Raw genomic sequence first — 60,948 nt, forward strand, 5'->3', positions numbered from 1 at the left:
AGCTGCTCGTGGAACAGAGTGAAATGCATCCTTTATTGTGGTGTAACAGTGATCCAATATATTACTGTCTCTTGTGGGACATGTAACATGCTGTCTGTATTTTGGCAGTTCACGGGAGAGATTGGCTTTATTAAAGTCCCCGAGAATTATTAAAACAGAGTCCGGGTGTTGTTGTTCTGTCTCTGTAATCTGATCAGCGAGTTTCTGTAAAGCTGAGCTCACGTGCGCTTGCGGAGGGATGTAAACACTGACCAGAATGAACGAGTGAAACTCCCGCCGCGAATAGAACAGCTTGCAGTTAATGAAGAGTGTTTCGAGATTTGAGCAGCACATCTTCTTTAACACAGTTACATCTGTACACCACCGTTCATTGATGTAAAAGCATGTCTCGCCGCCGCGCAATTTCCCCGTAGATTCTGCGTCGCGATCCGCTCTAAACAGCTGAAAGCCCGGCAGATGGAGCGCGCTGTCCGGTATGGCGTCATTCAGCCAGGTTTCCGTGAAACACAAAGCAGCAGAGTGTGCGAAATCCTTATGTTCCTTATGTTCAGCAGTTCATCCCTGGTGAAACTGATGGCAGGAATATAACTAAAGACAGGACAAACTAACAAAAACACAAAAACATATGCAGAGCCCGTCACGGAGGCAGCCATCCTGTATCGGCGCCAGAGAACATCATATTGGCTATACCAAAGCATCCACTCAAGCAAAAGTTTGTCAATCTGAACTAAACAACAAAACTAACCCAGATTAACTACAAAACAATAATAAAATAAGCCGAACTCAGAGCAAACAAATGTATCAATGATAAGACAAGAACAGTCTAGAAAAAAAACTTTAACCAACTATGGAAAATTGTAAAAGTAAGCTAAAATACTAAAGTAACACTGAAATATAATTAACGATACCTATTAACTTTAAACAAATAATAAGGAATGAGGTATGAGAATGTCATAATGTAAGGTGTATGTAAAGTGCACGGATGAGGGAATCTGTGTGTGTGTAAACATGAGAGTGGAAACTAAGTAAAACTATAAAGGAACAAATGAAACAGGATCATATCTGGAGGAGCAGAGAGAGAGAAAAGAGTGATTAGAAACAACTTAAATACCCTGAGCCCAGGTGGCTCCACCTCTGCCTGCAGGAGGAACCGCCCCTGAAAAGCAGACGAGGGGCCGTAACACTTTCTAAATTTGAAGAATTTTTTGGTAGTGGTAGTGGTAGTGAAAAAAAAAAACCTCTGTAACTCTCAAAAAGATCTTCTGTAGACATCTGACAGAAATTAAGTCAGTCTGGTAGTAATGTGAATCTGGTGAAGCTGTTTTAGGAGTTGTTTAATCAGATCTTGAGAGATTTGATGAATTATTTTATTTCAGTTGATTTCATCTAAGGCTGTGTCTGAAGTCAGTTGTAGTTCTTGTGTTTCTCTTTTCTTCAGTGATTCTGTTTGTTAATATCGGTGTTCATCACTAATGCTCAATCATCAATTAATCACAGAATTATCTCATTAACTTCACTGATTCAGTGTTACTCTAAAGCTCTGTAGTGTGCACACATTATAAGTGTTCATTTAAAACTGAGGATTTTGTTGTGGGGTTTAAAGGATTAAAGATTTAAGATGAAGAAAAATACAGCATGAAACATAATTTAACAGTAATAAACTGTAATTAATTTGCAGGAAACAAACTCTAGAAAAATAGTTGTTTACTGCCACCCCTGCTGCCAGTAAATTATGGTTATTTAATGGCACAATTTTTTACAGTGTACATACCGTTTATACACAATTGTATGTGTTTGTCTCTTGTAACAGAGTCAGAGGCATACAAATCCATTCACAGGTTTTTATTAGACAAAAAAAGCAATGTCAAAACACAGGGCTTGGGCTGAGGATCGAGGCAGGCAGAGAACGATCATAAACTGGGTACACAGTCCAAGGTCGGGGAGCCAAACAGGAAACTAGAAGGAGAACCAGGTGACAGGGAGAAATCGCTCGGAAATGACTGACTAGCAAATCAAGATTTCGTGAAGTGTCTGGGTGTGAGAGCTGCTTATATGTGTGTGTGAATGAGGTGCAGGTGTGGCAAGGAGATTGGCTGATGAATGAGGTGCTGGTGTGGCAAGGTGATTTGGAATGCAGTGACTTATGGGGGATGTAGTTCGGGTGTGGTGCAACAGTATGAAAGGTACAGTACTAGTGTCCAAGTGATGATATGGTGATAGCCGGATCAGAACATCTCTAATGTCCATTATATAAATGTAAATAGAAGTATGTTTATGTATGTGTGTGTGAGAGAGACTGGTCTCATTGGCAATCACAAGAGTCTGTGAGACTGAAGAAACAGCACAGTCCTGTGAAAAGAAACAATTTTGTTGTTTAAATAGTATTTTACTTAATTTACACAAATTATTGTGAGGTTATTTATTTAGTTATTTTATATTTAATATTAATAATAATAATGGCCTATTTGTTATGTTTTTTTTATTTATATATATTATAAGGGGCACAAAAAAAACCTTCTGGTATAAAAATTGTTGACTGGTGTGGGTTTAGCAACAGAAATCATTCTTATGCAACAGAGGGAATAAAACCGACTGGTCTGCAGTCATGTCACATGTTTCACAGGCTGCAGTGACAGCTCTATTTATAGCATCTTGTCAGTGCATCGCTTGAACCTGTTGAGCTGTTTTTTCAGGAGAGATGAGGCAGGTGTGAGAACAGGTGACAGTCACAGACTGACACAGACACAGTGTGCTCTTAGCCCTGAACACATGTCAATATCTCATCAGTGATTGAGCTTCAGTCCTCTGATCATCAGTGCAGAAAATCAGCAGAAAGCTTCTGCTTGAACACTGGGTTTGTAGACAAATCTAAAGGATTTCGTTTTCGTTTTAATGAACTCACTGTTCACAAAGTAATGTTGCTGCTGCAGAGCTTCATCTGTGTGATTTTCACATGACTGCACTATTATTCCAACAAGTATGGTTTCATCATGATTTAATAACAAAGCAGATTATTACATGATGAGAAATATATAACAAGCAACAATTTATTTTAGATCTACTGTTTGTAATTACACGTTGCATGAACTTTAATGACAATGATGCATAATCATAAGCAGCTAATCCTAACCTAACACAAAGTCTATTTACCACACATGTAGTTCATTAGAATTGCTCAGGGTTATTTGTGTAATTACACTGTAACAAACGTCACCTAAACATGAAGTGTTACCTGTGCTGATATAGATGCTATTATAAATCATCAAATTAACATTCATCTCATCTGAAGTCATGGTGAATTACATGACACACGCATGACTGTTTTTGTGATCCAGGATTACATTTATTGATTTACTTTGTTAACACTTTATTTGACTTACACATTACATTTCATAATACAAATCTTAAATCTTGATTTATTGTCATTGGGTCAAGAATAAAAAAACGCTGCAACTGAAACCACGTAGGGTTAATACTGAATGATCCTTAGTGCAAACACATCCTAAGGTATTTCGTTTCTGAATGGCATGCATTAATTTACACTCTTCACGTGTTTGTTTTGCTGAAGCTCAGTGCGTCAGACGCGCGCTCCTTGGAGATCAGCAGAATTATCGCGGCGCGCAGCGCGCAGGCGTGATCCAGTCTGAGCCGCGCGAGCTGGAGGCCAGTCACTCGTGCAGCGCGTATCTTCCGTATCCTGAGCTCCACCTCTCCCGCCGGACATGCCCTCCGGACCCCGGCGACGCTCCGCGCCTCTGCCCGGCGCGTGAATGGCCCCCCGCCATGGACGAAACGCCGTTCCAGAAAGTCAAGACGCGGCGCAGGAGGAGCCACTGCCTGCCGGGGGTCATCGCCTGCGAGGACGAGTTCGACTGCAAGGAGCTCGAGTCGCTCTTCCGCAGCTACAGTCTGAAGCTGGAGCAGACGCGCACGCTGACGGCGCTGACGGTGCTCGCGCTGCTGGCGTCCAGTCTCAGCCTGCTGGAGCTGCTGCTGTCCGGCGCCAGCCTCACCGTCGCCAAGGGCTCGTACCCGGTGCACTCCGTCGTCTTCGTCTCGCTCTTCATCGTCACCAACGTCAAGTACCTGCGGGCGGTTCAGCTGCAGCAGATCTCGCACCTGAGCCTGCTCTTCTGCTTCAGCTTCTCGCTGCTGTGCTGCCCGTTCGCCGCGGCTCCGGAGCAGGGTGTGTGGCAGCTTCTGCTGCTGACGTTCGTGGCGTATGCGCTGCTGCCGGTGCGCACGCTGCTCGCGCTGCTGTTCGGTGTGCTGGTGTCCCTGGCGCACATCATCGTCACAGCTGCGTCGGTGACGGCGAAGACACAGCGGCTGTGGAGAGCGGTGAGTTCAGCACTGGACAGCGAGCAGTTACACAGAGAGCGAGATGATTTATTCAGCGTTCAGATGATGTTTAAATCTCAATTTCCAAAAATTTTATCTTTTTTATGCTCCAGGGTCACATATACACACATCTAACCCTCATAATGCATTCAAAACGGTGTACTGTTTTTCAGCACTGGACAGCGATCAGTCACGAAGAGCATTCAGGCTCATATATAAAGTTGAAGTCAAAAGTTCACATACACCTTGCAGAATCTGCAAAATGTTAATTATTTTACCAAAATAAAAGATCACACAAAACACATGCTATTGTTTACTGACCTGAATAAGATATTTCACATAAAAGACATATAGTCCACAAGAGAAAATAATAGTTGAATTTATAAAAATGACCCCGTTCAAAAGTTTACATCCCCTTGACTCTTACGCCACGTTAAAGGCAACCATAACCCGTGTTTTTCCAACCTTCTACTCATGAAAGTGCACTGAAAAAGCAGTTAAACTTTTCAGCCGTAAACTTGTATTACATCGATGTACTCTCAGTTCCAGGCTCTGACGTCACACAGCACGCGAAACAACAATAGCAGCCCCTACAGATAATATTGCCTACAGATGCAGTGTTTATTCAAGTGGTACACATTGAAAAATAGGTTTTAGGACAATATAACACTGCAATAAAATAAATAATCTAGCTACAATTCCTTGCGCTCAGGAAGTTTGGCATGACTTGCTTGAAACGCTATGAAGTCGTGAGTCATGGTTTGAAGTTGTGACGTACGGGCTGAAAACCTGCCTGGAATACAGCATCAGAACTCACGTTATATCGTAATCACTGTGGATGGCTAGTTTTGACCGTTTTATTCTGGAATGAGAACAGGTTGAGTATGTGGGACTGAGCACTTGTAGTCTGTTGTCAAATCTTCAAGAATGTGTTTGCATGACATATACTTCTGATCTTATTATGATGCCTTCACATAAAAGACAGAAACACACTTCTGCTGTAAGGGCTGTTCACACAGAACATATTTTGCTTGTGTCATGCATGAGGCACTGCAAAAGACATGAGATGTGAGTGCAATGAATGATCAAAGATATTCATTTAGCACGAGTTTACATACCCTCAAAAAATACCTTGTTGATCTAACTTACAGTTTTCTTTTTATAATTTAGACACTAAAAGTGATACTTAAGGCCCACTTAGTGAAATCATTCACTCATATTCCTAATATTTAGACCAAGTCTGCAAAACTACAAGCACATTACATGATTTAAACTCAGTTTGCTGAGTAAAACTAACTTTTTGCATAACTATAAACACAGTTCTCTACATTACACACATCACTCGAAACGAACAGTTCTCTTGTTTAATTTGGGAAGCTGTAATATAATTATGACGCCTATTTCCACACAGATGAAATGATTTAGCTGAACTTAAATTAAGTTAATTTGTACTGATGTGTAAAATTGTGCAGAGGTGTGTTATATAAAGGGGAAGAACCCCATTAATAAGGCTTTCATCAAAAAATACCAAGAGATCTTCTCTTAAAATGGGCCAGAAAGTTTTATAGAACTCAGTGGGTAACCCATCAATCCTGGGGGATTTCTCATTCTCCATACCCATCATTGCTGTATAAAGTTCTTGTTCTGTCAATGGTTGTTGCAAACTTTCATTACTCTCATCATCGAGTTTTGGCAGACCTTCAGAAAAACTACTAGTAGTCATCTTCTCATTCATCAGATCAGCAGTATATATTTTTTTACAAAACTGTGCAGCAACTTCTCTTATTTCAGACGTTTTAGTTCATTCCTGTCCTGTATCAGAGACCAAAGAGTGATTATTCTGCTCTGACTATTTATTTTCTCCATACTGAAGAAGAATCTGGAAGGAGCATCCATTTGTGTGATAATCTGGAAACGTGAGTGAACCAGCGCTCCCTGTGCTTTAATGTCCAACAGGTTTGCCAATAAAGTTTTCTTTGATGTCAGAGCTTCAATATGTTCTTTTTTTGCCTGTAGATCGATCGAGTTATTTCTCTAGTAACATTAAAATTATTTGCACTTTCCCACCACTGTTGTAGAGAGCTATATAAATACTTTTTTTTTTTTAACATCCCAGAATAAAGTAAAATAATCTTTAAAATGTTTGTCATCAAGCAAAGATGTATTAAAATGCCAATAGGCACTGCTTGACTTCACATAATTCACTAATACAGAACAAAGAACTGCACTGTGATCTGAAAAAAACTACAAGATTTTTTTGTCAAGATTTAAAAATATTGAACTGGTTCTTAAATCTGTAAAACTGATCAAGACGTGCCAAAGACAAAGAATTATCTTTACAGTGAACCCATGTGTATTGCCTTAATGTTTTATGCATATTTCTCCATATGTCACAGAGATTAAAAGTTTTGCACAAGTTTTTTAACAATTCTTTGAGATGCAACATGTGGATCTAAATGATTTCGGTCTATTTTATCTTTCTCTGTACAATTAAAATCTCCACCTAAAAACAGGAGATCATCTGTATTTAAGCTTTTAAGAGTAGTGCTGACTAAATTTAAAAACAAAACCCTTTCCTTTCCACTATTAGGAGCATACATTTTTTTTTTTCAAATTTAACAATAACTTTTAAGAAACAACCTTTTTAAATTTCAGCAAATTCATAAGATACTGGAGTCATATTTTTAGAAAATAAGATTGCAACGCCTCCACTTACAGAAGATTTGTGACCTCATTTCTTTGATCACTATACGTTTCTTATATGAACATGACGTCAATAGACTTCTGATTTATACATTTATATAACATTATCCTTTTATGAACATCTCTAGCTCCATTTAAATTTTTGCTGACTCATAATTTTATGTAGGATCAACAAGAAACTCAGGTAGGAAAAGACAAAAACAAGTTCATGGATTTAAACCATGGCATTCTTGTCTCTAGGTATTTGTTTTTTAACTTGTTTACAAATTTCCGTAAATGGTACACTTCGAGATCTGCGAAAGTCCCTTCTTTTATCAAATATCTAGTGTCTTTCACAAATTGCGCACAATTGGGAAAATAATCATCAATCTGCATATCTTTTATCCCTTTCGTTTCATGAAGAAAATTACTTATGTCTTCAGCTTTGTACAAAACATTTACTGCTTCATTTTGAGAACAAGCAGAGAACTCTGAACACACAGAAACACTAGAATCAGAGTCATGTTGTCTGAGGCTATGATTTAATCTTCAACAGCATCACCTATTTTGACTTGTTTACTTTTATCATTTCGAGTCTTTCTTCTTTTAATTGGTGTTTTGAAAGTTGATTAAACTTCCATGTCCAATCCACAGTCATTCAATCTCGGACTCCGCCGCAGCAACCCCATCATCACCAGTTGAACACGACGCACACGTCTCCACACTGTTCACTCCCTCGAGCGGCCCGAGCGGTGTATTCACGGGATTCACTGCTGCACTGGATTCACCAACAGCGCTCCCCGCTACATCTACATCAATCTGCTCGGTGTTCTTGTTCAGTTTATCAGGGCAATTGCGACTGAGATGCCCGATTTTCGAGCAATTAAAACATTTGATCGTCATATCAGATGATGCGAAGACAGCATAATCAAAGCCTTCTACTTAAAAAATAAAAACCAGATCAAGTTCATCCTCGTCATTCTTCAGAATCATAAACACCTGTCTCCTAAAAGACACGAGATGTTTCACTAAAGGCGATTTACATCCAAGTGGAATTTTTTTGATGGGGGAAACTATCTTTCCATATCGTGACAATTCCTGCACGATCATTTCATCTTTCACAAACGGAGAGACGTTTGAAATCATTATTTTCTTGGCGGGAGTGCTCAGAGGAAACACCTGCGTGAGTGAAACTTTGATTACAACACCATTTTGCACTATTTTGTTCGCCTTCTCAATAGTGCAAAAAAAAAGGCAAAAACGCATTATTCATTCACGATGCAGACATAATGTTTTCATGACCCACAACCTGTCCAACAGCCAAACAAACATCTTCCACGTTAGCGTTTGAATCGATTTTTACTCCACAACGCCGAGTTAAATTTGCAAAAACCATTGTGTTTGGAGTCGCCATGCTTCCCAGCATAAATGCTGGAAGCAGACTATCCTCATGAAATTGAGAAAAACTAAATACCTCAAAACAAAAAAACAAACAAAACACAAGAAAAAGTTTGGAAAAAAGCACTCTTACCAGCCACAGCCGGCTACCACTCACATCCACACTCACCAAGCTCCGCCCACTCTCTCCCAGCATGCACGAGAGAGAGAGAGAGAGAGACAGAGAGAGAGAGAGAGACAGAGAGAGACAGAGAGAGAGAGAGAGAGAGAGACAGAGAGAAAGAGAGAGAGAGGGAGAGAGAGAGTAAGGCCGGCTAAATAAAGGCTCTGAGTGTGCGTGTGTCCTCTGACAAATCTAATCCAATAAAGAGCAGATATACTCACGTCCCTGAACCCAAACCAGCTCTATCCTCGCTGGAGAGGACAAACACATGTCAGAAGAAAAAATGTTTGTTTTTGTGTAAAGTGTGTTCATCCCATAGGTGTAATGGTTTTTATAATGTAGAAACTGTATATTCTATCGCCCTTCACCAACCCTACACCTAACCCTAACCCTCACAGGAAACTTTGTGCATTTTTACTTTCTCAAAAAAACTCATTCTGTATGATTTATAAGCGTTTTGAAAAATGGGGACATGGGTTATGTCTTCATAAGTCACCCTCTCCTTGTAATACCTGTGTCATACCCATGTCATTATACAGAGTTGTGTCCTGATATGTCACAAAAACATGCCCACATAAACACACACACACTCACACACACACACACTCACTCACTCACACACAAACTGTACTAGTGTCAGAACGGCTGTGATGGAAATCAAAGGACAGCATCTATCAGTCACACTCTAGAGTTTTTAAAATTGCTGGGTTAAAAACAACCCAAGCTGGGTTGTGCTGTTAAATAACAGTAATTTATTGGCAGCAGGGGTGCCAGTAAGGTACTGATAATTTACTGCTCTCAATCGGTAATTTGCAACTCTGAATTTGTAGTGTTTTACCGTAAGTTTAAAAACTAGAATTCATTCAATGTTAGTACTGTGAACTTATTTCATATGAGTCTTAATTTGTAAAAGTAAAGTAACTAAAAGCATGACTTCTACTGAAATCACTGCAGTTCATTGTCAGCTATAGCACACATGCAATTGTTGAAGTATTTAACACAGAGATCATCTCTGTATCAGGACTCCACATTCACTGTCTTTATATAAAGCAGCAGAAGATCAGTGTTTGTGGCTCAACACTGAAGCACAGGCTCTACTCTCCAGCACAATGGGGAACAACAAAACTAAATTAATCTTAACAGATCTCTCTTGTGCTTGTGTTATCAGTGTATGACTTTGCATAACTTTTTTCCCTATGGATCTTCACAAATATTCAGGTCCAGTTCACTTTTTTTTTTTCATTTGGTAAATCTGACTCTTACATTTTACAGTATATTTCTGTTTTTTGGCTATGAAGTCTTGAATGTAATTTGTGATTGGTTGTTTGCTGCCCCGAGTCAAAGGAGCCCACCCTCATGTTTCTATAACACATTATCCAAAGTTATTAATTTGATCTTTTGCAATGGAAGTCTGTGGAGCTTGTTCCTAAGGTGCTCTATATGGTTGCTAGGGCATGGCTTGATGGCTTCATAATGACCCTGAGAGACTGATTGGTTGCCTGATTAAAATGAGCCCACCCCCTTGTCTCTATGACTATGTGATCCAGAGTTATGTTCAATACAAAAACCCTATGTAATTTCCCATAGTAGGAAAAACACACTTTCATGTGTTTCATGGGTGATCACTCACCATATTATGTCTATGGGGCAACTTTTGGGGGGCTCTTGCGCCCCAGGGGTACAACTTATACCCACTGTGGTGTATGTTCTCACACAGCCTGATAGTCTCTCCAAATGTGGTGATTCACACGTCACAAGGTTCAGGAACAAAACGAAAGCAAACACTGATCTCCACAATGATAATGTCAAACAAAACAATAAAACATCATCATCTAAATTGCTGTAACTCTCAATAAGATGTTTCTTAAAATACTTTCTTAGAAATGACGAATATTACCCATAATGCACTGTTTTAATGAAAAACAGCATGTAACTGTCAAAACTTGGCGGGTGTTTTTTTTTTTTTTTTTTACAGCGATTTTTAACAGTGTAGACAAACACTTAACCCAATGTCTAACCCAGCCTGCTGGATATTTATATTTAACTCAAATTTGTTTTAAAATTACTATATTTCTTGCTTAAAACTAACCCAACATATATTGGAAATTAACATATATTAATATGCTTATTTAATTAGCATGTATTAATAAGTTTAATACATAATAACTGATTAATAAACTAATTAAACAGTTTATTGATAAATATTCAACTTTTGATTATTACTAATACCTCTAGTAATTAACTGTCTGATTTGTAATTTTCAACCTTTGGGTTAATTTTAAACCAGCCATATACTACTTTTTATCTATTTGAATAGTTGAGTTAAATAAATCAACCCACTTTTTTTAAAATCTTTTTTAATCTATCTGTTTTCTTTTTATTATTTATTTATATATATATATATATATATATATATATATATATATATATATATATATATATATATATATATAAAAGCCTTGCTATGTGGACTGTGTTTAAGCTAACTGAGACTTGTTATAGCATTTTATTGTCATCGCTCTTTTGTTGTTTTTGATTGCTTCCATTGTCCTCATTTGTAAGTCACTTCTGATAAAAGCATCTGCTAAATGACTGAATGTAAATGTACCCAGTAGTATGGTCAAACATTTAACACAACCAGTAGCTGGAGTTGTTTTTAACCCAGCATTTCTTAGAGTTTACTATATCTGTACGGACAGCAGTGATCTATGCTCATCATTTATACTGAGACAGTCACTCAGAAGCATGTCCTGTGTCCTGTGAGCGTGTATTGTGTTCAGTGTGTGGATTCAGCTGTAGTGTTTGTGTTTTCCAGCTGGCTGTGAACACGCTGCTCTTCACCGGAGTGAATCTGTCGGGTCTGTTTGTGCGGATCCTGATGGAGAGAGCCCAGCGCAGATCCTTCCTGCAGGCTCGAGACTGCCTCGAGGAGAAACTGCGCATGGAGGACGAGAACGAGAAACAGGTCACATTCAGAAGATACACAATAAACACTATCAAAACCTCACTGTAAATACATAAAACTGCACTCTAAAAACACTGTTTAATTAAAAAACAACTAATGAAATATTCCAACCATGTTAGAGGAACTGAATTAGCATAAACACATTTTCAGTTCATTACTTATGTGACCTAGGCTTGCTGGTTGTTATAAAATAGTCGACGAAATTGACTACGCCACCCACAAATTCTAGGACGTGGGACCCTAACAATGATCTAATCTCTTTTTTGTTTTTCTTTGAATCACACAGGTGGTTCAAATAAATGAACTAGAAGCCAGAGTACAAAAGGGGTTGCTTTATTTTCCAGAATGAGCAAAATTTTATCTTCTCTTAAGAGTAGAAGGACTTGGTAAAACCATCCATGACACCAAAGAAACCAATAAAAAAATAAACTAATTACAACAATTAAACACCACTCTGAATGGATTTAAAATAAACCAAATTAATTTCCAAAAGAAATAACACTCCAAACAAATCGAAATCTAACAACATTCAATAAGAGAAACCAATCATTAGACTGATATTCACATTAATTAAACAGAGAAATCATACTTTAACCCAAAAGAAAACATAAGAATGGCACTCAAAATAACACCCAAATCAACCTAGAATACTAAAATGGGAAATATACCACATGGAAGGAAGAAGAAAAAAACAAACCCAAAAGTCAAACCCAATCAAAAAAAAATATAAAGAAAATAAAAATCAAACCCAATCAAACCATTATACGTAAAACACACAAATCAAACAAGGCCTCCCAATACAGCACTATACCATTCAAATAAGACAGGCAGATCCTGCAAAATGAATGCCACAAATCAAAAAAAACAAAACAACCAAATCCCAAGTTTGGTGGGGGAAAAAACGATGGCCACTTGCCAAAGAAGGTTTTGACGTCCTGTAATTAAAACCATTTAAATTTTATTACACACCACATTCTACATTTGACAATCAAGAAAATACTCACGTTGCTAATGTATTAATGCTCCTTTAAAGGATACCTAAAGTGTATAAGTCTTTAAAAAACTAGCTTAATCATTACTTACGTCCAGTGGTCGTAACAAAGCGCAAAATGACAAGTGCACTCTGCTCTCGCCTCGATTATTAAAACCGGAACAATCCTAAAACACATTTACTATGGTAAATGCGAATCTTACTACCAAGCATCTCCTTTACGATAACCATGATTAAAACAACAGGTTTACTCACTCTGAGTTTTCGGACACAATGGGTCAAGCCGTTCCTTCAACGCGCCAGCAGAGGAAGAAACACAAACTCGCTCACCAAGCGTAGAACGAGAGCAAACGCTGTTTCCTTGACGCCCGCGAGACTTTATACGCCACCTACCCATTACGTCATCTACCTACCTAACCGCACAACATACTCATTCCGGTTACATCCACCCCCTCCTTCAAAGATCACCGTCCCGGTGACAACATTTAACTCCATCATAACCAATTCTAATCCCAAGGTCTAAAAGGGACATAGAGGGAACTAACGGAGGCTGAATTTGGTGGCCTTTGATTTTCCAAGGATCGCACTGGTCTTGGTAGATTGAATACATTTGAATGCTGGCCAGCCCTCGTCCTAAGCGACCGGCGTAACAAAGGTTCCGCCCGTTCTGGCTCGGATTCTCGTTCTAAAAAATCGAGGTGAGAGCCAGGGCCCGATAAATCAAGTACCTGCTCCACTGGACACTGGGACTCTGGGGGATCAAGGACCCCAGTTAAACATTGGTCTGGCTCCGACTCACCCAAATCCTCCCTAACAGCTGCCACCGAACCTCCCTCCTGGGCTACATGAAAAACCACAGTCTCTTCCTCTGACATTTCCTCTTCCTCAGCTAATGGTCTCGGATGGTCGTACTCTGACAGCAATCCTACAGGGGGGGAATATTTACTACACCCTCACTTTTATCCAAGGTTACGTACCCATCAGGGAGCTCTCGCAGATCCGAGCGATGGACATTCTTCACGTGCGTCATTGTGTCTTGTTGTCTTACCTTATACACAGTGCCTACCATATCTAAACACTCTACCACCTCATACACCCTGGAGCCCCACACATCTTGGATCTTATGCCGGCTTGGGAAATGATTCTTACACAGAACCAGCGTACCAACTGGCAAAATAGGCACAGACTCTGGATGATGATGTGCTCGCTGGGCTGCTGCCACTCCCAGCTGTTCCCTAGCCTTAACATATACAGAGGCCAGATGGTGCCGATGGCTCGCCACCCAATCCTGGGCAGTCACTGGAGTGCCTCCTTCCTCCATCCCTAGAAGACCATCCACAGGAAGTTTTGGCTTCTGGCCAAACATAAGTTCATAAGGGGAGTAACCAGTGGACTGATGGGCACATGTATTATAGGCAAAAAGTAACTGAGGTAAAGACTGCGGCCATACCCTTTTCTTTTCGATGGGCAAAGTACGCAATAAATCATGCAAAGTGCGATTAAATCTTTCGCACTGCCCATTTCCCTCAGGATGATATGCTGTAGTCCTACTCTTCTGAATCCCATAAAGGTGGCACAGTTGTTTAAGCAATTCTCCCTCGAAATTCCGCCCTTGGTCCGAATGGATGCGTTTTGGCACACCATAAACATAGAACCACCGCTCCGTCAAAATGCGAGCCACAGTACTTGCCTTTTGGTCTCGGGTTGGGTACGCTTGGGTAAATTTAGAAAACACATCAGTCACTACTAGCACGTTCTCACATCCGTTACTGGCCCGCTCCAAAAGTGTAAAATCAATTGCGAGAATTTCCAAGGGCTTTGAAGCCATCAAATGCCCCATGGTTGTACGAACTTTGGGGCGTAAGGCTTTAGAGACCACACAACGCTCGCATTTGATACACCATTGCTCAACATCCTGGCGCAAATTAGGCCAAAAACATCTCTCCCTCACCAAGGTGGTTGTCCTCTCTATACCTTGATGCCCATGATGGTCATGAAGGCTCTCGAACACTTCCTCCCTTAGAACCTCAGGCAATAAAACCTGAAGCACTCTAACCTTCCCTGGAGCCAAGAAAACTTCTCTATACAAAACACCATCTACTTGTCGAATACGTTTCCATTGGCGAACAAATTCCATTACTTCCCTAGACTCCCTTGCCCTTTCATAACGAGTAGGGGCCACTCCTCTTTGCCAATATTTCAGAAATGCAGCAATATGCACATCTGCCGCCTGAAGAACTTGCATATCTGCCTTTTCACGACAGGGCAGAGCTGCTATTTCTGAAGCTTGAGTACAGGTCGAAGCAGAGCTTAAACACTGAACTAAGGAAAGTTCATGAGGCAAAGTGATACCAGAAGCAATTTCCCTAACCCTTTTAGGAGCTAGATCCACAGGAAGACGGGAGAGTGCATCCGCATTGCGATTGGCTGTCCCAGGACGATATTTCAGCTCAAAATCAAACAACGCCAGCTGTGACGCCCACCGCTGCTCTACAGCAGCCAACTTGGCGGTCTGAAGGTAACTCAAGGGGTTGTTATCTGTGAACACCACGAACTTGACACCCAGCAGATATTCCCGAAACTTCTCGGAGATGGCCCACTTAAGGGCCAAAAGCTCCAGCTTCATGGAACTATAGTTTAACATATTTCTTTCTGCAGGGCGCAAGCCCCGACTGGCGTAAGCGATAGGCCTCCGCTGGCCCTCCTGTTCTTGAGACAATACAGCACCAAGACCAACCTGACTAGCATCTATCTCTAACACGAATGACTTTGTGAAATCAGCATAGCCTAAAACTGGGGCCTCTACCAGTGACTTCTTCAAAGCCACAAAGGCATTCTCCGCCGCCTCTGTCCATCGTCCTTCCAAAAGGGTGTCAGTGCCTGAACCCCGCTTCTTACCCTTACCTTGGAGCTCCCCTACTAATCTGTGTAGAGGTGATGCTAATTGAGCAAAACCCTCTACGAACCTTCTGTAGTATGATGCAAAACCCAAAAAGGAACGCAACTCCAAAAGGTTACTGGGTCGCTTCCAGTCAACTACAGCGCTGATTTTCTCTGGGTCAGTGGACATCCCTGGGAGGAAATTATGTGACCAAGATACTTAACCCTTTCTTGAAAAAATGTACATTTTTGGAACTTCAATTTCAGGTTATTTTGTTGAAGACGCCCCAAAACCATCTCCAACCGTTGAAGATGTTGTTCAAAGGAACCAGAAAAGATGACTATGTCATCCAAATATAACAAAAGGGACTGGAACCGTTGATCACCAAAAATCCTTTCCATAAGCCTTTGGAAAGTACTGGGTGCATTGCACAAACCAAAAGGCATTCTGTTGTATTCAAAGAGGCCAAAAGGAGTGCAGAAAGCAGTCTTCTCTTTGTCCCGTTCGATCACTGGGACTTGGTTGTACCCACTCGTCAAGTCAAGAGTAGAGAACCACTTAGCACCAGTCAGCGCATCAAGTGATTCCTCAATCCTTGGAAGTGGGTAAGCATCCTTCCGTGTTTTCGCATTGAGTTGGCGGTAAGCCACGCAAAGACGGATACTCCCATCCTTCTTTTGCACTATCACAATAGGTGATGAGTAAGGACTAGAACTAGGCCGAACTACACCCTGCTCAAGCAGCTCACTAATATGAGTTTTGACTTGCTCATACTGAGAGGGGGGCAACCGGCGATAACGCTGCCGAACAGGAACATTGTCTAGCACTGGGATCTCGTGTTGGACTAGGTGAGTACACCCCAAGTCACCCCCTTCTTTGCTAAAGACAGAACTAAACCGGGTCAAAAGGCATTTAACCTGCTGAGACTGCGTAGTGGATAATGAAGGCCATGACGCCTCATTGAAATCCAAAGATAGCCCACTACCTGCCTCCATGACCTGATTACAGCTCACCATATCCTGGCTATTCACGCTCTCCCCCAACGCAGATTCCAAAGTTGACTGCAGATTGACCACATACAATTGGCCCAAAAAAGTTTTTGGCCTAAGCCATTGGTCCTTTTCTCCCAAGTTTACCACTGGAACATGAACTACGCCCTGCTCTACTGGTAATAAACACTTTGAGATTAGGATATTCGCAGGTAGTATACCATCCTCCCCCATTGGAGGCTCCAAGAATACAGAAGTAATAACACGTGCCATACCTTGACTGCGACTTATAGGAACCCATTGCAGGGAACCCGCTGGCACACGTATAGCCGATCCTGCCCTTACAACTGCCTTCCCCAAGAACCCAGACTCGGCAGTAAGAGCTAAACTTTGGCACTCCAACAGGGCCTGCTTCCACTCCTTCCCGGCTTGCTTAACTGCGGGGGAGGAAAATAAACGCTCTTCGTGTTGACAAAAAAGCTCTTGATAGCAACAATTCAAAACATTCATGCCCAAGAGACCTGGGACTGCAAGCTTTTGTTGCCGTATAAGAGGATCTAGTGGATCTCTCATAATTAGTATCCCCATTTTAGGGAGGATCCTACCCAAAACCTCGACTTCCAGCTCCAAGTAGCCACAATAGGGAATGTCCAGCCCATTTGCAGCCTTCAACCGCAACCAGCTACAAGGTTTCAAACATTCCCTAATATGCAGTGGAAATGCAGACTCAAAGAAGCTCTCTGTGACCATTGACACCATAGACCCCGTGTCCAGTAAGCAGGGAGTTTTCACCCCCCCAAAACAAACTTCCACTATAGGGCACTGCCCAATAAGTTGGACCCCATCTTCCTCAAATACCCCTTTAGAGCCAGAAGAACCCCCCTCTGGTGTCAAGCTCCCAACACCAGAGGGTGCTAGTTTTCCGGCTGCTCGGGGGTTTCCCGTACAACCGTTCGACCTTGCCCATGGGATGACGGTCCCGGACCAATTCCTACACCCTCTCTCACATTCACGTGCATGCCTGCCAAGTCAGATCTGCAGAACCTTGCAATATGACCAGCTTTATTGCAACGCATGCAGATTGGCTTGCCGTCGGCTTGGAACCGGGCAGAAACAGGCCGGGAGCCTACAGCACCCCCTACAGGATTTGATGGATTTATACTCAAGTGCTTCAAAATAGCATCCAACTGCGTCTGTTGCTTACGGAGACAATCTTTAAGCTCACCCAATTCATTAGTGGATTCAGAGGAAAATTGAGTTGACCTATACGTACCCACCACCTGAACATCTGCAGTACAAGAATGAGCTCGAGGTCTTATACTAGGAGTGCCTCCCTCATCTGCCCACCGTATAGCCTCAGCACGAACCTCTAGGAACGACATCTCAGCATTCAACCGTACCTGTCGTTTCAGCTCCCTACGAAGGGTATTATCCCGCATGTGTTCAATAAACTGATCACGTAAGGTGTGGTCGGGGTTACAAATGCCTGTCAAGTTCTTACGTTTCATTGCCTCCATTAGAGCCATGAGGGCGTGCGAGTATTCACGAAGCGATTCTCCCTCTAGCTGGCGACGTTGAAAAAACTGCTTCTGCAAACCAACCAAAGACTGAGAACAACCATACATCTCAAGCAAGATTGTAAAGATTTTTTCAGGATCATCCCGGTCGCTAGATGGGTGAAACTTTACTTCAGCCTTCGCTTCTCCATCTAAAAGATCATAGACGAACAAAGCTTTCTCGGCCACTGGAACCGGCCGAACGATCAAAGACCTACGTACTTCTTCAACCCAGTCTTCTGCCGTCAACAAATCAACAGACCTCCTCCCAGAAAACCTGGGACACTTTCTTTCACGTGGAACATAAACATAACGTTCAGATGCCGGGATGTTAACAGATGGACGGGCACCAACATCCAGTCTAGAACTAGCAGATTGAGCCTCGTCAACAACCTCAACAGACCTCCTTACAAGTTCTTGCCGAAGTTGCTGGTTATCTGTCTGCAATTGTTGTACCAATTCTGTCAAGACTTTAAGTTGTTCCTCCATAGCAATCTGTAACATACACACAAAAGCAAACCAGAAGACAACTGATGATAGATAAGGATCACCGCTCGTAACAAAATTAAATTCTTGGTCAGTTGCGACCACCGTTTCTTTCCCCACCCCACAAAATACACACTCTAGAACAATACAACCATTTGCACTCAGGCTTCTTTAATGTATGGGACCCTGCCGACTACGCCAAGTGTGACCTAGGCTTGCTGGTTGTTATAAAATAGTCTACGAAATTGACTACGCCACCCACAAATTCTAGGACGTGGGACCCTAACAATGATCTAATCTCTTTTTTGTTTTTCTTTGAATCACACAGGTGGTTCAAATAAATGAACTAGAAGCCAGAGTACAAAAGGGGTTGCTTTATTTTCCAGAATGAGCAAAATTTTATCTTCTCTTAAGAGTAGAAGGACTTGGTAAAACCATCCATGACACCAAAGAAACCAATAAAAAAATAAACTAATTACAACAATTAAACACCACTCTGAATGGATTTAAAATAAACCAAATTAATTTCCAAAAGAAATAACACTCCAAACAAATCGAAATCTAACAACATTCAATAAGAGAAACCAATCATTAGACTGATATTCACATTAATTAAACAGAGAAATCATACTTTAACCCAAAAGAAAACATAAGAATGGCACTCAAAATAACACCCAAATCAACCTAGAATACTAAAATGGGAAATATACCACATGGGAGGAAGAAGAAAAAAACAAACCCAAAAGTCAAACCCAATCAAAAAAAAATATAAAGAAAATAAAAATCAAACCCAATCAAACCATTATACGTAAAACACACAAATCAAACAAGGCCTCCCAATACAGCACTATACCATTCAAATAAGACAGGCAGATCCTGCAAAATGAATGCCACAAATCAAAAAAAACAAAACAACCAAATCCCAAGTTTGGTGGGGAAAAAAAACGATGGCCACTTGCCAAAGAAGGTTTTGACGTCCTGTAATTAAAACCATTTAAATTTTATTACACACCACATTCTACATTTGACAATCAAGAAAATACTCACGTTGCTAATGTATTAATGCTCCTTTAAAGGATACTTAAAGTGTATAAGTCTTTAAAAAACTAGCTTAATCATTACTTACGTCCAGTGGTCGTAACAAAGCGCAAAATGACAAGTGCACTCTGCTCTCGCCTCGATTATTAAAACCGGAACAATCCTAAAACACATTTACTATGGTAAATGCGAATCTTACTACCAAGCATCTCCTTTACGATAACCATGATTAAAACAACAGGTTTACTCACTCCGAGTTTTCGGACACAATGGGTCAAGCCGTTCCTTCAACGCGCCAGCAGAGGAAGAAACACAAACTCGCTCACCAAGCGTAGAACGAGAGCAAACGCTGTTTCCTTCTTCTTCTTCTTCTTTTCAAGTTTAATGGCGGTTGGCAAACCAAACTTAAATGGTGCATTCCCGCCACCTACTGGATTGGAGTGTGGATAACTTTATGGTAGTAGTGACCTAAATCCTGTTACTTAAATGAGTGTCTTTTAAGAAATTAAATACTTCTTCATATATTTTAAGTTGCTTTGGGCCATTACCTAATAATGCTTTGATAGAAAAAACTTCCATTTCCATTTCTCTTAATGCTTGAAATAATTTAAATCTTTCTCTTGCATAAGCCTCACATTTTAATAATACATGTTCTACTGTCTCCATATTTTCCGAACTACATTTTTACGCTGTTTCCTTGACGCCCGCGAGACTTTATACGCCACCTACCCATTACGTCATCTACCTACCTAACCGCACAACATACTCATTCCGGTTACATCTACAAGAGGTATAGTGTTTTAACTGAGGGATGACAATGGAGCCAATGAATCTGATATAGTTCTGGTAAACATAGATGAATTCAACAGCAGATCATTCCCTTTACTAAAACTGCATCAAATAACACTTAGTTTCAATATTCATTCTCCTTGTTCTAACCTAACCTGCATTCACTGGTCATCTTACAAAGTTATCAAGACAATTTAATTAAGTTACTAACTTTTATTTATTTGCTTGTTTATTTAAAACCAATCAATTCAACACAGAAGTTAAGTTTAAATTAGAAACAATATTAAGTTAATGTAATGATCAACAATATTATTTCAACACAACTGTTTTCAGTTTATTATCTAGAATTAAATCAGTAAATTTTAATTCATAAACTTGCAACCATGCAATAATTTTATTTATGGTAACAGGTCTCATGAACATCACTGTAGAGTGTATCAAATTAAATACATTTCCTGGGAAAGGTTTGTTTTGAAGCTCTTACTGTCTCATGTGTCTCTGATGATGATGATGAAAGTGAGGATGGTGATGATGATGATGATGATGATGATGATGAAGATGATGGTGATGATGGAGATGATATTGGTTATGATGATGATGATGATGGTGATGGTGATGGTGATGATGGTGATGATGATAGTGATGATGGTGATGATGGAGATGATGAGGATGATGATGATGAGGATGATGATGGAGATGATGATGGTGATTATGATGATGATGAAGATGGATATGATGATGGTGATGATAATGATGATGGAGATTATGGTGATTATGGTGATGATGGTGATGATGATGATGATTGTGATGATGATGATTGTCATGATGATGAAAATGGTGATGATGATGATGTTGATGGTGATGGAGATGATGAAGATGGAGATGATGATGGTGATGATGGGGATGATGATGATGATGATGTTGGTGATGATGATGATGATGATGATGTTGGTGATGATGATGATGCAGGAGCGTCTGCTGATGAGTCTGCTGCCCAGAAACGTGGCCATGGAGATGAAGGAGGACTTCCTGAAACCTCCAGAGAGGATCTTCCACAAGATCTACATCCAGAGGCATGATCACGTCAGGTAACACGGACTTCCCTCTATTTCTAGGATCTGTGTAAATGTGATGGTTTCCTGTGAAAAGAGTAGCTGCTTCAGCAGCTCTAATGATCAAAGTTGCTGTCTGAGCGAGAATCTTGATCAAGAGAGATTTTTCATTTCATTCATCAGTACACAGTCAAACAAGTCTAATCACACAAATCTAAAGGAAAACAGATTATTTTTATTTAAAAAGACATCACAATAAACATTAAAGTCTTTCGAAAGTTGCCTTTAATTAGTAAGAGAACTAAATAAAATATTTACTAACAGAATGTTTTACTTTTATCTTTACTATTTAATTTTATAAGGAGTAAAAAGTAATACATAGAACTACGTAAAATCTGAAAAATAAAAATATTAATACAGTTTTTTCTTTGGATGAAAGTTCTTGTTTTTGAGAAAAATATGGTATGTATTTTTTGATTAATACTAAATAAAAATATAAGATTTGAACCAAACCTTACTCATTGACTCTATTGTGTTTGTAACTGTCTTGTTTTCCTCAATGCCTGTGATCCTTGGATGATCATGTCTGGTCTTGTTCTGGATAGCATTTATACATTCAGAGCATGAGTCTTAAACCAAGAGTTGATTTTGGTTTGGTTTAATCTGCAAGTAACTGGATATTATATTTGTGAATAATCCTGGACCATAAGAGTATTGAGTAGACATGTCACTGCAGAAGTCATGAAACTAAACCCAGCAGCACTGATGTTAGCTCAAACATGATGACACTTTGACCCGATCACTGGCCTGACATCAGATAGTTTGGACCTTAGCCAACATGAAATCAGCACAGAAGCTGATCGTTATATAGTTTCACTGCACTGATAGTTGCTTTAGGACATCAGAACAAATCAGTGTTAGATGCTGATAGTTTTATTCCTCTGTATCTGATCGACTGTATAACAGTAACTTTAAAATATACAGGACACATGGATATGAAATATATACAATGCCATTCAAAAGATGCATTAATTTAGACAAAGACTTGAGATGATTTAATTTCATTAGCTTTCTTACACATCATCATTTTAATTTGACAATAAGATAAACATAATAACACATTTCTGCATGTCAGTGGTAAAGGATATCTATTTTTTTATTTGCTATATTTAATAATTACAAAGCATTATCATGGTTAAGTCATTATAGGGTCATTTCGTGTCAGCTCAACCAGATGTTCACGGCTCAAATTTTTTAAATTTGCTCAATTTTTTTTTCTGAAGAAAGATAGACATGTATAGTAATGAAAGCCAAAATTTTAAATGTCATGGATGTATATTGACTGAGTAATCCAGTATTTTGTAATTTTGTAACGTTTGGCAATTTTCACCTGAGATTACAGGGGGGTAAACTTGACTTAAGAAAGATGGCTGCATCATAATGTTATCATTACACAGAGATTGGTAGCTATTTTAGTATAGTATTAGTATTAGTATTATATATATATTAATGCCCTTTTAGATATCGGGTCTTGACAAATGTTCCTTTTAGCATTGTAGGCCCTGTATGGTTCAGTTCCAGAGATACTGGGATCTCAATATGGCTCCAGGAGAAATTATCACTGAAATTTTCACATTTTCACTGGTCAAAAACCAAATGTGGGTCACTTTGCAAAAATATGATACTTTTCTTTTAAAGAAGAAGGTCTGAAGAACAAATAATACTGAAACTAAAAATGTATCTTGTTTCCTTCTGTCAGAACAACGGCATTGAACATAACTGTCTGAGTGCCATAAGCATTATTTTTACAAAGTTTGTGTGGCTACAACTGAAGAAGTCTAAAAGATATCGCAATATGATTTTAGATTCTAGTCCTTAATAAACTTTTCTTTTAGAATCTTCATTTCCAAGGCCCTACATCATTCAGTCCCAGAGACACGGGGACCATTTACTGATTGTTGAATATTATTCATTTTCAGCTGTCAAGAACAGCTTATACTTATTATATTTATAAAAATCATTACATCTATGGAGAGCCCCCGTAAACCACATATACCAACGTGTGTGTGTGTGTGAGTGAGCGAGAGGGAAAGAGAGAAAGAGAGAGAGTGTGTGTGTGGGGGGGGTGGGGGGTGTATGTGTGTGTGCGTGAGAAAGCTAGAGAGCTAGAGAGAGACTTTGACATTTAAGCTTCTTTTATTCACAGACACTTAATAAAAAACAATAAATATTATATTACACAAGACCAAATAAAATCCTACCTACATATACATGAATAGGTTATTAGCTCACATTAAAATTAATTTAATTTCATAACATTATAACACAACCTCTCTCTTTACTTGGTTGACATTAAATACCTTTAGTACCCCACAAAGAAAAAAAAGAATCAGTATCATTTACAAATTCATAAAATATATAATCCATAATTAACCTACTTTTTACCAAAGCCTTAAACATATATAAAGGATCAGTTTCTCCGTTAAGAAGTGTTCTATTCTTCCTCGTCTGCCATATAGCCATTTTTGCCTCACCAAACAAAAAAATTGATCAAAACTGTGTGTGTTCTGTTTGAGGCACTATATTTTGGTCGAAAAACAAAAAGACCATTTGTAAAGTTGAAACCAAAACTATGACACAATTCTCTTAATACACTAAACTTTTCTTTTAGCCTTGAACAAGCAATAACAATATGAAACAGTTTCTGAAATTAAACAAAAACAGCACTCTTCCTCCTGCAAAGGGTTCAAACGTGCCTTATATCAATTCCTTGCTATTATCCTATGTGAAATTCGCCATTGCAAATCTCCATTTTGTTTTTCAATTGGTTTCTTATAAGGACCACCAACTACCTTTTGGGGAAGTACCAGAATCAACAAATTCAGTCCACTTCGTTTCTAAAAGTTCTTTTAACGCTCTTAAATTCAGATATTTTACACAAACACAATAAAGAGCTTTCTTAGAAGTAATATTAAAAATACCAAGTTCAGGCGTCCTGAAAGAGAGCAGACTTCCTTCAAATTCCTGCAGTCTCTTACATCCACAGTCACACTGATCTTGGGGAATACATTCTTTGACTTTACAGCTTTTAGTGGCAGAACAGGAAAAAATACTTTAATTTCAGCTAGCAGCTTTTGGACAATTCGAACAGAACATATACCAGTCTTTATGGACAGTTTTTCTGCACTAATCCACTGGTCATTTAACCTAAGATGGCAGATCTTATATATTCCTGCTCTCACCAAACTCGTGCATACAGTCTGTGAATCCAATATCGCACTGGGTAGATGAGAGTTAAAAATTAAGGGTTCTTCAAGATCCCAAAGAGTCTGTGTTTCAGAAGTCTCCCTTTTTGACAATAAAAATCTGCCATGCATTGAGTACTGAGGCATAAAAAGATGGGAGCCCACTAAGATCCATCTCCTTTAAATTCATTAAAAAGAGATGCCGATCCAAATTCAACCATCTCACTCGATTCAGTAAGGCACAAGCCACTCTTATCCAGCTCTGAGACTGATGATAAAGTCGTTTCTGAGCAGTTTGCAGTCTAAAAGCAGCCACTTTAGACTTAATATCCATAAGACCTTGACCTCCTTCATGAACCTGCAGATACAAAACTGACTCTCGTAGCCAATGTTGTCCAGACCAGAAAAAAATTACAAACAATTTTTGGACTCCTCCAATAAAATCTTCTGGTGGATTCAATACAATTAATCGATGACATAGGATAGAGGCGGCAATATTATTTATGACCAGCACTCTTCCTCTATAGGAGAGTTGAGGCAAAATCCAGTTCCATTTTGACAATCTGGCACAAACTCTGTCCTTCACACCTTCCCAGTTTTTTCTTTGGTAGTTTTCAGAACCCATAAAAATTCTTAAAAACTTAAAACCAGTTTTTAACCACTTAAAATTCTCAGGGATAACTGGTAAATGCATTTTTGTTTTATCATTACACGGCATTTTGTGGAAGATGCTCTCTCATACAATCCAATACTGTAATTAATAATATCAATATCATTTTGTTCTTTCACAATTACAGTAATGTCATCCGCATACGCAGTCAGTTTAACAGAATACATATCATCACCAATCTTTAAACCAGACAGATTTTTTCTTAGTAGACGTAAAAGTGGTTCCACTGCTAAAGCATAAAGCTGACCTGACAGTGGACACCCCTGCCTAATACCCTTCTGTATTCTTATAGGTTGACTTAAACCACCCCCTATCGGTAAAATAGAAGATACATTCATATACAAGAGTTTGATCCAAGATATAAAAACATTTCCAAACCCAAATGCATGCAATGTTTCGAACAGAAAACCATGGTCAACTCTATCAAAGGCTTTTTCCTGATCCAGGCACAAAAAACCTACATCTACTTCATAAAGTTTAGAGTAGTCCAAAATATCTCAGAAAAATGATCAGAAAAATGTTATCATGTATCGTTCTTTCTGGATTACAATAGGAATGGTCTTGATGTATTATATCCCCCAAAACAGATTTCATTCTACTGGCCAATAACTTAGCTATTATCTTAGTCAGATGTTAGAATTGAAACAGGCCTCCACTTTTTTAGGAAACTCAAGTCTCCTTTCTTAGGTATCAGTGACAATACTGACCATTGACAACTATTGGGAAGTAGTTTATCTTAAAAACATTCTTGAACCACCCCATAAAAGTCTCTTCCAATGATCTTCCAAAAAGTCTTATAAAAGTCCACTGGTAGTCCATCAATTCCAGGTGCACGGCCAGCATTCATCTGCATTACTGCATCAGTTAACTCCTTAAAAGAAACCACTGTCCAGAGACTGACTCCGCTCTTTAGAGATGGTAGGAAGTTGTTGTAATAATTGTGAAATGCATCCAGTATCGGTATCCTCCTTTTTATATAGTTCTGGATAAAAATCCACTGCAATCTTCTGCATTTTTCTTGAATCAAAGGTCTTTAGTCCATCTGGTGTTGTTAAACAGTGCATTTCATTTTGTTTCTTTAAGACCTTTTCTAAATTAAAAAACAAAATGCAGTGGGAGGATCCATGTCATGAATAGACATAAAACTTAAACAATAAAACAATAAATTCGTGTTGAACAATAATACTTTTTAAGAAAGGAGCTGAAACACTATCTGGTTCCTCATTATTTTTGTCTAAAAGAAAGTTAAGAGCACAGTTCCAATCACCACCGACAATTATAAATTCATCCAGGGTAAAATATTTTAAAACATCTCCCAACTTTTTGAATAACAAGGTTCTTTCTGTACCTCTATTTGGAGCATAAATATTTATAAAAACAAATATTTTATTATGAATTTCAGCTTTCACAATCAAAACCCGCCCTTTCTCCAATTCTGTTACTGATAAAATATGAACATCAATATTATCTGAAAACAGGATCACTACTACAGCATTGATATTAGTGCCATGGCTTAGAATGCTTTCCCCCTCCCACCACAAATTCAACTCTGATTCATTATTGGAATGACTATGTGTTTCTTGTAAAAATATTACATTATTTTCTTTATGCCTAAGAAATTCAGATAGTAAAGCTCTTTTTCCACCATCCCTCAACCCATTAACATTTAAAGATCCCACTCTTAGAATCTGCACAATAGGAAAGAGAAAAAAGAAACAGAAAAAGAAAAAGCAGAAAAAAGAAAAAGCAAAAATAGATCCCACAACCATGTGCTTTTTATTTTTTCCGCCTTAACATTTTTACCTGATCATTTTGAGCTTTACGTTCAGCCGTCATGAATTTTTTCAGCCTAAATCTTTTTTGTTTCGAAGTCACTTCGTAACCAACAGTCTTCTGAGCAATCATTACCGATTTAACAAATGTGTTACCATCAGCGAAGTATTTTAAGCTGTAAACTATTGTAAACTATTCCACAAATTAGGTGCCACCACTGAAAAAGCCCTGTCACCTTTATTTTTTAACCTAGTTCTTGGAACACTGAGGAGCACCTGATTGGATGACCTCAGTGCTTTAACGGGGGCATGGACATGTAAAAGCTCTGATAAATACGCAGGCGCCAACCCATTTAAAATCTTAAAAACAAACAATAAAATCTTGAAATCAATCCTGAAGCGGACAGGAAGCCAGTGTAGTGAAGCTAGGACAGGGGTAATGTGTTCATGCTTTTTAGTCCCAGTCAAAAGCCAAGCTGCTGCATTTTGGACTAACTGTAAACGTTGAAGAGATGACTTATCCAGACCAACATATAAAGAGTTTCAGTAGTCTAGTCTAGATGTTATAAAAGCATGAATTACACTTTCAAATTCCTTACGTGGCAAGTAGGGCTTGACTTTAGCCAACAGTCTTAGTTGAAAGAAACTGTCAAAAATCACAACGAGATTCTTGGTAAATGGACGAACATATAACCCTAAATTACCAAGTGCATCTACACAAGGACTTAAACCCCCAAGACGACCAAACACAACAATCTTATTTTCATTAAGACAAAGAAAGTTCTGATCCAACCATATTTTTTAATCTTTCAGGCAATTCATTAATGACAGAAATTAAGCTTTGTCATTAGTTTTGACAGGCAAATGAATCTGTACATCATCTGCATAACAGTGAAAAGTGATATTGTGCTTTCTAAAAATATATCCCAAGGGCAGCATATACAAAGAAAACAACATAGGGCCCAATACTGACCCTTGAGGGACGCCACAAAAAAGAGGGTGGGCAGATTATGAAAATTCACCAAGGTGAACAGAAAAACTTCTGTCTGTCAATTATGATTGAAACCATTTAAGGGTTATGCGATAAATGACCACTCAAAACAACTCTCTCCAAGACTTTCGTTAAAACGGGGGTTTAAATATAGGTCTAAAATTAGACAAATTGGAAGGATCTAAGTTATTCTTTTTCAGTAGTGGTTGCACAACAGCATGCACAACAGATGGTACACACCCTGAGCTGAGAGATGTATTGACCAAAGATACAATGCCCCACAATTTCTCCCATTGCTTGTAGAACATCTACCATAAACACTTGATCCCGAGCAACTTTACATCGATTCTTGATTGAGAAAACCGGTGTTAGGGAGATAGTTATCTAAATCAACAAACGGATTGTAACGATTTGTTTTTCTTCTTTTTTTTTTCAAAAATAATAACAAAAAATAAGAGATAAAAAGTGATAAATGAGACAAAAGAAAACCCCACCATCTAAAACGGGAAAATTGAAACAAATTCAAGTGCACCGCTCTCACACCCCACGCCACACTCTGGCTTCCCAGCATGAAACACACCTGCTAGAGAGAGAGAGAGATAGAGAGAGAGAGAGGGGGGGGGGGGGGGGTAGGGGTGTGTGTGACTGATAACAAACCTTTTAATCAATACTGAACTTTTTCACTCCCTGCTCAGATGCATTCATAACACCCTAGCAACCACAGCAACAGGTTAACACCCTAGCAACCACAGCAACAGGTTAACAATCACTTAAATAACTTAGCAATCACATGATCTGTCACTCAGCATCTTGATTGACTGAATGATTTTGCTCATCCTCGGCATGATCATATTTTATCAAGATATACAGTATTTACTTTAGAAACAAAAGCCTAGTTTCACAAAACAGGGCTAAGAAAAGCCAGGATCAGACCGTAGTTCAATTAGGACATTTAAGTAATGTTTATCAGTGCCTTTGTATTGTCTGAAGATGCACACCATTGATGTTTAAAGTGCCTTTGATAAAAACATCAATGGTGTGCATCTTCAGACAATACAAAGGCACTGATATATTTGAAGATCAGTCAGTACAAGTTTCTTTCAGTTGAAATAGCTCAAACTTACAATTAGGCTTAAGTCTTGTCTGTGAAACCGAGGAGGAGTTACTTAAGTCTTACTTAACTAACTTACTTAAATCTGTTCATATTAACTTTTGATTTCTGAGAAAAAAACAATAATAATACAATTAAGAGAGTTCATACTTAAAACATTAATTCATTGTATAGACTATAATTTATGATTTTTTTCAACATCTAGTCTGATATTAAACTGAACTGAATCAACACTCTCCTTGAACTGTCACCTCATCGTGGTGGAGAGGTTTGAGTACCCGAATGATCCTGGGAGCTATGTTGTCTGGGGCTATATGCTCCTGGTAGGGTCTCCCAAGGCAAACAGGTCCTTGGTGACGGGCCAGACTAAGAACAGTTCACAAAACCCCTTATGGCAAAATTAAAATCAAGGACCGTGACGTCGCCCGGCATGGCGCAGCCGGGGCCCCACCCTGGAGCCAGGCCCGGGGTTGGGGCTCGTATGCGAGCGCCTGGTGGCCGGGCCTTCCCCCATGGGGTCAAGCCGGGCTCAGCCCGAAGGAGTGACGTGGGGCCGCCCTCCTGTGGGCTCACCACCTGCAGGAGGGAGCATAAGGGGCCTGTGCATAGTGGATTGGGCGACAGTCATAGGCGAGACCCCCGACGACCCGATCTCTGGACATGGAATCTGGCTTTAGGGACGTGGAATGTCACCTCGTTGGCGGGGAAGGAGCCTGAGCTTGTGCGGGAGGTCGAGAGGTACCGACTAGAGATAGTCGGGCTCACCTCAACGCACAGCTTGGGTTCTGGAACCACACTTCTTGAGAGAGGCTGGACTCTCTACCACTCTGGAGTTGCCCATGGTGAGAGGCGGAGGGCTGGAGTGGGTTTGCTAATAGCCCCCCAGCTCAGCCGCCATGTGTTGGAGTTTACCCCGGTGAACGAGAGGGTCGCTTCCCTGCGCCTTCGAGTCGGGGATAGGTCTCTCACTGTCGTTTGTGCCTACGGGCTGAACGGCAGTGCGGACTACCCGGCCTTCTTGGAGTCTCTGGGAGGGGTGCTGGAAAGTGCTCCGACTGGAGACTCCGTCGTTCTACTGGGGGACTTCAACGCTCACGTGGGCAGTGACAGTGACACCTGGAGGGGTGTGATTGGGAGGAACGGCCCCCCTGACCTGAACCCGAGCGGTGTTCTGTTATTGGATTTCTGTGCTAACCACGGTTTGTCCATAACGAACACCATGTTCAAGCATAAGGGTGTCCATCAGTGCACGTGGCACCAGGACACCCTAAGCCGGAGGTCGATGATCGACTTTGTGGTCGTGTCATCAGACCTTCGGCCATATGTCTTGGACACTCGGGTGAAGAGAGGGGCGGAGCTGTCAACTGATCACCACCTGGTGGTGAGTTGGATCCGATGGCGGGGGAGGAAGCTGGACAGACTTGGCAGACCCAAATGTACTGTGAGGGTCTGTTGGGAACATTTGGCCGAGCCCCCTGTCAGAGAGATCTTCAACTCCCACCTCCGACAGAGCTTCGACCGGATCCCGAGGGAGTCTGGAGATATTGAGTCCAAGTGGACCATGTTCTCCACCTCCATTGTCGCTGCAGCTGCTCTGAGCTGTGGCCGTAAGGTCTCCGGTGCCTGTCGAGGCGGCAATCCCCAAACCCGGTGGTAGACAGCGGAAGTAAGGGATGCTGTCAAGCTGAAGAATGAGTCCTATCGGGCCTGGATGGCTTGTGGGACTCCGGAGGCAGCTGACAGGTACAGGCAGGCCAAGCGGAATGCAGCCCGGGTAGTTGTGGAGGCAAAAACTCGGGCCTGGGAGGAGTTCGGTGAGGCCATGGAGAAAGACTATCGGTTGGCCTCGAAGAGATTCTGGCAAACTGTTCGACGCCTCAGGAGGGGGAAGCAGTGCCCTACCAACACTGTTTACAGTAGAGATGGGCACCTGTTGACCTCAACTGGGGATATCGTCGGGCGGTGGAAGGAATATTTCGAGGATCTCCTCAATCCCACCGACTTGTGTTCCGTTGAGGAAGCAGTGGCTGGGGACTCGGAGGAACACTCGTCCATCACCCGGGCTGAAGTCATTGAGGTAGTTAAAAAGCTCCTCGGTGGCAAAGCACCGGGGGTGGATGAGATCCGCCCAGAGTACCTCAAGTCTCTGGATGTTGTGGGGCTGTCTTGGCTGACACGCCTCTGCAACATCGCATGGCGGTTGGGGACAGTACCTCTGGACTGGCAGACCGGGGTGGTGGTCCCTCTTTTCAAGAAGGGGGACTGGAGAGTGTGTTCCAACTATAGGGGGATCACACTTCTCAGCCTCCCTGGGAAAGTCTATGCCAGGGTACTGGAGGGGAGAATTCGGCCGATAGTGGAACCTCGGATTCAGGAGGAACAGTGTGGTTTTCGTCCCGGTCGTGGAACACTGGACCAGCTCTATACCCTTTCCAGGGTGCTGGAGGGTTCATGGGAGTTTGCCCAACCAGTCCACATGTGTTTTGTGGACTTGGAGAAGGCATTCGACCGTGTTCCTCGCAACATCCTGTGGAGGGTGTTCCGGGAGTATGGGGTCGGCGGCTCCCTACTTAGGGCTGTTTGGTCCCTGTATGACCGGAGCAAGAGCTTGGTTCGCATTGCCGGCAGTAAGTCAGACCTGTTCCCAGTGCATGTTGGACTCCGGCAGGGCTGCCCTTTGTCACCGGTTCTGTTCATAATTTTTATGGACAGAATTTCTAGGCGCAGCCAAGGGCCGGAGAGTGTGGGACCATACGATTTCGTCGCTGCTTTTTGCGGATGATGTTGTCGTGTTGGCATCCTCAGACCAGGACCTTCAGCGTGCACTGGGACGGTTTGCAGCCGAGTGTGAATTGGCTGGGATGAGAATCAGCACCTCCAAGTCTGAGGCCATGGTTCTCAGTCGGAATTGCCCACTTCAGGTTGGTGGAGAGTTCCTGCCTCAAGTGGAGGAGTTCAGGTATCTTGGGGTCTTGTTCACGAGTGAGGGAAGGATGGAACGTGAGATTGACAGACGGATCGGTGCAGCTTCTGCAGTAATGCGGTCGCTGTACCGGTCTGTCGTGGTGAAGAAGGAGCTGAGCTGTAAGGCAAAGCTCTCGATTTACCGGTCAATCTACGTTCCTACTCTCACCTATGGTCATGAGCTGTGGGTCATGACCGAAAGGACAAGATCCCGGATACAGGCGGCCGAAATGAGCTTTCTCCGTCGGGTGGCTGGGCGCTCCCTTAGAGATAGGGTGAGAAGCTCGGTCACTCGGGAGGAGCTCAGAGTAGAGCCGTTGCTCCTCCACATCGAGAGGAGCCAGCTGAGGTGGCTCGGGCATCTATTTCGGATGCCTCCTGGACGCCTTCCCAGGGAGGTGTTCCAGGCACGTCTCACCGGGAGGAGGCCCCGGGGAAGACCTAGGACACGCTGGAGGGACTATGTCTCCCGGCTGGCCTGGGAACGCCTCGGGGTCCCCCCGGAAGAGCTGGAAGAAGTGGCTAGGGAGAGGGAAGTCTGGGCGTCTCTGCTTAGACTGTTGCCCCCGCAACCCGGCCCGGGATAAGCAGAAGATGATGGATGGATGGATGGATGGATGAATCAACACTCAACTGAATGAAACTGAACAATGACTCGGTTTAGATCATGTATTACGGGACAGACCCTCTGTGACTGAACCTTCACACACACCTGAGCTGATGTCTCCTGACAGTACACTTCTTACATTAAACAATTCACTGCAATCTTAGTCACATGAGCAATCAATAAAACTCTGACACCCAGATTTAAACCCAGGGAAGTCGTGGCCTAATGGTTAGAGAGTCGGACTCCCAATCGAAAGGTTGTGAGTTTGAGTCCCGGGCCGGCAGGAATTGTGGGTGGGGGGAGTGCATGTACAGTTCTCTCTCCACCTTCAATACCACGACTTAGGTGCCCTTGAGCAAGGCATCGAATCCCCAACTGCTCCCCGGGCACCGCAGCAAAAATGGCTGCCCACTGCTCCGGGTGTGTGTTAACAGTGTGTGTTTTCACTGCTCTGTGTGTGTGCACTTTGGATGGGTTAAATGCAGAGCACAAATTCTGAGTATGGGTCACCATACTTGGCTGAATTTCACTTCACTAAATAAAACTGCACATATAGAGTATAAATACAATATATGTCTCTTTTAGTCCTGATGGACAAACAGCAGATTCTTAAGAGAGAAATACATGTCTGTGTTTTTCCTCATGTGAAGTGTTAGGAAGCGTCTAATGGTTTTCTGTGTGTTTCTTCCTGCAGTATCCTGTTTGCGGATATCGTGGGCTTCACAAGTCTGGCGTCACAGTGCACAGCGCAGGAACTCGTTAAACTCCTCAACGAGCTCTTCGGCAAGTTTGACGAGCTCGCCACGGTGAGTTGCACATTCTCTCAGGTTTTAGGAATACTTCTTCAGTTTGAGAGGCTTTTCTGGCTTTCTCTGCATTACGTGTGAATAAATATAGCTGTGTAATCACTTATCTTACTGGTGATAATGAGGTATTCAATAAAGTATTTTATAAATGGAGATTTATCTTTATTTAAAAGAACAATTACAATGTTATTTGTAAATGAACTTTAAGTGTTTTCATAAAATAAATACAAAAATTGGGGGTTTAGGAATTAATTGTCAATATGATATTGTTTATGCACACAAGTGCTATTTTACTACTATTCTATTTTAGAATATTTCTATTATACTATGACTATTCTATGTATATTAGGGGTGTCCCCGAGAAAGGATTTTCGAATCTTGCTGATATTCGACTGATAGTCAAATCATATGTTTGGGTGCAGGGGAAAATACATTGAGTCAAGTCTATGGACTGTATAGGTCAAGTCAGACGTTAGACAGCCAGAATTACTGACGTTAATACAGAGAAAACATGTAAGGAACGCCTCACAGATACAAACGGGGTAAATAATGTTTTATGTTTTGCTTAAAAGATAGTTAACACAAAATGTCAGTTCAATTCACAACAATTCACACTTATTTATTATTATTATTATAATTATTATAATTATTATTATTATTATTTTTCTTTTACCATAGTGCTCTTTTTACAACGTTATTTTTATAGCAAGTTTTTAATAAACGGGATTAAACTCATAATTTCATGTAGAATACACTTCGTTATTTATACAACATAACATTAATATTAGGATTATAGGCTATCTGGAAAAAGGACCCGAATGCACATGAACAAATCCGCGGGGCTCTGAATGACGTTCAGAAACACTGTCAACTAAACTATAAAAACTCACCAGGTTTTATTGGAATGGTGTTCTCATTATATATAATTATGTGTATGACAGTACCACTCATAGTTATTAATATTCTGCATTGTTGTTTGTCCTGCTTGCACTGCATGTTGAAGAGATAATCACCGTAGTATGAAGCGCTCGAATGCATCTAATATCAGGTAAATAATATATCCATGATATAAATAAACCGGCTGAAATGTTTTGAAATCACTTTCTCTTCGGAGTTTTACAAGCTCTTGGTGCATAAAGAAGATCTAAAGTTGCAAAGACTAAAGTCTCAAATCCAAAGAGATATTTTTATAAAACACGCCCCCACATCTCTACGTCACTATGTGGGAAGATTTGCATAACGCGGGCCAAATGTTCACTCAAAAAAAGAAGACGTATCTTTTCTTCTCTCTGTTGCCGCCAGCGCCATTTCGTGGAGAAGCTACGTGTTTCATTGTGAAAGTTAAACTACTTTGTTTGGCCATCCAAAAGAGCATGATATCTGCTTTCTCATACCTGGAGCTGATCCGTGCTGTTCACGGAGGAAATACATTTCATAGCGAGTGAAGCAGAATCCAGCCCTGGGTCGTCACGTGTGGTGACAGCAAGCCCCCAGCCGCTCCTTCTTCGAATCCGTGGGCTATTCCTCAATCTTTGCAAGGACATTCAGCCGTTATTGACTCACAGTCTGTAAGCAAGTTTTCATATTTAAAGAATTTGTCACTGATGATTCATACATGAGTTTGAGCACTGTAGAGTAGACTTGTTGTTTGTCGTTTCTCCAATCACAAATGCAGACATGGTTTAATGTTTATGTGGCGCGATATGCAATGCAACACATAGAAAGACAGTATAAGTCATTATAATCTGTAATTTTGTCCCCACTGGATACAACAACTGCCTCGTTTGTAATGAGTTTTATTGTTTTTTGTCCTGTCATGCCGGTTCACGCCGGGACACGCCATAACAGTTTATGTTGAGGAGCGTAACATTTCTGTCAAAAGCTTAAAACATTTGGCCAATCAGAACACACTGAATAGCTGGCCAATCAGAGCACACCTTACTTTACAGAATGATGAGGGGGCAGAGAGGAGAAACAATAATGTACATTATGTGGAAAATAATGTGTTTTTGCAAGTTTCATATGCAAACTTTCAGTAAACTTTTTCGTTTTTGACCCAATAGAATCTGGGCTTCTTTTAGCATACATAGCCTACTGTTGATTATAAAACTATTAAAATAGCAATTTTTTATTTATTTTTATATATATATATATATATATATATATATATATATATATATATATATATATATATATATATATATATTTGAATGTCAGATATTTTCTTTCTTGGGAATGTTTTTTTTTCTGAATATTATTTAGTGATAAATATCAGGGTGTTTCATTCAGGGTAATTTTCAGTGTCTTGTATGCTCTCACCAGTTAAATCTCTCCTTACTGTCTTCATTAGGGTTTGTGAAGGTGCTCAAACGTGAAGACGTGTGCCTGTTCAAGTAAACATGTAGATGTATCTCAATGTAATCTAGACATTAGAATAGCTTACATTCACATGTGCCTATGAAATCCTTTAATCCATGGATTACACAGACATGTTTCTGTCAGCGTCAGAAGGTCTTTCAGCAGGTCTGTGCTCCGTTTTCAGTGTGATTGTCGATCTGTGGTGTGAGTTTGTTTCCTTGCAGGTCTCTTAGTTCCACGTTTCGTTTGATCCACTTATACTCCTTGTGTTTGTCAGCTGAATCTCACACATACTCATCCATATAATCACTTTAGACACTGTCTCCATTCTTATGCTGTGTCTGAAGTATGTGTACAAGATTTGTTGTTAAATTGTTGTGCATTGTATTGCTAAATATTTACTGATATTTTTAAAAAAGTGTCACTTTTGTTAGGGGTACACTATATATACACATAACTTTTTGCAACAAAGATTGCAAAAGTTCTCTGTGTGAAAATCTTTCTAAAGTCATTTTGCCCTAAAGCAGTGGTTTTCAACCTGCGCGATGGTATTGCAAGTGGTCCGCCAATTACTATTAAAAGAAATAGTAATATTGTTCACATTTGTAAAAATGTCTAAGTCATAACATAATTACATCATTTCTTATATATATATTTATATACATATTCTTATTTTATATATATATATATATATATATATATATATATATATATATATATATATATATATATATATATATATATATATATATATATATAAATATATATATATAAAATAAGAAAAAAATATTAAACTAATAATGCTTCCACTATTCGAGCTCGCTGATTGGTTTAAGAATAAACCGCCAATTTATGTTAGATATTTTTGCTGCATATGCTACAGAACAACAGCAGTTGTACCAAGCGGTGCTGCCAGCTTGAGTTATTTTCTGTTCATTTCCAATTCATTCAATAAAGACAGTTAACAATCTAGCTTCTAAGTTATTAACCCAACAATAGTGGGGTCAGTTAATTTTTTTGCAGTGGGCCGCGCAAACATATGTGTTTGGTTGTGTGGGCTGCGAGTCGAAAAAGGTTGGGAACCACTGCCATAAGGTATTTGCTCTGAATCCCAGGTGAAAATTGTCATTTTGACCCTCCATTACAATATAGTAGATTACTCAGTATATATACATCTGAGATGTTTAATATTTTAGCTTTCATGAAGTCTTTATGTTTGTCCTCATTCAGGAAAAAAAGTCTACATCAAAATCACATATTTTCAGCCAGGGAAGTTTCTGAAGCTTTTTTTTTAATTAGAAGAAAAACGTACTAAAAGCACCTTAAACAATGCTTTTATCCAAATTTCCAAAACGAACACACACATGAATGAGAGAGGCAAAAAAAAAAAAAAAAAACAGAAGCAATTTATCCTAGAGATGTCAACAGTATTAACAGAACCTTTTTATTGTAGTTCCAAGATAAACCTGAACTTGTGCAGAAGTGAATAAAACAGGAAGGACAAAGCAGGTTACTATGGAAATATAAAACATGAGCAGTGCCTGTATTTTTGGTGGTTGTGGGTGAATAAGTGCCTGTGGGAGATGAGTATCTTGAGCTGGCTCTTGAGAGTTGTGATGGTCTCAGCAGGTCTGGTGGTGTTTTGCAGGCACAGAAAGAGTTAATATTGTAGTTGGCATCGTTTTGACCTGGTTATAATGGTTATATGAGATAAGCTCATTTAATCAGCCCTGATTAGAGCTGTGTATCATCTGTGTAGTGACAGTAGAGGTTGTGTATATGGACAATTGGAGGGGACCAAGCACTGAACCCTGTGGCACCCCAGTGTTTACCCTCTGCCTCAATAAACCCTCAAAGGATCTGCTTATGTCAGTGAACAGATCCGCTAACAGCAAGAAGCATCTTATGATTCCCCCTGTTGAAGGCAGTGCACAGGTCTAGAATGATGATTTGGAGTGACCTTATGCCAGCTGCAGAGTTTTAGCTGCTCCTTTCCTCCTCTCCTGAATGTCTTATAAAAGAAAAAAGAGAGAGTTGAATAAAAACAGTTTTGACAGGAGAGGGACCGATCTGTAGGGTTAAGTATTGTTTTTATATAGTATAGTCATCAGCTTAATCGAGTTGTAGGAAAGATCCCAATAATAAGACATGTAAGAGGATTGTGGAGTGGAACGCTCTTCATTGGGCAAAACCACTTCAGAAGATTCAGTTTAATCCAATTAAGAGTTTATATGGTGTGACGTGCAGACTCACCGACTTTGCATTATGGGAAAGCAGTTGTGATTGTAGCTGACCCTGGATCAGTTATGGATCAAGATTAGAGTGAGGCTGTGTTTCACAAGACCACTTCACTAAGCATACTCAAGACCTGTGATTATTGTAAAGGTTTGACATGTTCCTACTGTACATGTTGATCTTGGACATTAAGGATCCACTTTCTTCTTTTTATTGTTTAGACAAGCTCTGAAATAAAATCTGCTTCAATATCCAATAACTGAGAGTTTAAAAATGGATAGCACAGCAGCCAAATTTCAGGGCTTATAGGGGGTAGCTCTGTTGGAGCCTGTCCTCCAACAAAAAACGACCATATAGGTCGTTTGTGCAAGCATTTATTACGACCTATATTTACATTTTAAAGAAACTTAAAAAAATAATAATGACAGTATCGCGTTGCATCTGTAGTCATGAATTGACCTATAACGTCATTACCAATCAAAACGCATGTTTATTTAAATGCAATGTGTGGGCGTTTTACACCGATCTCACAGTATTTCCTACATATTTTACTACTGTAGGTGGCTTATTCGTTCGATTGCCCACACCTAACCCCACCCCTAAACCTAACCCTCACAGAAATCATGCTAAATTATGATTTATTGAGAATATACATTTTCGTGCACGTCTGTTCTCTGGGATCGAACCCATGATAGCATTATTACATATCAAGGTATAACGCAATAATCTACAACTGAGCTACACGAAACGCAAACCAGATGGCAAATAAAATAGTACAAAACATTAATATGAAAACGAGCTTTTGCCGATAGGGGCACAATTGTAGTATACGCTCTGATGGGTCGTATATTTCAGGGATTTGGACAAACAACCTATACAAGCCTATCGGTTGGAGGACAGGTTGCTCTGTTGACTTTGTCTCAACGAAGCTGGACCAACAAGATGTAAAAGATGCTGAATTTTCTCCTGTGGCAGGCACATAGCTATTCTGATACTATTATGAGAAATGATTATGCAAGTGCATACACAGTACACTAGCTGGCTCTGCAGACGCAGCTGTCTTTGATTTAGGACAAGGACAGCTATTTTCTAGTTTGGCCAAACTCCCAATCACATTCATTCATTTTAAATAGACTCCTAATTATGTGCTGCCTAATTGTTTGCCAGCCAGTGTGCCTTTTTATATTAGAACAGCCATCAGTTTGATGACAGTTTAATTATTTGCATAAAAACACTTTTAATTAACTGAACACTAATTGAACACTGGATGTATTACAACTTCACAATTTTAATATTTATTTGGTTTTGCACTTTTTCTTGCCACAGAATTGTAAATGAGTGAAATGTGAAGAAGCTTTTTTCACTGTGGTGGCCACTAGCGGCTTGAACTGTGAACAGTGATAGGTACAGCTAAGAGTGGTCCAGACTAACCCTATGAACTAATGACTTACAGAAGGTTTACTTAACTAAGAGCGTATGGGAAACATGTATTAACGTAAGGTATAACTTAATGTATAACTTAATAAAGACATAGCATTAAGGTTTCGGGAAAGACAGCCCAGTCTCAAATTTTCAGTAATGACAGCCATCCTGATGAGTCTGAAAATGAAAACCTCAGCTGCAGAAATCAAGTAAAAAGCTCTGGATTTAGTTTGGATTGGATTGTAATGTAGATTGTGTGACACCTAATAAACACGTCAAGTAAAAGGAAAGAGCTAGAGCTCTTCGGGTATAATGAACCAGCCCCAGACATGATGTGAATGAGAGATTTATTCATTACTCATTTACTCATTTTTTCAAATGTTCTGTCTATATGAGGGTGAGGGTGAAACACAAACAGTACACTCATTTCTGGGCTCATCTGCTTTTGTGAGCACAACTTTTATTTGTTTGTACCACAAAGAAATTTAATAAAACCACGAGTTCTAAGACTAATCCTGTCTTCTTCCTTCCACTCTTTGAACCTTATCACAGTAATATTATTAATAAGGTCATTTATATTAGCTTAATAATGTTATCAATATTTGTTATTATCGAATTTGGTCCTCCACTGTCACTGTTTTAAAACATTAGGGCACATTAAGTGTTGTGAATGTCCCGTGCGTTGAACTAAACATTGACTGTATTTCTTTATACTTGAGTCCAAGTTTAAAATGAAACTCTATGAACCATTCCATTGTGAACATACTAAACTATGAACTACTGCAAGGAAACAAAAAATATTTGTGAGAGAATGCAAAAAAAAAAAAAAAAGTACAAATATTTTTTTGATGATAAAAAATATTACCATAATGTCCTTTCAGGGGCTCCGTAATTAAGACATAAGAATTGTATTTTTTTTATACTGTAAGTTTAAATATTCATTTTTTTTTAAAGTGCAGTTAAAATATAATTGTATTACAATATAAAATATTTCTGTCTTAGAGATAATAATAGTAATAACACAAATATAAGATTATTTATTATATATATATTACTATATTTTTTGTTGTATTTAAATTATTTGGCTTCATAAAATCTCTCTGTGAATGTGATGTGGTCTGGATGACTGAGATCACATCAGATTGCACCAGGTTGGTCTGCATTTAACTTTTTAAACATACAAACATTTCTAAAACTGTTTCAATGTTATGCCCTTAATGTTGTAGCAGATTTCACCATGGTATTGGAAATTTAATTGACTATTGATATTTTACAAGGTATCATATCAAAGGTATAAATTCCTGCACTAGACTGTGTTGAACTCGTAGTGCAGGACTCAAACCAACTACGTTCATATAAACCCTGTACAAGAAGGGAGTGGGGTGTGTGATGTCCTGAAGAGCCACTGAAAGAAACAAAGGGGGTTAGAAGTAAGAAGATGGAAAAACTGAGATGTGTGGACCTGTGGCAAGTAGAAGCAGCTTCATGCTTGCTTTGTCTGCTTTAGCTGTAGGCCGTGGGAAAGTGGAAGGGTGAGTGACATTAAATGGGACAAGCTAAAATTGCCTGAGTAGCCTACAGTTTTGCAGACTTTGACAATTCCTCAAGCCTTGTTCACATTAAACGGTTTCCGTTGAAAATGCATCTTTTCCTTTTGATTTTTATTTTTTTTTAAATCAGAGCAGATGCATTTGAACATGTGGTTTTTACGTTGTAGTATGGATTGTGGAAACTGAGATTTTTGAAAAAGATGAAGCATGTTTAGTCTTGTAACGCATTGTACCAATAGACATGTTTATACCAATAACGTTAATTGCAGTTGTGCTATTCACTTTCACACTGCTGCTAAAGATATTTATTTTGCACGCTCTTCATAATACGGTCCTAAAAACTAAAATAAATAATTAAACAAATTACTCATAAATGCTGTCCTGGGGCAAAACACAAGCACAGTTGCATTTTTGATAAATACTGAGTGAGCGCACCAGTGAATGATGGAATATTTCCATAAATGAATTGATCCTGCCAGAATAATTGCACGAAACTTATGTCTGTGTTATCTCAGTGAGGTTAGGAACTGATTTTAGGAATAAATTATGGGTAATGTTTGGTGTAGGGGTAGGGTTAGGGATTGGGTTTCCTGTGTGAAACAGGCCTCATGCTTCATGTTTTCTTCATCTGCAGGAGAATCACTGTCGGCGGATCAAGATTCTGGGCGACTGCTACTACTGTGTGTCTGGCCTGACGCAGCCCAAGACGGATCACGCTCACTGCTGCGTGGAGATGGGTCTGGACATGATCGACACCATCACGTGAGTGTGTGCCGCTGATGAAGGCTCTTCTCAAGGGCAGCTGGGTGACGAGTGTTCAATCACACACACTTGACTCCAGTGTGTACTATATCCAGCACTGCTTCCCCAGTCCTCCTGTGAGGATATGTGCTGAGGAATACTCTCGCTCGTTTCAGTCAAAGTCTCAGACATCTGAATTATGATTATGAATATTATGTACTTTTCCTTGTGATAATTGAATCTTCACCAAATCATCTTCAAACCCATGTGGACAAAACTGTTTAAAGATGTCTGATGAAAACCATTTGAACTTTTGAAATAAAACTTAGCGACATGCCCTACTTAAAATTGCATTTTATTCTTATTTATTTATTTATTTGGCTTTTTACTTCTTAAAGTGTAAACTCACTCAAAAATGATCCTTCCGTCATCGTTTAGTTTCCCTCGTGTGTCCTTTACCTGCATGTCTTCTGAAGGGATATGTTGGATAATAAACAGTGCAACAAACTGAGGGTGAGCAAATTAATTTGGGTAAACTATCCCTGATGAAGATTTTTTTTTTTTCTGTGTGTGGATTAGATTTTTTATTTCAAATCGCCACAGTCATGATTTAAAAAAGTAGAGTCACTTTATCCTCCAGGAACTCTTTACATATTTTGTTCATAACTATTTTTATATACTTTAGAGTTATTCTCTAACCCAACAACAAATCCGATGGCAAAGCAACAAAAAGGTGAAAATCTGCATCTTCTGGAGTTGTCACACAAAATTATATATGTGCAGCACCACCTACTGGTTACAGTTAGACATAAACATATTACAATATACTGGACACAACTGGCCACAACTCTTCTGCTTGTCAAGGCTGCATTTATATAATCAAAAACAGTAATATTGTGAAATTATAATTCAATTTAAAACAGCTGTTTACTATGTTAATATGTGTTAAACTGTAATTTATTTCTGTGATGCGCAGCTGTATTTTAATTTTTTATTACTCCAGTCTTCAGTGTCACATTTATTCTAATATACTGATTTACTGCATTATATTTTTGTGGAAACCGTGATACAGTTCCATTCAAAATACTTTTTTGCTACCTTTTTTTTTTTTGTGTGATCAAGGATGTATTAAATTGATAAAAAGTATCAGTAAATACATTTACAGTGTTACAAAACATTTCTATTTCAGATAAATGCTGTTCTGAGCTCTATTCATCTTTCTATTCTTCAAAAAATCAAATGTATCACAGTTTCCACAACAATATTCAGAGCACAACTGTTTTCAACACAGACAATGATCAGAAAAAAAGTTATAATAAATTGTTATAATATTTTGCAGTATTGATGTTTGTACTGTATCTTTGATCAAATAAATGCAGCCTTGGTGAGCAGAAGAAACTTCTTTTAAAACCGTGTAAAAAGTATTTTCATGTAAATCTTGTTTTATGGAGCTGTTGGACATGATTGTGTTGCTCAGGTCGGTGGCTGAAGCTACAGAGGTGGATCTGAACATGCGTGTGGGTCTGCACACGGGACGGGTGCTCTGTGGCGTGTTGGGCCTCAGGAAGTGGCAGTATGACGTGTGGTCTAATGATGTGACACTGGCCAATGTGATGGAGGCTGGAGGACTGCCGGGGTGAGGATCCCAAACACTCATCATCACACTCTCCTGCAGACCCCTGAGCTGTTAAGAGCTGTTTCTCCTCTCGTCTGCTCACTCTACAGGAAGGTGCACATCACTCGCTCCACGCTGGACTGTCTGAATGGAGATTACGAGGTGGAGCCGGGAAACGGCCGCGAGAGACACTCGTTCCTGCTCAAACACGACATCGAGACCTTCTTCATTGTACCATCTCACCGCAGGAAGGTGTGTCTGCAGATAACAGGAAACATTCCCACAAGTTCCACTAACATATTTCCAGAGATCCTTTAGTCGTTTTGTTTAGTAAACATTATTTAATGTTTGATATACATTCTCATAATGTAGAGAAAAGCATTCATAGAACAACATTCTTTGATCGGCTTTATGATGTTATTTTTACTCAGTGAATGCTCTTGTAGTGTTGAGAGATAAAAATGTTATATCAGCATTCTCAAAGCATCTTTAAGATGTTGTTTATTAGTTAATGAACATTCTCAATGTTGAGAGAAAACACTCTTAGAATAGTAAAAATAAACCACACTCAAATAATTTTAGATTTTGGGTGAAAATAAAGTTAGAAGAAGAATTTAAGAATTATTTTCTAAGTTTTAATTAAAGTTACAATCACAATAAAAATGTACTCGGTTACTAACTTACCCGTTTAGTTACTATCTTACTCGGTAGTTACTAGCTTACTAACTAACTCGGTTACTAACTAAAAGAGCTGTAGTCAAGTGCAGCTTTGTCAAGTCCAAGACCAGGATTAGTTGAGACCGAAAGTTTTGAGTCCAAGTCAAGGCCGTGTCCAGATGAGAGAGAAAAAAAAAAGAATCCTCTTCAAGACCACATAAACTACTGATAATGTGATGCGAGAGACAGCATATCTTCTATTCTAAGAAAATAATTTTACATTATTTGTAACGATCAAAAAGCATGTGCAAATTAACAACTCTGTAGGACAGGGGTCTCCAAACTAGATCCTGGATGGCCAATGTCCTGCAGAGTTTAGCTCCAACTGGCCTTAACACACCTATCTGGAAGATTCTAGTGTGTCTAGTTAGAGCTTGATTAGCTGCTTCAAGTGTGCTTAATTAGGGTCCGCGCTAAACTCTAAATGACACTGGGAGTTTGGAGCTGCAGGATCTACTTTATTTACATTTTATTTACTTTATAATGCTTCATTTTGCTGACATTATGTCTGTGGTCAAAATTAAAATCACTGATGCCATGGCACAACACACACACACACACACACACACAAAGCTTGGGATATGACAAATGTGCACGGTTAAGTCTAGAAGGGATACGTTTGGCTCTACTGGGCATGCACACAGCATACATACAGTCATACTGTACAACATTAATTAGTATTTCATTATTGTAAAGGATAAGTTTAAAGCTATCTATGTGTAGACACAATCTAACAGGCAGAAAATTAAATTAGATACATCTAAACTTTTCAGAATGCAGCAAGTGCACCTCTGGTCATGAACATCCTTTTCCAGGTGATTGGGTGTAAAGCATAAAGGAGGAGGTTGGGACAGTTGCGGGTCTCTTCAAGAAATAAGTTGGGCAATGAGAGTTGTCTTTTGAGGTGAAGAGGTCAACCTCCGCCTTGCCAAAAATCTCCCATATTTTCGGAACTGTTTGTGGGTGGAGCATCCCCTCTTCTGAGGGGACATTGCTCTGGGACAGCATATCCGCTCCTTGGTTCAACTTGCCCAGCACATACGTCGCTCTCTGCAAATGCAAGTTGATCTGAGCCCATTCCAAGAGGAGCTCTACTAGAACAAAGAAGCGCTTTGAGGAGAGTCATTCCTGGCGATGCAGGACACTACCGTCATGCTTTCTGATCTGACCAGGACGTGGTCTGGGAACACAGGTACATACGGTCTGGAGTGGGGTCAGCATGAAATCGCTCATCTCAGGGCACCAAGGTCCTCTGCCCTGCTGTTTTTTCCTAGCAGGTTCCTTGGAGGAATAAAATGGGAGGGTGTTAGAGGCGGAGTCAGTTTCTGGATCTGGAAGACCAGTGCTGCTGCGGATGCTGAAGGCGGCTGTGGAAGCGGCAAATCAGCTAAGCAGAGGGGCTCTTGATCCGCTGCGAGGTGTTTCTATGGCGAAGCTTCAAGTCTCGTAGTATCAGCAAATATAATTGTCTTTGCTGAAGGAGAAGAAATCTGATGATCCTATGGCGATATGTCCCCCTATATAGCCAGATAGCCCCCCCCCCCCCCACCCCCCATTCTGGTGGGCTTCGTCACTATAGGCTCCGCCACCAAGCCATTGGTTCGTTTTTTAATTCACTACATGAACCAATGGCTGTGCAGTTACACAGCCTTATTGAAAAAGGCTTCAGTCATTCTGTTATCTCCATATCGTCTTAGCAGACGTAGCACAAGTGAAGTATTGATAGGAAACTGGAAATGTTAACATTTTAATATTTTTTTACGGGTTTTATTAAGGAACAGTTCTCACTATTAACTAGCATTAATATTACTAGCATATGAATTATTAGTACTTATAAAGCACATATTTGTTACAAACACGCCAGGTTCCACCTCCACTCAATCGCGACTCACACCCTCACCAGAATTCTAATCATACCCACCTGATCCACATCACTATCCTATCACCTAAGCACCATATAAGCCACACACACGCACTCAAGCTTTGTCCGATCACATTCACGACAAGATCATTCCTGTATGCTTACTATAAGGACTATCTCCTCTTCTACTCTCTCCTACATAGACTCCGAAGACCCAGATCCCCAGTGTGCGTGTGTGTGGCTCACCTTCCCTCCAAGAAGTCTTCACCCAACCTGCATGGATCCTTCTTCGTACTCACTCATCACTACCTGCTCCTCTGATTGTGTCTGTTCAATAAACATCTTCATTCTGTTACTCCTCAGCTTCCCGAGTGATCCGTAACAGATGACCGGACCAGCACCGCCAGGCACAAGCATGAACCTCACGGACCCCTTTCAAGAGCTGGTTGATGCACTCCGACGAACACTCATGGCAACACCTGAATCTCCACCACCAGCGAGCACTTCCGCTGACCCTGTCATCACTTCCTCACCTGCCGTTCACGCCAGTCCCACGGCTAGGCCGGCGCCCTACTCTGGTTCGGCGGAGGAATGCAGCGGTTTCCTTTCTACAATGTTCGCTGGTCCTGGAGATGCAACCGCACTTGTACCCCACTGAACGATCAAAGGTAGCCTTTATTATTTCCCAACTGCAAGGTAAAGCACTACTGTGGGCAGATTCTCTTGACTCAAAATAACCCAGTTATCCAGTCTTATTCTAGCTTCACCAACCATTTCCGTGAAGTTTTCAGCAAACCAGCTTGAGACTCTTCCATTCGATGAGAAGCTGTATAATCTAAAACAGGGGAATATGTCTGTCAACGAATATGCCCTTCAGTTTAGGACTCTAGCGTCCTCCAGTGGATGGAACGAACAGGCTTTACTGACGACCTACCATCAGGGATTGGAACCTTGAGTGCGGTTGCATCTCGCTGCATATGAGGATACCATCGGCTCGAGCGATTCATCCAGCTGTCCATCCGCTTCGCCACTCGTATGCAGTCGTGCTTAGAAGAGCACCAGGGCCAGTCGCATTCCTCCACACCACTCTGCCGACCAGATTCTGGGTCAGCCAGCAACTTCATCTCCGGCGCCCTCTGCCGTCAGCTCAAACTCCCTACCACGGCCACGCCATCAGCCTACCAGGTCCACACAATCACCGCTAGGCCGCTAAGCAGGAGGTGCATGCGCCATAGTGTGGGCCACATATCCCTCCAAACTGGACTACTCCATCACGAGGAGATCCATCTGCTGGTTCTGGAGGAATCCACCGCTGACGTAATTCTAGGGCGTCCGTGGCTGGAGCAGCACAACGCCGTGATTTCCTGGAAGACGGGCGATATCCAGAAGTGGGGCGAGGCCTGTTTCCAATCATGTATCTCCGGTTGTCCAGTTCCAGTTACACCTTCTCCTGAACCTCTCCCAGTCTACTCCACGTCCATAGAGAGCCCAGTTGAAAATCAGTCCATCGCTATTCCTCAATCCTACGGCCCCTTCAGCGACGTTTTCTTCCCTAAATGGGCCTCCAAGCTGCCTCCACACTGGCCATGGGACTGTGTCATCGATCTGCTGCCGGGTGAACCAGTGCCAAAGGGAAGGATATATCCCCTATCCATTCCCGAGGAGAAGGCCATGGAGGATTACATCAAGGAGGCGCTGGCCCAAGATTATATTTGTCCATCCACCTCCCCTGCTGCTTCAAGCTTCTTCGTGGAGAAGAAGGACGGAGGCTTGAGGCCATGTATAGACTACCGAGCTCTCAATAACATCACAGTTAAATTTAGATACCCACTTCCCCTCATCCCTGCTGCCTTGGAACATCTCCGTGGTGCCACTGTGTTCACCAAGTTGGACCTCAGCAGCGCTTACAACATCATCCGGATACGTGAGGGGGACGAGTGGAAGACCGCCTTCATCACCCCTACTGGTCACTACGAATATTGTGTCATGCCATATGGACTTGTTAACGCCCCCTCCGTATTCCAGGATTTCATCCACGAAGTGCTCCGGGATTTCCTCCACAAGTTTGTCTTGGTCTATATCGATGATATCCTCATCTACTCCCGGAGCCTGGCAGAACATCAACGCCACGTTGCGGAGGTCCTGCAACGCCTGAGGGACTACCAGCTCTACCTCAAGGCCGAAAAATGTTCCTTCCATCAGCCCTCAGTGCAGTTCCTTGGCTATACCATCAATAGCAGTGGCATTTGGATGGACAAGGGGAAGGTGAGTGCAGTCAAGAATTGGCCCACTCCAACCACCATCAAGGAGTTACAGTGGTTCCTAGGCTTTGCCAGTTTCTACAGACGGTTTATACGCAACTTCAGTACCATCACCAGTCCTCTTACCAGTCTACTCCGCCAGAAACCTAAGTCTCTCTCCTGGACTCCTACCGCCACAGAAGCCTTCCAAACCCTGAAAGAGGCCTTTACGACTGCCCCACTCCTAGTCCATCCCGATCCCGATCGGCCCTTCATTGTAGAAGTGGACGCCCCAACCACCGGAGTGGGAGCGGTCCTGTCTCAGCAGCAGGGGAACCCCAGCCGCCTCCATCCATGTGCCTTCTTCTCCCGGAAACTCAACCCGGTGGAGGTAAATTACGAAATAGGAAATCAGGAACTGCTGGCCATCAAACTAGCTCTGGAGGAATGGAGGCATTGGCTAGAGGGAGCCAAACACCCATTTCAGGTCCTCACTGACCATAAGAAGCTAGAGTACCTTCAAGTAGCCAAAAGACTCAATCCCAGACAGGCCCGCTGGGCATTATTCTTCACTCGCTTCCAAATTCACCATCTCGTACCGCCCAGGGGTGAAAAATGTAAAGGCTGATGCACTATCCAGATGCTACGCTCTCGAAGAGAAATCTGAAACTCCGGAAACCATCCTTCCCGAAAGTATCAATGTCTCTCCTATAACTTAGTTTTCTGAAACTCTTCCTCCAACCGAGCCTCCTACCAACACCCGGGGGTCAATGAAACCCTCTCGTTGCTGAAGGAATGCTTCTGGTGGCCCAACATGGCCTCGGATGTCAGGAGGTACGTGAATGGATGTACCAGCTGTGCCATGTCCAAAAGCCCTCGCCATCTACCATCTGCCAGCTCCATCCTCTGCCCGTTCCCAATCGCCCGTGGTCACACCTAGGGGTGGATTTCATTACAGATCTCCCGCCTTCAGATAACAATACCTGTATTCTAGTCACAGTGGATAGATTTTCTAAATCCTGTCGTCTTCTTCCTCTAAAGGGCCTACACACAGCCATGGAAATGGCTGAATTACTGTTCAACCATGTCTTCAGGTACTTCGGCATTCGGCAGATATCGTATCGGACCAAGGCCCCCAGTTCATCTCCTGGGTGTGGAAAGCCTTCAATTCCCTCCTAGGTGTGGCCATCAGCCTGTCTTCCGGGTATCATCCTCAGTCGAACGGGCAGACGAAAAGGAAGGTTCAGGAGATTGGACGCTTCCTCCGTACCTTCTGTCACGGCCACCAGAACTCCTGGAACCAATTCCTGGGCTGGGCCGAGTACGCACAAAACTCCCTCCGCCAACCCACCACCGGACTCACTCCTTTCCAGTCCGTACTCGGCTACCAACCACCTCTATTCCCCTGGTCAGGTGAACCCTCGGATGTCCCCGCCATCGACTACTGGTTCCGGGAGAGCGAGAGGGTCTGGGACGTGGCACATCACCAACTTCAGCGGGCACTTTGCAGACGCAGGATGACAACCGACCTTCGCCGATCCGAGGCCCCTAACTACCAACCCTGTCAGAAGGTCTGGCTGTCCACCTGGGACATCCGCCTGCATCTACCCTGCCGCAAGCTCAGTCCCAGATTCATTGGCCCATTCACCATCACCCAGCAGATCAATCCGGTCACTTATAAACTCCAGCTTCCCCCCGAATACCGGATTCACCCTACATTCCATGTGTCGCTTCTAAAACCTCACCATCCTTCTGTCTCTCCCTCCACAGAACCTGACTAAGCCCAAGCCCCCCTCCTCTCCTCCTAGATGACGGCGCAGCCTACACAGTCAAAGACATCCTGGACTCCCGGCGGTGTGATGGGCAGCTGGAATACCTAGTGGATTGGGAAGGATACGGTCCAGAGGAACGTTCCTGGCTCCCACGCAATGACATCCTGGATCCTATCTTACTCGATACCTTCCACTACAATCATCCCAACCGACCAGCTCCCAGGGGAAGAGGACGCCCACCACGTCGTCGGGGTCCCCGGCCCTCAGGAACAGACCGTGGGGAGGGGGGTACTCTTACAAACACGCCAGGTTCCACCTCTACTCAATCACGACGCACACCCTCACTGGAATTCTAATCATACCCACCTGATCCACATCACTATCCCATCACTTCAGCACCATATAAGCCACACACACGCACTCAAGCTTTGTCCAGTCACGTTCGAGACAAGATCATTCCTGTATGCTTAATATAAGGACTAACTCCTCTTCTACTCTCTCCAGCGATTCTCCGAAGACCCAGATCCCCAGTGTGCGTGTGTGTGGCTCACCTTCCCTCCAAGAAGTCTTCTACCAACCTGCACGGATCCTTCCTCGTACTCACTCATCACTACCTGCTCCTCTGCTTGTGTCTGTTCAATAAACATCTTCATTCTGTTACTCCTCAGCTTCCCGAGTGATCCGTAACAATATTAATGTCTTATTCTGCATGAGCATAGTTTAGATCCCTTTATCCTTAAAACCCATTCCCAAACCTAACAACTACCTTACTAACTATTAATAAGCAGCAAATTAGGATTTTATTAAGGCAAAAGTAATAGTCAATAGTGAGAATAGGAGCATAAACAAAAGTGTGACTGTAATTTTTAAAAACAATGTTCACAATGTTTTTATAATCAAAATTTGTCACTTGGGTGCATTTATTCATGCCATTGTATATTACCAAACGAACAACAGAATTAACAGCGGTCAACTATACATAGACTACAAAAATTACAAAGAACTGCTAAATGTACAGTGGCGACCAGAGGCATCATTCCCATTAGAACTGAGGGGCCAGAGTGGATTTTGGATGCAGCTTTCCAAAGCCAAAAAAATATTATAAATAATATTATTTATTTTGTTATAATCACACTGGTGTGATTAGAACAGTTATCATCAGCTGCTAAACTAAAAACTGCATTCGCTGGCTGGCGTTGAGCCAGAAACACAGGTGTTTTTACAGTGCTCTGCATTACAACCAATCACACATGATTCTGTTAAGCTTATGAATGCAATGACCAATCAGAGGCGTTCAGATGAGTCATCGCTGAAATGCCACTGATTTGTTCACTTGCTCGCTGACTGAATTCTCTCGCAAATTCTCTCATCAGAAACAAAGTGCAGATGTGCGTACGAATGTAAGTAAGATATTCTTTCACACTGTACACAGCTTTAGTGATTATAATAGGAGTTTTGGAGAGTTCTAGAACTCTGTCTAGAATGAATGAAACTGCTGTTTGATCATGTAAACATTCTTTGCTTTCTTTCTGTACAATGAAAGTGTTCTAATTAGTAACTTAAAATGTTTTTATTAAATTCACATTAAATACAAAGTCAGTCTTATTAAAAATATTTTATGGCATGCACCCATATCTGGTACTTAAAAGACGGGTTTTTATGTGTAGTTTATAGGTTACAGTATTAGACTACTTTGCCCATCGCACATTATATGTTATATTAACTAACAATAATGTATAATGGTGCAAAATGTACTTACACAGAATTTAGATATTTCATGAAATAGTTAACACATTTGGCAATATTTCGAATAAAAAGGAAAAAAGAAATAAAATAAAACATAAGCCTTTATCAATTATACACTGCTATCGTGGCTGCTATGTGTCACATGACATGCATGACAAGCCACTGACCCTAAAGAACTTATACTGACCAGAAATGAAAGCCAAGTGAAAGTGCCCAGCAGCAGCCCTACGCTTCAGCCATTCTGGAGTGAAAGAGATTCGGCACTCCACTCGATTCTAGCTGTCGCTATGGCAAATATCAGCTGCTTTGTTTAAAAAAAAAAAACAGACAGTACAGACCAAAAGTTTGGACACACCTTCTCATTCAAAGAGCTTTCTTTATTTTCATGACTATGAAAATTGTAGATTCACCCTGAAAGCATCAAAACTATGAATTAACACATGTGGAATTATATATGGAATTATATACATAACAAAAAAGTGTGAAACAACTGAAAATATGTCATATTGTAGGTTCTTCAAAGTAGCCACCTTTTGCTTTGATGACTGCTTTGCACACTCTTGGCATTCTCTTGATGAGCTTCAAGAGGTAGTCACCTGAAATGGTCTTCCAACAGTCTTGAAGGAGTTCCCCGAGAGATGCTTAGCACTTGTTGGCCCTTTTGCCTTCTGTCTGTGGTCCAGCTCACCCCTAAAGAAATAAAGAAACCTCTTTGAATGAGAAGGTGTTTCCAAACTTTTGGTCTGTACTGTACATTGAAGCTGAAATACAGCCTGAATAATGACAACAATAACGTACAATCACTAGACTAGTGATCATCTAATCCTTTTAACAGTTTATATTACAGACTTTATTTTAATCGCTTCCCTTTTTTCACAAAACCTTTTGCTGTCTAGAAACCATGTAAGTTTTGTGAATGTGTAAAGTTGTGGAAGCTCATTACTTAGTGTCATATCCATATAAATCATTATAATGGATTCTATGGCTAGTACCTGCAGTTCCTAAAATGATTTAAGTTTACTTCTAGACTAAAAACAGTTAAACTTAGCAGGTGCATATGACACTTCAGTCTCACTTCAAAACACAATATTCTTTACACTATGAACAATTGCCTGTGAGGGTCTTTGGGAAGACGATGAAAGGCGAGATTTTTAGTGTCTCACTGATAGTTTTTGCAGTGGATTGCCAAACATTGTGTTCTTGTCTTCCAATTTGACCTCTCTTTCATTGTTATTCTATTTCTGGATCTGTGTTGTTGTCAAGATGGAATTTTCACCCCAGAATGGCGCCCGCACTACAGAGGCGTCACCTAGTGGCTGTTACCCAAAAAACATCAGCGTTTTGCCGCTTGGTCTTCTATACTATTATAGAAGACCCCCTGCCCTACTGAAATAATGAGTGCATGACGTTTGTGTCCCTAGACAAAACCAGTCATAAGGGTCATTTTTTTATTTATTAAGTTTTATGCATCATCTCAAAGCTGAATAAATAATCTCTCCATTGATGTCTAGTTTGTTAGGAGGACACTATTTGGCCAAGATACAACTATTTGAAAATCTAGAATCAAAAAAAAAAAAAAAAAAAAAAAAAATCTATATCTAAATATAGAGAAAAACATCTTTAAAGTTGACCAAATGAAGTTCTTAGCAATGTATATTACTAATCAAAAATAAGTTTTGATATATTTTCTGTAGGAAATTTACAAAATATCAACATGATCTTTCCTTAATATGCTAAGAATTGTTGGCATTTTTTTTTTTTTTTTGACTCATACAATGTATTGTTGTCTATTGCTACAAATATTCCTGTGCTACCTATGACTGCTTTTGTGCTCCAGGGACACATTTCGTCCCCTTGGAATTATAAGGTTCTATCTGCGTTCTGAGTAGTTTTGAGATATTGAGCTTTAAAGTTTTTGTGTTCCATAGACTTCCGTAGATAGAACCTTTTTGTTTTTTCAATAAAAAATCCCAAAATGTACACAACTTAAAATAAAACATCACATAATGTAAATAAATTGTCACAGAATAAGAATATGTGAATAACTCAATTTTGACAAAAATGTCAGATAAAACCTTATAATTCCAAGGGGACGATTTGGCTTCATTATAAATTCTATGAATAAAGTAATTTGTCATTTCAGAATAAAGTTCGTATTTATATAAATGATGGCAGCGCTTTACAGTCTGTTTTTATTGTAAATATATGCCATTGTTCAACATGGCTGACATAATTTGAGCGGTTTGAGTGTGTTTTTTTCCAGATTATTCCTGGTCTGATCCTGTCGGACATTAAACCTGCCAAAAAGATGAAGTTTAAGACGGTGTGTTTCTTGTTGGTGCAGCTCATGCACTGCCGCAAGATGTTCAAGGCTGAGATTCCCTTCTCCAATGTCATGAACTGTGAGGACGGGGACAAGGTATGATGAGACTCTGAGAAAACACATCTTGCTGAATGAATCATGCTGATACTGATGTGTCTGAGATCTGCAGCTGATGCTGTCACTCTCACAGCCTCATCATGTGGTCATGTGATCATGTCTGTGATTGGCAGAGGAGGTTGCTGCGCTTGGTGCCGGAGAAGCTCAGGAACCGGACGTCCACGATGGCTAACACGACCCAGAGCAGCCCGGGGACACGGGTCAACCGCTACATCAGCCGTCTGATCGAGGCCCGGCAGACGGAGTCGGACACGGCTGACCTGCACTACCTCACGCTCACCTACAGAGACCCGGAGCGAGAGCGCAGGGTGAGAGTCCTGTGCTGAGCTTAACCTGGAGTTACTGTGGTAAACAGGGCTGGTTTTGACCCCAGTGTATGACACAGTGATGATTTGTGACCATGGACCACAGAGCATTGTGTTAGCAGCGCAAAAGGTTGTGGGTTCAATTCCCAGGGAACACACATACTGGTGAAAAAAATTTATAGCCTGAATGCACTGTAAGTCACTTTGGATAAATGCATCTGCTAAATGTGTAATCATACAGTAGATGGCCAACCAAAAAGAGCTTTCTGCAGCCACGAGTGCAAAGTGCATTTGTAGCTTTTTACCACTGAGTGGCGCTGTAACCACAAGTTATCAAACAAACGCATCAAAGCACATTTTCGCAAATAGACGTCAGTTTTGCCTCACCGATGTGTTTCATTTGACGGCTTCAGTCACGGAAAATGAAAGAAAAACACTGTAGTTAAAATATTTAATATTCAAAGATGAAAGTTTAGTACTTATGAAGTTATGTACGTTTCTGAGAACGAATTCAAGCAGGATAAATGTCAAGCCTGTGAGCCTGTGCTTATATCATCTCTAAGCTGCACAGTATTACACCATATTTTAGATTCGACACATTTAATGGGTGTGCAGTATTATTTATATAATATGAATTATGTGTTATATTATTCTAAAGAAATAGTGGTTTACTTTGCATCGAGCATTAAAAGTGGTAGCCTATTTTAGTGAGCTAGGCTACATGGATTAATATGCAAAATGTCAATATTCTCACATATTAGGGCCTATATTTAAATTTATATTTTAAAATCCCTTTAATAAAACAACATGCATTTTTGTCATGCACTACTTTTGTTATTCGTTACTTGTCCGTTATTTTAACAAATAACTTATTGGGGAAAATACATCTGTCTGTACTCTGATTAAGAAATGGTTGCGTGTTTTATAAATTATTTCCTTTATTTTAGTAAAATGTGAAGCACTGTATAATTTTGCTCCCATTTTTCAGGCCTAATTAAAACTAATTAAAATGATTTCAACATTAAAATCCTGAATGGACTGATGAGCTTGTTCAGGTGTGTTTGATTAGGGTTGAAACTGAACTCTGCAGGTCTGTGGCTCTCTAGGACAGAACTTGCCTACCCCTGGGTTAGGACATCCTGACTAAATGTTTTGGTTCAGAACAAAATATTTGTTTCTGATTAGTGAGTAAAGTTATTTTTAGGTGTGCAGAACATTCCCATCTACAGTGTTTGAACTGTAGGTTATAAAGTTTTTGTATGGGTTTTTAAAAGTTAAAAAAAAAAAAAAAAAAAAAAAAACAACAACAACAACATCAAATGTAAAAACAAGCTCCCTGCAATATTCTGGAAAGGTTGGTTTTAGGTCAAAATTAAAAGAAGCTCCTGAGAATGTTCCCAGAACATCCCTTTTTGGTTCCCAAAAAATAGCCATATGTGAATGTTGGCTGGGATGAGCGTGTGTATTTGATCAGCTGTAAGAGCTCAGGGTTGTTCAGCAGTGTAAGCTGTGGATATGTGAGTGTTTGAGTGTGTTGTGTGCTGTTTCTCCAGTATCATCAGCTGAATGACGAGTACTTCACCGGCGCTGTGCTTCTGTCTCTCGTCCTCACGGCTCTGATCGCCATCCTCTACCTGCTCATCATGCCACAGTACGTCCCTCCATCACACCGAGGAGAATAAAAACAAGACCCACAACATACACCAGACAGTGATATCCTAGAGAATGCAGTGTTTCAGACGTTCAAACCGTAGTTTGTAAAGGATTGCCTTTTATTTTTTATCCATGTTTCGAAAGAAAGAAAAACTGAATTGCATGATGTGAAGTAATAATTTGGAAGAGAAAAAAGTCTGAATTTTTAGATATAAATTTGCTATTACAACTTTTTAATTTGTATTCCATTGCATGATGTAAACTAAAAAATCTGAGAAAAGTCAGAATTGCATGACAAAAATCACACTTGATGTATTTATTTATTAATTAATTCAAGCTTCCATACCTCACACTTGGTACTCTAAAAATGTTCAATCACACAGTGATAGTGAAGCCAGATAGTTTGACTAAAGATGAATAATGTGTGTTCATGCTGATGTGTGGACGTTTCTAATGAGAGTTGGACTGAGATGAGCAGGCGTCCTCATCACACAGCGTTCACACAGTGTTGACTGTTATCGTCTTTTCTCTTGTGTTGGTGTTCTCAGGCGGAGGCTCGTGTTGGTGCTGCTGGTCTTCTGCATCTGTTTCCTGGTCGTGTGCATCGTGTACCTGCACATCTCTAGAGTTCAGGTAAGATCTCTCAACACCAGCTGAAGCATCATGTGTCATCTTCAGTTTCACCTCATTTTAGATTCCCTCTCCTCTGAAAGGGAGTATACTAACTATGCATAAGCAATAATATCTGTGAGCACGTCTCTTCATCACTGATATTTCACTGTGTGTCTTCAGTGAATCCTGACAGTGGGTTTTTAACACCAAAAGAAGGTTTGTTTTGGAGCATGCTCTTAGTAAATCTGGCCATATATCAAGATATCCTTAGCATGTATTGTGGTAAAAGTTTTTATTTAATTTTATTTAATTGTATATTTTTTTCAGAAGCTGACTAATTCCTATCTGTAAGCTGATCTTCCACTATGCGAGTCGTCATTAATCTCTGTGTCTGTGTGTCTCAGTGTTTTCCAGGGTGCCTCAGCGTACGGATCCGCACCGTCCTGTGTGTGTCTATAGTGCTCTTAATACACGCCGTGGCCCAGGCCTGTGTGGTAATCACTCTAACATCACTTTACTGGAGCTGAACCTGCTGCATACTCAGAACCTAGAGTTAAACTGCTGGTGTCGTCTGGCCTGAGGCACTATTTACCTCTTTAATACTGTAAAGCTGCATTGTAAAAAGTGCAATATAAATAATGGTGACTTGACTTAACATTAGTGCTCAGGTTCAGTTAATCCAGACTGAAGTATCACAGAGATTCACAACACATGAAATATCTTGATGAGCGCAGTTTTCTTTTCATTCTCAGTGCATTAAACCCTTCTCTGTGTGTGTGTGTGTGTGTGTGTCAGGTGGGCTGCATGCCGTGGCTCTGGCCGTCTAACTCCACACACTCCATCGTGATCATCGATGTGTCCGCAGGGCTGAACCGCACCATGGCGGAGCTGCCGTGTGAAGGAGCGCCGTACGCCCTGCTGTGCTGTATGCTGGGGACGCTGACCGTGGTGCTGTTCCTGCGAGTGTCCTGGCTGTCCAAACTCTTTCTGCTGCTGCTGCTGCTGGTGCTGTACATCACCGTGCTGGAGCTCAGCGGATTCAGACGCTCCTCGGGGTGAGACACACTCCACAGAGCACTGGATACACACACCATCACAACTACTATCAGTGAAAGATAAGCTCAGAACATAAGCCTTTCTATGAGATGGTGTGTGTTTGTTTGTGCAGGACGGTGTTGATGAGCGCTCGCGGTCTGGAGCCCATCCTCTCTCTGCTGCTGCTCTCCACCGCTCTCGCCCTTCACTCCAGACAGATGGAGCTCAAGCTGCGCCTGGACTTCCTCTGGGCCACACAGGTACAGGAGAGCATCACCGAACCTGATACTGCAGTCACACTCATCCTCTGTAGGGTCGCTGGGACATTAAAATGTTTGAATCTTTTTGAAAAGAAGTCTCTTCTGCTTATCAAGACTGTAATCATTGATCAAACATCCTGTAAAAACCAGGGTATTATAGTTGAAACAAAAAATGAACAGGTTGGTATAGAGTGATAGAAAATACAGTTTGTACAGCATAACAACCATTACGCCAAGGAGAGTCCTCATAAACCATAAGAACCAACATGTGTGTGTGTGTGAGAGAGTGTGTGTGTGTGTGTGTGTGTGTGTGAGTGTGTGTGTGTGTGTGTGTGTGTGTGTGGGCATGTTTTTGTGACATATCAGGACACAACTCTGTATAATGACATGGGTATGACACAGGTATTACAAGGAGAGGGTGACTTATGAGGACATAACCCATGTCCCCATATTTCAAAACACTTATAAATCATACAGAATGAGTTTTTTTGAGAAAGTAAAAATGCAGAAAGTTTCCTGTGAGGGTTAGGGTTAGGTGTAGGGTTGGTGAAGGGCCATAGAATATACAGTTTGTACAGTATAAAAACCATTACACCTATGGGATGAACACACTTTACACAAAAACAAACATGTGTGTGTGTGTGTGTGTGTGTGTGTGTGTGTGTGTGTGTGTGTGTTCAGGCGGAGGAGGAGAGAGATGGCATGGAGAAAGTTAAACTGGACAACAAGAGGATCCTGTTCAACCTGCTGCCGGTTCACGTGGCTCAACACTTCCTGCTGTCTAACCCCAGAGACATGGTGAGAGCTCGCCGCAGCGCTGTGTGACGTGATGTGTGTCATGAACACGAGCTGACGGTGTGCTTCTGGTGTTACAGGATCTGTATTACCAGTCCTACGCTCAGGTTGGTGTTCTGTTCGCTTCCATCCCCAACTTTAATGACTTCTACATCGAGCTGGATGGAAACAACATGGGTGTGGAGTGTCTGCGGCTGCTCAACGAGATCATCGCCGACTTCGACGAGGTCATTGCTCCTAAACATAGACTTAAAATTAAACAAAAAATTAACATGAAGCAGAAAATATACAAATATAATTTTTTTCCAAAATATTACAAATTATAATACTATCTCAGTTATATTAAAATAATACTGTTTCGATTATTGCTTTTTTTTTATCTCAAGCAATGATGATCCAATCTATGTCCATTTCATTGCAGCTCCTGGATAAAGAGTGTTATAAAGACATTGAGAAGATCAAGACCATCGGCAGCACGTACATGGCAGCGGTGGGTTTGGTGCCCACCATCGGAACCAAGGTCACTAAACCAGCAACACAGGACACGATGAGAGTAATACATACAGAACATCTGAGAACAGCATTCATTTACTCCTTTACAGGAAAAGAAATCCACATCAGAGCACCTGAGCACCATCGCAGACTTCGCCATCGAGATGTTTGACGTTCTGGATGAAATCAACTACCAGTCATATAATGACTTCGTCTTGAGAGTGGGTATGTTTCCACGCATGTCCTGCTGTGTTTGACTCCGAACCTGTTTCTAGCTCTGTGTCGTCACGTCTTATTCTCAGTGAATACAGAAGCGGTGGTGGATGATGTTTTCTGATGATTTATTTCTGATTGTTCAGGTATTAATGTGGGTCCGGTGGTGGCTGGGGTCATCGGGGCCCGCCGGCCCCAGTATGATATCTGGGGAAACACGGTGAACGTAGCCAGCCGCATGGACAGCACCGGAGAGCCTGGGAAGATACAGGTACGCCTAGATAATTCTGTGACTGTCGAAATATCACAATAATTCATACATTCTGTCATGCAAGTGATTGTTATTGCATTAGAAACATCCTTGTATACGTCTTAACTAGTTTTTTTTTTTTTTTTTTTATGCAATTTGATGCGATGCAAATGTGTATGTATAGTATATTGATTTGAGCATGGCTGATCTTCCAGGTGACGGAGGAAGTCAACCGTCTGCTTCAGAGCGACTATGATCTGGTGTGCCGTGGCAATGTCAGCGTGAAGGGCAAAGGTCAGATGCTCACATATTTCCTGGAGGGTAAAGCGCAGGACCCTGGGAGCCGAGCGCCGCATCACACCGGGGGCCTGGAGCGCAGGGTTCACGCCATCGCCCGCTCCAGCAGCACACACACCAAAGACGACGGTACCGTGTCCGTGGCCGGGTCAGCGTGAGCAGCAGCACTCCGGGGTCATGAAGCACCACCGCTAACGTGCCTATGCTAAGAGAAGAACAGGAGGTCAAGGGGGGGATGTAGGAACAATCATCTGCAGGAGGAAAGAATGAACCCTCTTCCCTTTATTCAGGAACACCTATGTTCACTTCCATAATGTACTTTATGCAATAATTTTTTACTTAAAATGATTCTTTAGTGCTTCTTATTATAAACTTAAGGTCATCTAAGTGTACTCTACTGTGCTATTTTGGGACACTATGAATATGAACTAAAATGTGCTTTTAACATAGTGGGCCCTATTTTAACGATCTAAATGCAAAGTGTAAAGCGCATGGCGCAGGTGCACTCAGGCCGTCCAAATCAACTTCTGCTATTTTAACGACGCAAAAGCAGTCCGTGTGCCGGGGCGTAACGTTCAATAAACCAATCAGATTGTCATCTCCAATTCCTCCTATTTAAATGGCGGAATCTGTTGGCGTAAAAGCTGAACGAAGAAACCGATCTGCTCATGCAATGTCTGTATTTTTAATCATTTTTGTATTTATGTAGCCTACACAATAATATTCTTTTACACTGTATTCCTTTTGTTTTTAATATTTGGCATGTTTGTGTGATGCGCATCCCTGTGTGTAATAAGCAAAGTTAGTGCACACTGTGGACCCTCCCAGACGCGCATTTTCTA

At 40.9% G+C, this 60,948-nt stretch overlaps 1 protein-coding gene across 1 annotated transcript; it reads left to right on the forward strand.

Moving 5' to 3' along the window:
• Positions 1-3,444: 3,444 nt before the first annotated feature.
• On the forward strand, positions 3,445-60,446 carry LOC113046191 (adenylate cyclase type 1-like). The gene is made up of 20 exons (XM_026207131.1): positions 3,445-4,341; positions 11,400-11,549; positions 21,249-21,367; positions 33,386-33,497; positions 41,697-41,824; positions 43,281-43,439; positions 43,529-43,670; positions 54,018-54,173; positions 54,308-54,502; positions 56,053-56,150; positions 56,701-56,785; positions 57,169-57,258; positions 57,560-57,819; positions 57,933-58,059; positions 58,741-58,857; positions 58,935-59,081; positions 59,276-59,374; positions 59,457-59,571; positions 59,706-59,830; positions 60,025-60,446. Exons 1-20 carry the CDS (start codon positions 3,523-3,525, stop codon positions 60,262-60,264), a joined length of 3,483 nt encoding a protein of 1,160 aa, XP_026062916.1. The 5' UTR covers positions 3,445-3,522; the 3' UTR covers positions 60,265-60,446.
• Positions 60,447-60,948: the final 502 nt, after the last annotated feature.

This window comes from Carassius auratus, chromosome 27 (genome assembly GCF_003368295.1).
Source record: "Carassius auratus strain Wakin chromosome 27, ASM336829v1, whole genome shotgun sequence".
In the NCBI taxonomy this organism is placed as follows: Eukaryota; Metazoa; Chordata; class Actinopteri; order Cypriniformes; family Cyprinidae; genus Carassius; species Carassius auratus.

Bases quoted from the DNA above. Each gene is read 5' to 3' on its own strand.
- LOC113046191 (XM_026207131.1), top strand. From the start codon at position 3,523: ATGGCATGCATTAATTTACACTCTTCACGTGTTTGTTTTGCTGAAGCT. The intron at 58,060-58,740 runs GTACAGGAGAGC...GTGTGTGTTCAG, and splicing joins ACTTCCTCTGGGCCACACAG to GCGGAGGAGGAGAGAGATGG. The intron at 59,082-59,275 runs GTCATTGCTCCT...ATTTCATTGCAG, and splicing joins TCATCGCCGACTTCGACGAG to CTCCTGGATAAAGAGTGTTA.